Here is a 72,089-nt window from a genome sequence, read left to right as displayed (position 1 = left end):
TCTCACTTGTGGTTAAACCAAGTCCTTCCCATTTATATTAGTGGAATCTGCCTTAATAAGGACTATACATAGCCTCCTTTGGCTCCCAATCAGCACCTAGGTCCAGTACAGTGAGAAGTTATTTTAACCTCTGCTCACATATACAAAAATGTTCTTCTGACCCCAGAGGGTCAGCCATGTTACCAGGTCAGTATAGGTTTGGATCTTACCCAAAATAGCACGCTGCCAGCCAATCCTTTAGTGTCTAAAACTAAAGGTTTATTATACAGAAAAATGAAAGAACAAGAAGAGAGAGATGTTAAATGGGAAAACAGTCACATACATACAAAGACTTCAAAGTTCATATATCAGGTTCCTAGCGGTATTGGTGAGTTTGCTGGCTTGAAAGTCCCTCTGGAATACATCCACAGCTTGGATGGGTCATTCAGTCCTTTGTTCAGAGCTTCAGTTTGTAGCAAAGTCCCTCCAGAGGTGACAAGCAGGATTGAAGACAAAATGGAGAAGATGCCGCTGCCTTTTATAGTCTTTTGCCATGTGACTTGTGCTTCCTTTGGCCTGGTCTACACTAGGGGGAGGTGTCGATGTAAGATACACAACTTCAGCTACGGGAATACCATAGCTGAAGACGACGTATCTTATTCCGACTTACCTCCCGTCCTCACGGGGCGGGATCGACGGCTGCGGCTCCCCTGTCGACTCTGCTACCGCCGCTCACTCCGGTGGAGTTCCAGAGTCGACGGGGAGCGCGTTCGGGGATCGATATATCGCGTCTTAACGAGACGCGATAAATCGATCGCTACCCGCCGATACGGCGGGTAGTCTGGACGTACCCTTTGTTTCAAACACAAGCTGCCCAGCACATGGCTTGGAAGTCTTAGGCAGTTGGAAGTTCTGTCCATAGGCATGCCTCTGCATGCCTGGCTGAGTCATAAGGTGTATCTGCCTTCTCTCAATGGGTCAGTTGTATAACTGATGGTTCTTAATGGGCCATCAAGCAACCTTGGCAGAGCTGATGCCCAAACTGTTTGGGGGTGACTCCCAGAAGCATAGCACAAGTTTTAAATACAGACATACATATCTATAACTCATAATACAAAGGTGATACAAACACATACATGAAATTATCGTATCTGGCAAGTTATAACATTTTTGCAGATCCCTTAAATGACACATCTGGCATAACTCATTGCAATTTTACAATATTAATAATAATATCCTCAAGTGTCCCTCAGATTCCATACAGCGACACAAGGAATAATTTGGTTTTACAACTGTTGCCTTTACTACTCAATTCATTTTTTTTATAATATGGAATTTATTTTCTGTATATTTTACACTGGTAAATTACTCTCCAACTATAGTTATACCAATTCTGTTCAAATAAAGTGAGCTTCAACATTAGCCCATTCTAATAGATTGATAAGAGGCATTCTAATGCATTACCAGAGACTGTCTCTAACTGTATGAAGTTAACCAACATACACTTATGTCATAAACAGACAGTTAAGGGTTAATGCCTCTTTTACCTGTAAAGGGTTAAGAAGTTCACCTAGCCTAGCTGACACCTGACCAGAGGAACCAATGGGGGAACAAGATTTTTCAACCTGGAAGGAGGGAAGAGTCTTTTGTTCAGTCAGTTCATTAAGTTTTGTGCCGGAGAGAAAAGATCCAGGAATCAGCTTCCTATCAGGGTAGTGAGTATTAGAGAAGGAATAAATTAGCTTATGTTTATTTTCTTTTGTGACTTGTCTTTTTGCATAAGAGGGAGATTTAAATTTGGTTTTTCTTTTGTGTAACTTTAAGGTTTTGCCCAGGGGGGACTTCTCTGTGTTTTGAATCTGTTGTCTCTGAGAGAAGCTTGTATGCTCTCTCCCAGAGGTTTTCCTTTCACCTTTCTTTCTTTAATTAAAAGCCTTCTTTTAAGAACCTGATTGATTTTTTCCCTTGTTTTAAGATCCAAGGGTTTGGATCGGTGTTCACCAGGAACTTGGTGGAGGAGTTTCTCAAGGCTACCCAGGGAAGGGTTATAGTACTTGGGAGGGAGATATTTTGGGGGGGAAGACAGAGTTTCCCAAATGACTCATAAACAGCTGTTTTGAATGATTTGGGTGGTGGAGGCATACTGATCTAAGCTGGTAATTAAGCTTAGGGGTTCTCATGCAGGTCCCCACATCTGTACCCTAAAGTTCAGAGTCGGGGTGAAACCTATGACAACTTACTTTGACCACTTCTTAAAAAAGACAGATACTGCAAAATCAGGTATACTGAAGTCTGACCTACATGGGCAAGATATGTAAATATTATGTAAATCAAGGTAGATCAATTGATTTCAAGTATGTTAATTTATACAGCTAAGGATCTGGCCCACTCCAAATAACAATAGATGCAACTAGGAAAAAACAGTGCTAATTCATCGCATCAGAAGACAGGTGAAAATGGCAGCTATTTTTTTTTCTCTTGTGAACTAGATGTTTATTTGCTAAGGCCTATTAGCTTTTACGAAGTTATGCATATAAATCACTTGAATTATGAGAGGAAACTAGACCCATAAAATTTTAATAATGTAAAATTATGGCCCCTGAAATATCATCATAAGATAAATCATCTTTTTATTTTATGAGGGTCTCCATCAACAGCAGGTCAAAGTTAAATCTAATAGCATTCGGTACACACTGACATAGTGCCACCAAGTCAATGAAGTTGCACCAAGAATGAATTTGTCCCACTATGGGTAAGGGATTTCCTCTGACCTCAATGGGAAGTTCAGCTACAGAACCATTCGCTTGGGGTTGTGGGAATAATATGCCTAGATCCTTCTTATGAGCCTATTTTTATAACTGTAGATGTGGGCTAGGGTCTTGTTCTCAGATGTTAGGAAATCTTCTGAAATTATTGTCAGCTATAAACTTATTAGCATTTCCTACAAATCTGCACATATTTGCAGGCCATCTGAGAAGACAGAATTAATTGTAATAATGGATATTTCCACAACTTTCTGCAGGATATACAAACCCTCCCTGCAGGATGCTGCAGGAAAAGATAACGCTTCACTAGCTGTCTTTAATTGTATTTTCATAACATCAACCTATCTTATGTATGCAGTATACAATGAATTTCATCTAGAAGGCTCCCAAAGCCTTTTACAGAATCCATAAAGGTATCATTCCACCCACCCTGTGGTGGAACACAGCATCTGTTTAACAGTGCACCCAACACCAGATAACTGGGAGAGGAAGGAAGTAAAGACAAGCCTTTATCTAGTTGAAACTACAGGGGAAATGTTAGGTAAGCAGAATATAGTTAACCAAATAGAATCTGGCCAGGATCTAGGCTTAACTCCCCTACACTTGAGAAAATTATCATGGGTTGTTTAATTAGTAGTCAAGACCTGAGAGCTAATGCTTCCAGCAGAACAGCAACACCTGGTACATTGGTTCAGTACTGAATGAAGAGTGGCACCTACTGAATTATGAACACCACTTCCTATTCTATTTTAGGTTCTTATATTGCCATCATCACATAGTATCTGAACACCTTCCAGTACAGTATTAAGTAATATGACTAACATCTGTCATGTTTGGTTTGTCTCTCGCTCATCATCCCCCCCCAAAGGATAGGGTCTATATCCTACAGCATCTGGGTTTTCAGAGTGGATAACTAAAGTACAAATGGCCATGGCTGCTCTTTAACCTAGATAGAAATGTGTATTCTTGGTAGCAACCATTGTGGTTACTAGAAATTACATATTGTCCTGAGGGCTTCCCTTGCCTGCTGCTGCTTCTAAACCCCTGAACCCCATAAAGAGGTTTTCCCTATCATGAAGGGCATGGAAAAGTGTAATGGAGCCTTCTCTCACATGCCCTTGTGACGTCTTGAACCCCGCAGGGCACTGCAAGTGTGCCCCTTGGGTTCTTTCAATCAGTTATCCAGACTTAGGTTTATTCAAAACATGGGGTCTGATTTACTAACTCATTCTACAACATGTATGCCACTTGCTGGTTCAAGTCTCCCCACTCTGGGTCTATATAAGAGTCCTGGTCAGTTCTTACCACTGTTCAGGAGACACTCCAGCCCTCTTCCTGGAGGTGGGGTTGTACTTCAAATGGTCACTCCTTCAAAACTGGAATCCCGAGCTCTCCTAGTGATTGGAGTGTGGGCTGACCAGTAGACATCACTATCCTTAAGGGGGCAGCCTATCCTGTCACGGGAGCATAGAGCCATCTTAGTGTTTGCTATTGGTTGGAGAGAGAATAATGAACAGAATCACAAAGGTATTTTTTCTTCTCTTTTTACTTTTTCCTGCTATAGTAAAGCTGATTTTCAGGGAATGTCAAATGCCTGCAGAAATGTTAATTGGAATTCTATAATGTTTTGCATATGACATCTACTGCAGAAAAGTAGTTAATACTTAAGAAACCGCTGTTCAGACCATGAGGGAAATTAATCCTATTAAGTCTGAACAGGTAAAAGGGCATCGGATACCAGTGTGGTTAAGTAGGGATGCAGAGAAAAGGTTGTTAAAATGATAAGACTCCTGGCAAAGAGAAGAATGGGGATATCTGTTAAAGAAAATAAGCTGGCATAGGTTACAAAAATAATTAGAGGGCCAAAAACAAATAGTGAATTCCAAATGGCAAGGGATGGCTTAACTAACACAATGAAGGGATTTGCACATATTTGCAGTGGGGAGTAGGTAACAAAAGAAGATAACAGGACAATGAAAAAAAAGTAGGGCAACTGAGCATAAGGAAATGGTTGTGTTTATTAACCAATAATTTTGTTTCTTCAATTGCACAGAAAGAGAAAAGAAGCAGTGGCTAGATCCTAGATGGAACCAAAGAGAGGGGTTTGGGAGTAGTAGCAAGGTGTTGTTTGTGCTTCCAGATCCACAGTAGAGATCCAGTTTTTTGGTGCAGGTTAGAGTTTCAGTTGCCAGGGTTTCCCAGAGGCCTTTCTAGCAGCTGAGGCTCACTGGTGTATAGAGATGACCCAGCAATGCCCCTTCTTTCTACCTTTCTCCCCCCCCCCCCCCCCCGCCCCCATGACCAGGGGAAGAGAAAGTAAACAGAAAACAGAAAGATGGTCTGCTGTTAAGGCACTAGACTGGACTCAGGAGATATGGCTCTGTCTGACCCAAGTCATTTAACTCAAAATGTGGGTAGCCCATGCAGGTAAATTATGAGTCTTATTTTCCCAGGTGGACACACAGGACGAGTCACAATCTTGCTGGTATCTACAGTGCCTGGGAGAGTGGGGCTTTTATATACTACTATAATACAAATACATAATAATAACAACAAATAAATAAATAAGGAGAAAAAGGAGTGCAGTCTTACCTGGCAATATAGGTGTCATCTGAGGACTTTATTATTTAAATGTTATTCAGATAGCAAACATAAGAGAAATAGTTTTGTGTGGGTTAGGGAAAGCCTTAAATCCACACTGGTACCTCCTGGGAGACTTTGAAAAATATTTTCTTTTGAAATATATATATATATATATATATATATATATGTATGTATGTATGTCCATATGTCCATCCTTTAGATTATATTTATAGAGCTATCTGTAAGAAACTGGATCTTTTCTCCTTAAGAGTTAATCTGCTGCTGCTGCTTTATTCTCAGTGTCCCCGAGCCATTTGAACATGCCAACAATTTTGCACACAGTCATGCTGTAATTATCATTCATCCCAAGTGCTCTCAATATGATTTCTTCCAATAAAACTGCTAGGGAACCACATGATAAAGCCCAAACCTCCAAGAGGAACAAATTAAACTGAAGTAGCAGCAGAAACAAACCCTGTTTCTGTGTGTTTGGTGGCATTTTTTTAAAGCAGGCTGATGCCGATCAATACTCATTCATCGATCACAAGCATTAGACTGTTCTAATCTTAACCTAACTGTTAATGAGGCACCAGATGTAGGCTGCATCACTATGACCTCATTAGATGATACTGCAAGATCTATGTTGACCCACCTTTTCCCTCCATGTCATTCAATAGTTCACAGAACAACAGCGCAGAAAAGTGCAGATGGAACAGTTTTTATTCACACATCCAACCTCAAATACAAAAATGGCACCTGGGGAAATATATCTATATATAATTCTTCCACTTAACATGTGAAGCTAATGCTGAAGTCAACATATATTTCCTACTCACCTATAGACCCCTAAAACACCAGGGTTTCATAAAGATTTTTGTCTTTTTGGTCTATTTTATTTTCTTATCTTTCCTAGTTGGCAAAGGAGAATCAAGGACAATTAGGTATTCTTCTCCTCCTTCTTTACCATTTGTACTGTGAAAAGCAACAGAGAGTCCTGTGGCACCTTTAAGACTAACAGATGTATTGGAGCATAAGCTTTCGTGGGTGAATGCCCACTTCGTCGGGTGCATGTGGCATCCGACGAAGTGGGCATTCACCCATGAAAGCTTATGCTCCAATACATCTGTTAGTCTTACAGGTGCCACAGGACTCTCTGTTGCTTTTTACAGATCCAGATTAACACGGCTACCCCTCTGATATTTGTATTGTGGGAAGTCCTGGGGACACAAGTTAGGAATCAGGCAAATTGTGCTAGTTATTTTACATTGTTTCTCTATGTATGGACACAGGGCTTGATCCTGCAATGGCCAACTCACATGATTTGTCCCTTAGAGGGACTAGGTGGTGATGGTGTGGAATTATGTAACTACATCAATAAACTGAGACTTCTGATTTGTTATTTTTTTATTTAGTTTGGACAACAGACACAAATGATTCATTTATAGTTATACAACTATACACAAATATAGCCATACCAAGCATTCATTGTTATTCATTTTTATGTTGGTACTACCCAAGGATCAACCAAGATTGGAGACCTATTGTGTTAGTCACTTTACAAACACAAAGGAAAAGACAGTCCCTGCCCCCAAAGATTTTACAATCTAAGTATTTGTTTTATCATCCCAGCTGTAAAACTTTGCAGGGTCAGGCAAATGTTCACTTTAGGGAAAGGCAAAATCTCACTTACATTTCCGTCGCAAATATATATAGCAAGGGTGGCCAAACTGTGGCTCATGAGCCAAATGTGGCTCTTTTACAGTTAAAGTGTGGCTCGCAGAGCCCCCCAAGCCTTCCCCCATTCTCCGCCTACTGGACTGGGGGGGTGGGGAGTCAGGGCTTCTCCCATGCTGTGGGGTGGAGGGGATAGGGACTCCTGTCAGAGACAACAGGTGCCTGCTGAGAGTGGGTGTGTCACAATTTATAGGTTCACCCTATAATTCACCTCCAGCTTCCCCTCCTCTTACCCTCGGCCCCTCCCACAGCTGCCAGATGTTAGCTCCCCATGGAGAGACATCAGCAAATAGCTGGGAGATGCAGGGAGAGACTGCTGTGTTAGGGGAGAAGACAGAAGCAAAAGCAGGAGCTCTCCCTGCAGCTCCCAGCTGTTTCCCCTTGCCTCTCACCAGGGCTGCAGCTCCCAGCTTTCCAGCTCCAGCAGCTGCCATGCAGGCAGGGCCGTACCTAGCCATTTGGGTGCCCTATGCAGTCCCTCCTGCAGGGGAGGCTGTGTGGGGCCCCAGGCCTCTCCCCCCCCGGGTTTGGGAGGCAGGAGCTGTGGAGGACCACTTTTGGGAGCCCTACAAGCCTAGAGTGGCCGGGGGATTAACAGGGGGCCGGGAGAAGCCCGCTCCTCTTCCTGCCACCGGTGAGTGCAGGGGGCGATCATTTCCCCACACTCACCGGCAGTGGGAAGCAGAGCGCCGCGGCTGGGAGCAGGCGGAGTAGAGTGGGCTGGGGCCGGGTTGCTCCACTTCCCGCTGCTGCCGGTGAGTGCAGGGTCGCTGGGGGAAGAGGTGGAATGGGGACAGGCAGGGGGCGGAGCAGGGGGGAAGGGTAAGAGGCAGGGCGGAGGGAGTTGTCCGGGGCCCCACGCCCCCTTAGGGCCGGCCCTGCCCCTTGCAGGGAGGGCCGGCCAAGGGATACGGCTGGTCGCTGGGGCTGGTGCTGCCACGTATGCAGCACGCAGCTGCCTAGGGCACCATGAAATTTGGGGCAATTTGGTGCCCCAAATTTCATGGTGCCCTACGCAGCTGTGTATGCCTAAGGACAGCACTGCACGCAGGTAGGGGGTCCATCAGCACCATGTGACCAAGTGGGGCCAGCAAACCCTGGAAAAAATGCCCCCCCCCACGTGTTGCCTCTGGCTTCTGTCCTATGGGGATGGGGGTGGGGTCTCGGGACTTCAGCCCCACAGGGTGCATCTGCTGCTGCTCTGAGCCTGCGCAGGCACCTCCCACGGGGCTGAAGCCCTGAAACCTCCCTCCCCACAGAACAGAAGATCAAAACCCTGGCAGGTGTGCCCCAGCTCTTGAACCTCTGAAGATTGTTGTATGCGGCTTGGAGGGTCAGTAAGCTTGGCCACCCCTGATATGAAAGGTTGGTTAATTGGGTTCCTCTTAAACTAAGCAGCACTTGTGTAAACTTGGCTAGTGTTTTCTTTTTCTCGTACAGGACATTAAAAATGCTGAACTTCAATATGCCTTGATTGTCGAGTGATGGATAAGAGGCTGAAAACTCTGCAGTAGTCAAAGAGAGAGAGGGGGAAAAAATCAAAGACTGAAAAAATCTTTAGATAATAAAAACGGAATTAATTATTTATATAGCAGATGTGGTTGAATGTGCAGTTCTAGTACGAATAATTCAATACATCTCATTAGCAGACAAAGCAGATAATTTCTCTCTCCACCGCTATTCTCCTTACCCCTTTCTTCACAATTTTGGTTTCATATAATCAGCGTTACTAAAATATCTCACTAATAAAAAAGTAAAGGTCATGTAATGGTTGGCTGGGAATAAACCAAGGCTTTATTGTCTGTATTTGGGGTTTTTGAATGCAGAAATATTTACTATGTCTCATTAAATCTATAATGAAGGAAAACAAATCTGATTCATTAAGACATACTTCCACATTTATTAATAGATCTTCCAATTAAAAATGTTATTTAAAAAAACCCACATAATCAACCTGTTTGGTTTGGTTTGCCTTAATTTTTTTTTAAAAAAAAAGCTTTGGCTTTAAGAAAAATAAAGCCCAGGTTTGACTAACTTCAAGCTTCAGTACAATTATTTTTATACATTAATCCTGCCTGAATGACTTCATTCTTTTAGGGCTTACCCTATCATTTAGTGTTCATTTTACACACATTACAGCCATCCTCCCCTTCTGAAAACAGCTTTTGTTGAAAATGTGGGGAAATTATAAAGATAAGCTAATTAGATTCCTGATTAGGATTTGATGTACAGCCATGGATCTTTCACTTAGAATTTTATAACTATCTGTATGCAGTGCATTGGCTGCAAGGTAGGGATTTTCAAGAACAGTAAAGAAGTCTCTTCTTAAATTGTCAGTTTGTGTCTAAGAAAAGGAAATGTCCTCTGTGGTTGTTTGCTTTGCGAACAGTATGGCTGAAGACCGCTACATAGAGCTTAGGCAGGCCATTCATCTGGGTTTAAGCTGGTAATGAGACAAAAGCAGATGTTGTTTTGTGTGGTATCACAGGGAAGGGGCACCATTTTTAAGAGCATGCTGCCCTACCCCTGCCGGCATGACCTCACATGCATGTGCAAGGTTGGGATGGTGAGCTCTTCAAAATGGTGACCTCTGGGTGGCATGATCTTGCATGCACTGTGCATGTGAGGTCATGCTGGCGGGGGCAGGGTCACACTGTTCCCAGAAGTACTGGAATGTCTGGTATTCTGGGGATGCGACAGTGATCAGCAGCCAATTGACTCCAGAGAAGTTTTCTTCCTAGGATAAAGATATTGGGCCAACTTCTGCTACTGCTTACACACACATTCACATTGTGTTGACTTCCAGGTACTTGTTCAACTGAAGGCAGTATTTGCCCTATGGGATAAATTCTGTCCTTGAAACCTGTGGGTATTATATGAAAGAAAGAGAGAGTGTAATATGGAAAGTCTGACCAAGTAGATATGGGATGAAGTGTGGCCCATCTTGCACTGTGGCACAAAAGTTATAAGGGAGTGTAAGGAGCTCCTCTACTCCTGTGCACCAATTACCTGTATCACAGGTTGCAGTGCAGAGGAAAGTAGGCTCCACAGAACGATTACAATCCCTTCCCCACACCATCTATTCTGCAAAGATGGCAAGAGGGAGTTGAGAGTGATAGATGCCCTGGTTCTATCTTTCTCCCCCATCAAGGCACCAGATCTCATATGCTGGATTACTTCTTCTCCAAGTCACAATCTGCTTCTCAGTTTGCTCTAGGGGCAGCAGATCAATAACTTTTGCTGAAAAATCTTAATTTTCTGTGGGAACATATCATTTTCCAACTAGCTCTATTAATATCTACATGCACATACAGTTGGGGCACTTACATTCTTTCTGGTTTTAGAGAGATTACCAGTTACAGAGCAATGACCCTGCAATTAAAATGGGGCATTCCACCACAGCAAGTAGCTCCTCTGGAACCAGAATGGCATTTTTAAGAGCACCCACTGTATTTGGTATTAATTATAGATCTTTTAGTCAGTCTTCACAAAGCATGAACATTAAGGATTTTCACATTTTAATTATATATAGAGAAGTATATATTGCATCTATATTTAGATCAAATAGTTTTCTCAAGATAATGTTCAATGAAAGGATACCAAAGAAACTGAATTATTTTGTTCTTATTGTAAAGGGCTGATAAAATAATTAGTAGCCGGTATCCTGTTGTACTTGAGCACAGATGAAAATGGAGCTGAGATTCTGTGTTAGACATCCACATATATTCCAGTAATGGGGGTAGGGAGTTCAGGTTGATATGAGTAACCTTCTACTGAGAGTACATTTGCAAACAAAAGGTGGGATGTTGAAAGTTGCCTGAGAGATTTGGATGTCCCATAAAAATTAATAGGAACTGGGTGTCCATATCCCCTAAGCTGCTTTGTACTAGGTTTGGATGTAATGCTTCAACCCTAATGGGATAGCTATGCTCTTGGCTGTCACTGCAGACTGAACTGGAGACCTCAAGATCTGAAATTATGAAGCTCTATAGTTTAAGCAAAAGAGCTGGGCTCTGTAAAAGATTATCATCCTCGGAATAGATGGTGACATGTAACATATATGACCAGTGAGTTACATCCATCCTTTAGAGAAGGCAACTTTGTTATGAGCATCTGAGACCCACCGTAATTCAAATTCCAGAAGAACCCCCACTTATGTGGGGGACATCATCTCAAGTAACACACCAGGGACTGAACCAAAGATCTGCGAGGCTAAACACACATAGAGCCAGGACAGATAGCTTGGTAACAGAGCCGTATATTCTGTAAACTAGGCACAGAAGACAACATACAGTTAATAGTGAGTTACACTTACTTACTCTGAATAGCACTTACTCATGTAAGCAGTACTCTCAATTTCATTTGGGACTATTTGCATGAGTAAGTGCTACTCAGGGAGAGGAAAGGTTGAAAAATTGGGACTCCATTTATTCTTATCCCGGAAATAAATTGCAGGTGCAAATATTGGTCTGCTTACCTGCAAAGCAAAAGTCGAGCATTGCATATCTGTCCCTTTTCCTTTAGGTGCAGCCATTACTCACACCCTTCTTACCAGAAATGTATTGAAGCATGTAAACAAAATGCCCAAACACAGATCAACTGACCTTTCAATGTTTTCTCTTTCAGCCACATGATGTGGAATTACAGTGATTAATCCTGCCTGTGTCAGGCTACTTCAATGTTGCATTATTAGCATATTAATTACTGTCATCATGGGATATACAAGGAGATCATCAACACTTGCAGTCAACATTTTCTGCAGAATCTTCAAGACGTATATTGTATATATCACCATTATATAAATCAATGGTGAGAGCTCCTCTGGGATATAGTGTGCAATAATGGTTACCCCATCCTGTAAAGGATATTGCAGAATTAGAGGTTCACAGGAGATGATGACAATGATTAGGAGCATGGGAAAATGCTCATATGAAATGAAATTGAATGGCTGTGATTACCTTAGAAAGAAGATTAATGGGAGCAGAAATGATAAAAATATATTACATAATGAATAATATACAGAAAGTAGATGGGAAGCTTCTGCTCTCCATGTCTCATAATACAAGAACAATGGAACCTCAATGAATTTCAAAGGTGGGAAATTCAAAACTGATAAAAGGAAATACTTTTTACACAACATGTAATTGGACTGTGGAACTCATTGCCACAGGAAGTTGTTGAAGCCAATAACTTAGCAAGATTCAAAAAAGGGACTCAATGTTCACATGAATTACAAGAATATCCAAAGTTATATATAATTATAACATATTTTATACGGAATATTAAATCCAGTGCTTCAAAGATAAAGTCAGTCTTTAACTATTAGAAGTCAGGATGAGATGAAAGGTCGGGGATCAATTATTCAACAACTGTCTACTGCAGTGTTCCTACACATTCCTGTGAAGCATTTGATACTGGCCACTGTCAGTGGCAGAGGACTGGACTGGATGGACCTTGGTTTTGATCCATTATGTCAAACCCTCTGTTGGTCCCTTCTTTATCAAAACAAAGTCTGGTAGAATTCTTGCTACTCTCTGAAGAATTTCATCGATTCTGTGAGTCCTTTTCTTCAGAGATTTGTACTTGTCAACTTTCTTGATTGCACATAATATGCATTATGGCCTGATTTATCTGACACTGGGATCAATGGGAACCTTCCCACTAACTTGAATGGAAATTGGATCAGGTTTTTAGTGAATGATATACTTACATAGCACTTCCTATCTAGAAGGATCCTAACTATGCTTTACAAACTGATTGACAAACTCTCTAGGAATCACTTTACTTACCACTTGAATTTCATCCCGGCAGTAGGAAGTTGTTTACCTGTGCACATGAACTGACTAGGACAAAAAGTGACACTTCTATTATCTAACTCAAACTATAAAGTGATTTAAAGTACAGGGACTATAATTACCCATGGTGAATTTTGTCAGTATACTAGTGTTTCAATCTCTGTACCTGTGAACAGAGCCATGGGAGCCTTAGTAATTACAAATGGTCAAAACCTTGGTTTGCATTTTATGAGAAAGACGGTACCTCGGGCAGCCTAATGCTGAAGCATTGGCTCAATACTGACATCTAATGACCACCATATAACTGCAATATACAGCTGAGATCATCTAGGCTGCATTTACTAAAGGTATTTCTACTCTGCAATAAAAGAGCCATGGCATGACCGTGGCTGACTTGGGTCAGCTGATTCCGGCTCGCACAGCTCAAAATAGCAGTATAGATGTTCAGGCTCAGAGCCCAGGGCTCCAGCCCTAGCATCTACACAATTATTTTTAGCCCTGCAGCCAGAGCCCTGTGATCCCAAGTCAGCTGACCCAGGCTCTGCGACTCAGTGCCATGTTTTGTTTTGTTTTTTATTTTTTTTATTGCAATGTAGACATACCCTAAGAAATCCTAAATTTTAAATACCAGGCACTTTTGGATTATGGTTGCTAGCCCATCAGGACCCAAGTCTGCTGATTTTCAGGGTACAGTGTAAGACTCAGCTGTTTACATAGGTTTTTGCCTGAAATTGTTAATTTGTAGGGACGTGTCGCTATTTTGTGAAAGGAGTCCATTTAGTTTCCCTTATTACAGAAATTATATGTTAATGACCCAAAATGCGCCAGTGTTGCTATGGTAAGAGATGGGTCATTACTGTACTACATTTTCACAGGAGTTGATCTTGTTAATGTGTTGTTTATGCTATATAAATTTGGTACTCTACTAATGGTTACAGACTGTCACAAAAGAGCATTTTTATTTGTTGAAAAATAAATGTAAAAGTGATAAAGCCTGGCTTTGGATATGCTGAGCCTTATTCGTCTCCTACCTACTTCATGTACATTCTAGAATATGTCAGTTGCTGTCACTGGAATTATTCCTGATGTAAACCCGTGTGAGTGAAAGAAGAACTAGATCCTGCTGTGTTCCTGGCCTGTAATACGTGTTTCAAACCCTTCAATATAGGCATTGTACAAATGTGCACTTGAATAGTCAGTCATTTGTGTATAGATTGCAATTACACTGTAGGACATGACATGCACTGTGTTATGGTGTAATATCATCAGACCTGTGGAGTGTGTTATTAGGCACACGGTGTAAGGCTCAGTATAGTCAAGCACCTATAAGTGATGTCATTTAAAGGAGATTAGGTTTATTTTCTTTTATAGTAGCGGTAATATGGTTATATGGTTCCTTTTAGCTTTGAAGTTTATCCCAACAAGGGACCTAGGTTATTGCTAAGATTAATAGAATGAGAGAATTGCTGTCCCCATAGTACTAAAATTTCTTAAAATAATTACTTTTACAATGGCTAATTTCAGTTATAAAACCAAAACAGACCCTATGGGGGGGGGGGGGGGGTAGGGGGGATTTTTTATAATCATGCAAACTTTGAACACTTTTTTTTTAAGTTGCTTAAAGAGAATTATCTAGAACTATAATTGGGAAAGAAATCATAATCAATTCAGTTTCATAAATATTTAATTATTTTGTAAAGAGGTTTCACACTATTCTAAGGTATTGACAAAAATCTTTGGTAGCAGCTAAATTCCATGGGGGTGACTATAGCTGCTGAAAAAAGGCCATTACTTTATATCTGAAACCCATATCCCATATGTGCAATACCTTATCATTGGTGTGCATCCAGATACATATTTCTAGAGGAAACATCTCCATATATCTTAAGGCCTGTTTTTTTTTTAGAAAAATTGTGGACTGCACACAAATTAGATGTCACTTAAATACTGAGTCTGACACCTCTGTAATGAATAGCAATGCCTTTTAAAGGCACCAGTTAATTGAAAATGTTTATATAACAGAAATCCAATAAACACTATTAGATTTTCCTCATTAAATTAATGTTATGGATATCTAACAGATGTTTTAATTAGAAGTTGTTATTAACATGAGTAATAAAAGAATGAAAATCAGATTCCACTTTTTTTTTTTAAATGGTTACAAACTGATAGACTGGTCACATTAGGAGTATAGAGTATAAAATAAAAAAAACGATCATTCTATTTCTACTACAAACTGATTTTAAAACTATTTAGGAACTTACAAGGGCTCTAGTCATATAGTACTTGAGCAACAGCCAATTATTAAAAAATAGAAAAAAACAATCTCTCTTTGTTGCTTCCCAGTCTATAGAAGAAATAGTTTGATTAGTTTGCAGGGATGTGTTTGTTTGTTTGTGTAAATGGGTTTGTAGCACTTTTATTGAAGGAAATTGAATGGTTAGTCTGGAATAACTCCATGGAAGTGGATTGTGCTAAACTAAAAAAAGGCACTTTTATTCCAGAAAAAGTACTTTCCATTCCTGTTGTTATTCAGAAAAAGCTATTTCACTGTAAACTTACACTTTACCTTCATATAGAATAACTGTCATGTATAGACAATCACATAGTCAAAGAGATGAATTTCCCATTTAGTCCTGAAAGTGGTGATTTCTGTGTCATCATTGTCGTTGCAGTCCCGGTCCTATGGTCAGTCTCCATACAAGAGATTCCCCTTATTGCTCAACATTTCCATTGTTCTACTGGAATGTAGCTCTCTTGGGAAGTCATGGTTGCAAAAGGAGAGATGCTTTCACAGGGAGTTGGGGTCAATTCTATTCAGGGATTTGGCCTTGAGTTGTATTTGATATCACTAAAGGCGATGTATACATAATTACCTGGGTCAAAAAGAAGATGGTCTGCTGTGTTTTGTATCAGTTGGAGTGTTTTCAGGTTGTATGGCTTCATTCCTAGACATAATAATAATCTAGAAATAACAAATACATGGATTCCCATAGCCAGAATTATATCAATAGGATGAGGTTCAATCTTCTGGCCATTTGCAAATGAAAGTAGTGTTCATTGCAGCCACAGCTATGTGAGTATCCAATAACACTGAAAAATTGAATAGGACCCTGAGACCATGGACCCATTTTAACAAACTAAAGGCGGCTGATATTAATAGTGGGGAAGTTATAGAGGAGGCAAGTTCTTTGAAGTGCTTCCCTCTTTTTTCCAGTAGCACCTTAGTCTTGTCACTATCCATCAGTAACTGCTGCTGTGCTCCCATGTACTTATTTCAGCTAGGTATTGAGAAAGGTTGGAGATAGTGCTGTGTAGATCTGCCCAAAACATATTGCAGAAGATACAATTAATTAGTAAAACATTAGCACAGAAATTGCCTTCATGAAGTAAAGGAAATGCAATACAAAGATAACTCTTTAGCAATACAACAGTTGCCTGTATTTGAAGGCTGTATCAGACTTTTTTTTTGACTATTTAATACTCATATTTTACTCATTCAGTATTTGCTGAATTAACAGTATGAACCATTTTATTTTGAAAGAAGAAATACTTTCCTGGATAACGCACATTCTAAGCATTTTCACATATTTGCATACTCACTGAGATCAGCAAATGTTAACAATTGTGAATAATTTCCTTATTAAGGCCTCTAATTCCTTTAATTTAATGCCCTTATTATGAGAGAGTTCTTTTATCCTGCCCTTTATTAAACATTTACATTAATCAGCATCTTCACTGCTGTGCAAAACACTTCTTTTCTGGACTCTAAGGTAATGAGGTAACCGCAGGGCTGCCCCCATTAACACCTTTTGACCTTTCATGAGGAATTTCTGCTTAACTTTTACATTTGAATGAATTATGACTTACTCAAGAGGACCCCATGGACTTACACATCTTTTAAACAATGGCCTATATATCTGTGCTGCTGATAATTAATATATGGATCTTTGTTTGGAGTTATATATTTATAGAAAATAGCATGTATATCAATGAGTAAATAGTCCACATTGCAATGTAAGAATTAGAGATGGGCTTAAACTGGAAAGTTCAGGTCTGGCTCTACATTGGATTTAGACTTCCAATTCAGTCTGTTCTCTCTACATATCTGGTGGTAGGCAGCAACAACACACAATAGTAAAAGGAAGGGAAGAAGAAAAACATATCCACGTAAGTACTAAGGTGAATTTAGGCAAGTCAAATGTAATTATCAAATTGGAATTTGACTGGGGGATGGGGCTGTGATTCTGGCAGATCACGTGTTTGTTCACAGCAAGGCCCCAGGCCTCACTTAACACTTAGGCCTTGTCTACACTTCCAGGATAAGTCAACCTAAGTTATGCTATAACGTAGCTGGAGTCAACGTAGCTTAGTTTGACTTACTGCAATGTATACACTACACTGCGTCAACAGGAGATGCTCTCCCGTTGACTTATCTTACTCTTCTTGTTACGGTAGAGTATCGGGGTCGACCAGAGAGTGCTCTGAGGTCTAGCAGGTCTTCACTAGATCTGCTAAATCGACACCCGCTACTGATTCCTGGTAAGTGTAGACGTGGCCTTACAAATGCACAGCTGGAAACCAGTTTGGCTTAGCTGTGTGTTTAGGAGTTCACACTTATTACTGGATTGGTGAAATCTAATTATAGAACATACAAACAGTTTGGGGTGCCTGCCCTGCTTCTTGACTGTCTGCCCTGAGGTTAGCGCCCTCAGTTGTGAGCCACTCCAGACAGCGTGAAAGGGTCTACACCAGCAAAAATGGCTATGAGATCTTTAGTGATCATAGGCAGCCAGAATCCTTGGGTTGTTTTATCACATCTTATCTGAAAGATGGTGCCTCCAGCTTTGTAGTGCAACCAAACAATATGCTGGGGCACTGGTTAAGTACTAATTCTGGAGGAAGATTGTCAGCTATTGAATCGCCAGTACCACTTTGTTCAGTACCCTGAATTTTTTCTTGAATATCTCCTAGCCAAGAACCGGGGAGACCTGATCCTACTTATCTTCTGAGATCCAATGAGGTCAGAGTCCAGAGTGCCATGGTTACAGGATTTTTAACTCTTGCTTTAACAACATTATCTCTTATTTAACACTGATTAATTTAGTTTGCTTTAAAAACTGCATTTATATTCCAAGGATGTAAGGTTAGAAATTCTTTCTTACATCTTGTTTGTAATGAACTATGGGATCTCTCATGCCCACTAATTAGAGAACTTCATTTACATATCTCTCATCTGACCTGACATTATTGATCAGCATCTTTAAAATGAACAACTAAATTATAGGCACTAGTATTAACCTCACTTGAAAACTGTCAGCTTTAGAGTATTTTTTTTCCCTTTAAGAATGATTAATGCTGAATCTTTCTTTCTTATCAGTTTGGCATTTCTGGCCTTCCAACAGTCAACTAGGCAATTAGTCATTTTGCGGGGCATAAAATGTGATTTCTCTAACCAATTATGAAAATAGTATGGTTTTGAAAGCCATATTGTGAGTAGGCGCTTTTGGCACTACCGTCCAGTGCTAAATCCTCAAAACACAAGTGTGATATAATTAAGTAGGCATTTTTTGGAAAGGAGACTACTGGGGATGGAGGGAAGAACAGTTTTTGGGGGAAAATAGATTTTTCATGACACTAGTCTAAAAGATTTTTCAAAGTAGGTTTTATCCTGCTACACTGCAACCAGTCCCATAGGCCTTATCCACACCATCTGATGTGTTTCACAGACAGCAAGGCTTCCTAAAATATTTTATTATTACTTAAAAAAAACTGAATTGGGATCATGAAATAGCTCCTTCTAATTCAGTTGTTTGAAAGTGAAGTGTAACTGAAGCATCACAGTCATCACTATAGCCCTAATGACTGCCACAGTTGATCTGGTGGGGAAATGTGTCTGGATAATACTTTGAACATTTCCCGTTTCCAAAGGGATGTACAAACATTCCCCGGTGAAGTTGACGATACCCTTCTATAGTAAGTATGACAAGTACTTCCTCCATTTTACGAATGGGGTACCTGAAACACAGTGGGTTGAAGCTATTTGCCCAACGGAGAGCACTAAGCTAGAGTAACCTGGACTAAAATAAAGGGATTCTTTACACTTAGCCCCATTCTCTCTTCTTCTTGCCACACTGCATTCTCTGATTCTTTTTAAAGTTTGACCAGTAAGAAGAACCGGAGACCAAATAACATTTTTTTTAAAAAAGCCTTTGCAGAATGATTGTTTAGGGTCAAAACTCTGTAGTTTTCTTTGATGTTTGAATATTTTATTATTGAAATAAACATTCTGAAATGCTGCTATAGGCCTAAAGTGATTTGTTTTGAACTGCATTCTCTTCATTTTTCATGTTTCATCACAACATGGAGCCCACATTAGAGATTTCACAGAATGTTTGAAATTTAGTTAGTAGCTGGTAGATGGTGGTCATACATCCGTGTGCTATAGACAAAGCAAAGGCCCTACTGCTCAATAATAATAATTAATAAAAAATAATAAACATTTTCTTTATACATGCATGTGTTAATTTCCTGTGAAATAAAAGTGCTTTGGGATTGTGGTTGCCACAACAAGGAATGACTATAGAAATAGCCAGTCATCCCTCATACCAGCAAAGTTTATGCACAATGCCCTGAATAGTGATGTACATGAGCAATGCTAAAGGTTGGCAAAAACTACTAAGTGTATCTATGTCTCTCCAGTTATCTCAGCTAGTGTCAATGGAAGAGTGAGGCAGCAGTGGGGGGGGGGGGGGAGAAGCGGGGCGGGGAGAGCACAGATATGTGGGAGGGAGGTTACATTCTGTTCTTCCCAGAGTCACCTTGGCTATTCCTGAGCTGGTTGCAAAGAGACATTGTCTTGCTCTGGAGCTAATGCAGCTTCTCTTGGCAGCAATCTTTTCTATAACCAGACTCCTGTGATTTCCAACCCTGCTAAATAATTTTTCAAAAATGTCACCTTGAGAAGCCAAAGGTTTCATCAGAAAAATGTCACAGTATTCATGACAAGTCAAGTGTGAAGTAGCAGCCAATATAAAGGATATGGGAGGGTAGCAATTTTAGTAGTCAGTATATAATATATATTTTCAAAGCACACTGTACATTTAATTTGCAAAAACAATGAAGCCCTTGCTGAAGAACGCTGGTCCTGGCATATGTTAAAGTCCAGCCAGGGAAGATGCAGAGTTATGGGGAGGGTAGCTGGTTTGTTGGCAATAGCAAATAATTAAACCATCTTTGCAAAGGCTGAGCACAGCCAATGGCTGGTTAAAACAGCCAAGGCTACCTCTGATCCTGTCCAGAACCACATCAGTATTTCCTGAGAGGGGGAAAAAGGTACAGTGGCAGAACCTAGCACAGTTAAAAAGTGGTGAAACCTGCCAAGGATGCTTTCATTCATTTACAGGGTGAGAGGAGAGAGATGGCTTAGAGCAGTATGTGAGCACAACAAATGCAGTGTAGCCTTTACAAAAATGTGGGACACACTTCATAAACTCTTTATATTTCACCCACAGGGAGTGTGTGTGAGCAGTTAGTTAAAAAGAATAGAAATCTAGACAAAAAGAGACATAAAAAAGAAATCAGTACCTAAGCCTTTGGAATGAGTTGCAGTGGCTCAATTACCTGAGCTGGCTCTCATTAAATGTTTTGTGTTGATTTTGTTATAATCATCATTTATTTGTCTCCTCCTCACTATTTCAATTGCTGTTTGCACATGATTGAGGAAAAAGGCAGTCTTTCCTCAACAGCTATCTACACTGGCCTTGTTCCACTACTGTTTATGGTAGCTGTCTGTCATGCTTTGCTTAAATACCTTGAAGGCATATTTAGTAATATTCCCCTTTGCCATCTGGAACAGACTTTCATCCAACTCTGGGCTGATGCACTTGAGAGCCCCATCTGGTATCATGTCTCTGAAGTAAATGTAGGATGGTAGAGGCTCTCAGCTACTACAGAGGGAATAGTAAAAGAGCTGATGATGTGAGGGTGGAAACTAAGAGCTTTATCCAAAACCCACTGAAGTCAGTGAGAGGCTTTCCACTGATATTGGTGGGCTGTGGATCATGCACCAATTGTTCTTTAAAAAAAAAAAAAAGAAAGAAAGAAAAAACTACCATGGAAGTTCATTTGTGCAGCTCTCTGGAACTGCCAGAGAAGAATCCAGCATTTCTTTCAGATTCCTCTGAAGCAATTTATATAATCAATTTCAGTGGGCTTCACTCACATGCTGAAAGTGACACAGGCAGTTTTCCAGCATTGAGTCCAAAATGGTACACCCACAATAGTCAAGGCAAAGCTTAACTATTTTCATAAATCATATTTAACAATACAAAAAAAATACATACTATATATGTAGAGAAAAATCAAGAAAAATGTCTCTGGTGTTATGTTACTTGCCAATATGGGTATAGAGAGTGTTAAAATCCATTCTTCATAGAAATAAGGTAGCAAATTGAATTAACTACATCTTTGTTCTCATTTTTTCTCTCCCTCCTGCTGTGTGACTGAATGTTAGTATGATCAGGTGTCTGTCTAAGACTTGTTTTGCAGCAAAATGCCTTTGATCGTCTCAAGTGCATATCTCTCATATTGTATCCTAAATAATACTTTTTGTCCAGTGAGGTTTATTCTGCATTCACATACTCAAAAAGACCCTCTTACTTAATAGCAACCTTGACATAACAAAGATTGGATAATCATGGAAAAGAACTTGCTTTTATACTTCAAATAAGGACCAACTTGAAAAGAGTCTTTGCTAATTTTAGCATAAATCCGCATAAGGTACTTTTGTGGGGTAAAAAACAGTTAATTTTCAGAGTTATTTATCTAGTTAAAATATGAGAGTGCGCATGTGTAACTTCATGGACTATATTGATTTTTACAAACTTAGAGTCACTGAGAGTTGGGTGCCTCTGAAAATCTCCCCCTATATTACTAAACACAGTGGAGTAAATTCTTTCCTGACATAGGCCCTGATCCGGCAACTGGGTCTGCTCAGCTGAACTTCTGCTTCTGTCTGGAATCCTATTAAAGTCAATGGGACTCTGCATGGGCGTAAAGCTCCTCCAGTGTAGATCTCATTGCAAGATCAGGGCCCTATGTTCTCTGGAACCTCACTGCAGCTGGAGTTCAATGCAGTTCATGGAATGTAAAATAGAATTTGGCCCTATGCTAACACACACACAATATTTAAAATTATGGCAATACAGAATAAAGCCCCATAATACAATGTGACCCATACATATGGACTGCTCTACTTGTGTGTAGTGCCTTGAAGTCAAAATTTGCATTGGCCCGTATTTCCCAACTGGGGCCAATAATCTAGCCTGTCATTTCTAGGCTTCCCTGCTTGATGCTGCAGTGCACATTTATTGTGTTATCTCAGCCAGCACTCAGAGGTGGTTTGATGAGCTGACATTGTTGGAATGTTTAATGTTCACATACATGCTTTTGAAAAAGAAATTAAAATTGTATGGAAACCATGGTTTGAGATCCCCCAAAACATATTCTGTTTGCAAACTGTGAAAAGGCAGAAAGCTTTTCAGTGACCAATGAAGGAGGATCAGGGTTATTTACAGAGGATGTTAAATAGATATTTTTCATGTCTCAGCAGCACATGCTCATTTGGGAATGTTCTGTGTTTACATTTGTATTAAATGTGTCAAAACTAAAAAAATCTCAAAGTTTAGAGAGCATGAGATCAGGATGTGGACTGCAAAGTTCTCATTGAAATTCTGGAAGATTTCAATTACAATTGGAGCTATAAAAGCTGTGATAATATAGGCAAAGAAATCTGTCTCAGGCCACAAACAAATTGCTCAAGGGGTCGATAAAGAATTTCTTCATGTATGTACTGCTTTGAATAAATAAGTAGGTGCATTCTAGTGGACCTTGATTTTCTCCTGAAGAAATCAGATATTGGCGTCTGCCATAGACAGGATCCGCAACTACATGGAATAGCAGTTAGATGGTATATGAATATAGAAACTCTTAGGTGCTTTAGATAGTGTCTTGATTCCCTAGGTTGCTGATCATTCATTAGTGGAAAGAACTGTACATCAAAGTCTGAGTGTTCTCCATTACGTCCTGGCTTACAGTTTTGATCTTGAATGTCAGTGAGATGCATCAGTTAGATGTTTATTTGTTTTTCAGTTGCCTATATAACTTTCAAAATTCAGTTTGCTACATTCAATTAACATCTAACTTTGAAAATACATCTGGTCCCATGTGATGACCAGCGCTTTGCTGTTTAAGCTTGCATGTGTTTAGGCACATGCAGTAGCCCATATTCTGTAGCCATGTGACTATACGACTACTTAGATGTTATGATTGTATTATCACATAAATAAACGTCTCCCTTGGGCCATGCTTAGCATGGCAGATAGTTGCCTGTATGCAGATCTTTGTATGTGAGAAAGTGTGAACTGATTTTAGCCAAAAGAGAAATATAAGGATAGCAGCTGGTGGATACTTTCTAGTCTGACGGTTGCATTATTTACTATAGGGCTACTCACGAGAAGCTAATATTTGTTAAACTTCTCTGAGCCTCCTAGCAAAACTAATTATTAATAAAAAGTTAATTATGAACTCTGTTCATTGTACTCGAGAACAAAAATAAATAAATAGATTAAATAAAAACCCTCCCAAATTACAAAGCAACAGAGAGTCCTGTGGCACCTTTAAGACTAACAGACGTATTGGAGCATAAGCTTTCATGGGTGAATGCATCCAACGAAGTGGGCATTCACCCACGAAAGCTTATGCTCCAATACATCTGTTAGTCTTAAAGGTGCCACAGGACTCTCTGTTGCTTTTTACAGATCCAGATTAACACGGCTACCCCTCTGATACTCCCAAATTACAGCCACCCAAAAGAAAAGGTGCCATTTACACTTCATGTAACCTGCTAAAAATGTCACAGGAGTTACAATTTTAATGCATGTCAGGGAACATAGTACTTTTTACTGCCAAGAAGAGACTATGCTTGCAGAATAAGACAAAGTAGGACATGTAATGGGCTTTTAGTTGCAGTGGTGAACACAAGTATATATTTTAGTTATGTACTCGACCACTGCTGCTGCTACTCATACTGTATGCCTACAAAAAAAATCCCTGAAAGGCAGGTGCTGAAGTGGCAGACAGCAAACTCCACCCCATTGGTAGAAAGAGTTAGTTCTACATTGCAGTACCAAGAGAGTAATCTTTGTAATCTCTCTTTTTTGTAAGCCATAAAACACAACTGAGTATTTCTCCTTCGCTGTAAGGTCCACAAGTTCTTTACAGTGGTACTTAAGCCTGAATGCAGCACAGGAGGTAGAATTAGCCCCATCAGTCACTGGAAGGTTGGGAACGGTCCAGCTCCTGAAGAACCCCTCAGTTCCATTCTCCTTCTCCTTCTGAAGTCAGGCTTTACCAGATCCTCTAAGGACAGAACATCTAGTCTCAAAGAAAAAGAAACAATTTAGAATCAGTGTGTCCTAATTCTTTAGCTATGTGGTCAGATTTTCAGGCTTTCTGGGAGTTTCTTTTGTAAAGTCATTTCCTCTGTGCTAAAGTACAGTAATAACACTGCTCTACAGCCAAAATGCTTCTGAAATAAATGTAGTCAAACTTTACTTATTCTGGGTCACTGAGAACGAAAATGATGCTTAAAATTGTTGATTGGCTCTAGTTTTCAAGATATGCTATTGGGTCAGTATATACGACCCTTGACTTGCGAATGGCGGAGGATAAGTGAGTTATAAAGGGAAGGGATCTCAATTTAAACCAGAAATGACTAAAATACATCTTTGACTGGATCTATGAATAAATCTATGACTGGGTTTGGACAGTACTTGCTTTTTAGGCAAAACAATGAATGATGCAATCTGAAGCTGGTATTGCATCATACATGATATGAATTGCATCATGTTATTCCTAGAAGTCATGGATGATGCAATCATAATGAAGCTTACATCACTCTGCTGAACAAATTGCCCTATATCAGCTCTAGAACTCATACAATGTCATGCTCTCTTATTTGTCAGTGTTTGATTTTGCAAAGGGACACATTTCTGTTTAGCCAAAGTGAGCAGAGATGCCTCGTACTTGTGTGAACAGTGCAGATAACTTCTGCTATGTTTGTGGTGAAGTGACTTTTGCATCACAAAAGTGCAGTATAACCGCTATGGTTAAGAAAGCCTATCACCTTTATTTTGGCTGCAAAATTGGAGATCAGGACAAGAGGTGGGCCCCACACATATGCTGCAACACTTGTGCAACAAATCTTTGCCAGTGGTTGAACAGGAAAAGGAAATCTATGCCTTTTGCAGTGCCAATGATTTGGAGAGAGCCAACAGATCATACCAGCAATTGTTACTTCTGCATGGTGCCTCCAGTTGGGAAAGGTGTGTCAAAGAAGAAAAAGTGGACTGTGCATTATCCAAACATTCCATCAGCTATACGCCTGGTACCCCACGGAGAAGGACTGCCGGTTCCTGATGCACCAGAATCATTCTCACTTGAGTCAGACGAGGAAGAGGAAGAGGATGAAACTTCTGGTCCTGAACCATCAATCTCACAGGACCCACATTTTCTCCCATCCTCCTCCTCTGAACCACACCTCATAACACAAGGTGAACTGAATGACCTTGTCAGGGATTTGGAACTACCCAAGAGTAAGGCAGAGCTGTTGGGCTCCAGACTACAGCAATGGAATCTCCTGGCAGGTGATGTTAGGGTTTCCATGTTCCGTGACCATCAAAAGGATCTTGTCCCATTCTTCTTCATGGAAGGTGATCTTGTAGCCTGCAACAACATCGATGGTGTGATGGCAGCCCTCAACATTGTTCACGATCCAGATGAGTGGAGACTGTTCATTGATTCATCGAAGACGAGTCTTAAAGCTGTTTTACTGCATAATGGCAATGTTTTGCCATCAATTCCAGTTGGTCATGCAGTCCGTATGAAGGAAACCTATGACAACATGAAACAACTTTTTGAGGTGCATAAACTATGACCAACATCAGTGGCAGCTTTGTGGCGATTTGAAGGTTGTTGCTCTCTTGCTTTGTCTGCAGGCTGGATACACAAAGTACTGCTGTTTTCTCTGTGAATGGGATAGTCGTGCAAGAGATTCCCACTACATCAAGAAAGATTGGCCACTCCAACAGTCATTGGAGCCTGGGAGGAAAAGTGTTCAGCATCCACCACTTGTTGAATCAAGGAAGATTTTGTTACCACCCTTACACATCAAGCTGGGTCTGAGGAAGAACTTTGTCAAGGCCATTGACAAAACACAAGCAGCTTTCAAGTACCTCCGTGGAAAATTTCCAAGGTTAAGTGAAGCTAAGATAAAGGAAGGTGTCTTTGCTGGTCCTCAGATTCGTGAACTTCTTCGAGATGATGCATTTGACCATGCACTGCGTGGCAAGGAAAAGACGGCATGGAAAGCCTTCCAGTTAGTGGCAATAAATTTCCTTAGAAACAACAAGGCAGACAACTACAGGTTGTTGGTGGAAAACCTCCTCAAGGCATACAAAAGCCTTGGTTGCAACATGTCACTAAAGATACATTTTTTGCACTCTCATCTAGATTTTTTTCCACCGAACTGCGGAGCAGTGAGCGACGAGAACGGCGAGCGATTTCACCAGGACATTGCAACAATGGAGAAACGCTATCAGGGCAAATGGAGCCCATCAATGCTTGCAGACTATTGCTGGACAGTGACAAGAGATGTTCCATTTAATGAATACAAGCCAAGAAGCGCCGAGTAGACACTGAATAGGACTAAACTATGTACATAATAGTTTTTTGCCTTTTGTTTCATAATACATTTTATTTATATAACCCTTTTGCTAATTTTTAAAATGTTACATAAACAGGACAGGTAAAATATTCTCATGTAAAGCAACCATAAACACATGAAAAGACCTAGGTTTACAATTTATGATTAAAACTCTACTATCTACACAATATACATAGACATAAAATGTAAAAACTTAAATATCTTAGAAACAGTAGCCAACCAGTTGTTTTAATTGTCATATTTGAATTCAGCACATCAAAATACATAATAAATAGCACATTTTATCTCTGAAGCAGACGACTCCTCAAAAATTGTAGACCAGCGTACTTGAAGCTCCTGTGAAGCCATGTTGAACTTGGACATGGATGAGAAGTAGAAGAAGGGAAAAGGCAAGATATGCCTCTGCTTGTTATGCCACAAGCAGCAATGTGCATCCACAAAGGTTTTAGCTGACAGGGGATTCCCAAAGCACCCCTTGGCCAGACTAGAAAAGAGCCAAGATGGCCCAGAGGTCCCGAAAGCCACAATGTAGATATGGCCAAAAGAGCATCTACCTCCACACTCACATACCAGCGGTCAACCGGAAGAAGTAAACTGCAGCTGAGCCCACTGGGAAGGGCCCAGAATCTCCTGGGGTCACAATCAGCCACTGCTTTTGACTTCCATTTCCCTACACTGCTTCTTCTCCTGCCTTCCAATACCAGGCCAGAGAGGGAAGAATAGGCAGGCAACTCTGATCTGGAGGACTGAACGGATGGTAGGAGATGTCTTGGGTCTCTTTGTACCCAGATCTCCCTTCTGTATCTTCCCTAGGAACTTAAGCAGCTCTTTTGCAGCCCAGTTGCTTTCAGACCATGTGATGTGGGTTGAGTGAATTGCTCCAAATGTAGACCTCATCAGAAAAGATGGATTGTAAATTATGAAGTCTTCATAAGACACAGTGTCTGCTTTCCCACCACCTAAGGCCTGGTCTACACTACGAGTTTAGGTCGACTTTAGCCGCGTTAAATCGACTTAAGCCTGGACACGTTTACACTACGAAGCCCTTTCTGTCGACTTAAAGGGCCCTTTAAACCGGTTTCCTAACACCACCTCGACAAGGGGATTAGCGATAAAATCGGCCTTAGGGGGTCGGAATTGGGTTAGTGTGGACGGAATTCGACATTACTGGCCTCCGGGAGCTATCCCACAGTGCTTCATTGTGACCGCTCTGGACAGCACTCTCATCTCAGATGCACTGGCCAGGTAGACAGGAAAAGCCCCGCGAACGTTTGAATTTCATTTCCTGTTTGCTCAGCGTGGAGAGCACAGGTGACCATGCAGAGCCCATCAGCACAGGTAACCATGATGGAGTCCCAGTCCCAGTCCCAGGATCGCAGAAGAGCTCCAGCCTGGACCGAACGGGAGGTACAGGATCTGATCGCCATCTGGGGAGATGAAGCAGTGCTCGCCGAACTCCGAAACAGTAAAAGAAACGGCAAAACATTAGAAAAGATCTCCAAGGCCATGAAGGACAGAGGCCATAACAGGGACGCGCGGCAGTGCCGCGTGAAAATTAAGGAGCTAAGGCAAGCCTACCACAAAGTCAGAGACGCAAACGGAAGGTCCGGGGCAGAGCCGCAAACATGCCGCTACTACGCGGAGCTGCATGCCATTCTAGGGCGTGCAGCCACCACTAGCCCAAGCGTGTTCTATGAGTCCCTCTCTGCAAACGGGGAAGCGGGTTCGGCGGACGAGGAAGATGAGGATGGAGAGAACATAGATAGCTCACAGCAGCAAGGAAGCGGAGAAACCAGTTACCCCAACAGCCAGGATATGTTTGTCACCCTGGACCTGGAAACAGTAACCCCCGAACTGACCCAAGACCCTGAGGGCACACAGGGGACCTCTGGTGAGTGTACCTTTGCAAAAATTACACATGGTTTAAAAACAAGCGTGTTTAATGATTAATGATTAATTTGCCCTGGCAATCGCGGCCAGTACAGCTACTGGAAAAGTCTGTTAACGTGTATGGGGATGGAGCGGAAATCCTCCAGGGACATCTCCAGAAAGCTCTCCTTCATGTACTCCCAAAGCCTTTGCAAAAGGTTTCTGGGGAGGGCTGCCTTATCCCGTCCGCCATGGTAGGACACTTTACCACGGCAGGCCAGTAGCACGTAGTCTGGAATCATTGCATAACAAAGCATGGCAGCGTATGGTCCCGGTGTTTGCTGGCATGCAGACAACATCCATTCCTTATCGCTCTTTGTTATCCTCAGGAGAGTGATATCATTCACGGTCACCTGGTTGAAATGGGGCAATTTTATTAAGGGGACATTCAGAGGTGCCCCTTCCTGCTCTGCTGAACAGAAATATTCCCCGCTGTTAACCACGCGGTGGGGGGGAGGGGTGAAGTGACCATCCCAGAGAATTGGGTGTGAGGGGGAGGGGAGTTAGTTGGGTTTGTGCTGCATGTTAAACCTGAAATCGCAGCCCCTCCTTTTACATTGCAAACCCATTTTAAATGGCACGGGTGCTTGGTATGGGAAATGAGGGCAGAACTGTTTGAAACCATCCCCACATGTTAAGAAGGTTAAAAAAGCCCAAAGACTATATGTCTTACCATGGCTGCCTGCAAGCTGAAATCTGTGTCCTGGCACTGCGTGAGTGATCTCTCACACCAAACCAGGAGACTCTCAATATAAGAGGAAAAATGCGACCTTGTAACGAAAGCACATGTGCTGTGTGATGTTGTGAACAGCAAAATCTAACGTGAAAGAGTCTACCCATTGTTCTCTAAAATGTATCTTTTTTAACAACCTCTCCCTTCTCCACCAGCTGCAAATCTTACTCCTTCGCAGAGGCTAGTGAATATTCGAAGAAGGAAGCGAAGGACACGTGACGAAATGTTTACTGAACTTCAGACTGCCTCCCACGCTGACAGAGCACAGCTGAATGCGTGGAGGCAGTCAATGACTGATTTTAAAAAAGCCCAATATGAGCGAGAGGAGAGGTGGCGTGCTGAATCGCGGGCTGAAGAGGAGAAGTTGCGTGCTCAAGAGGAGAAGTTGCGTGCTGAAACGCGGGCTGAAGAGGAGAGGTGGCGTCAACTTGTAATCAGAAAGCAAGAGTCGATGCTCCGGCTGCTGGAGCATCAAAGTGATATGCTCCTGCGTATGGTTGAGCTGCAGGAAAGGCAGCAGGAGCAGAGAACGCCGCTACAGCCCCTCTGTAACCAGCAGCCTTCCCCAAGTCCCATTGCCTCCTCACCCAGACGCCCAAGAACACGGTGGGGGGGCCTTCGGCCACCCACTCACTCCACCCTAGATGATTTCCAGTGCAATAAGTTTTAAAGTTTTAAATTGGAGTGTGTCCTGTTCCTTCCCTCCTCCCCCACCCATCCCGGGCTACCTTTCCAATTATCCCCCTAGTTGTGTGCTGAAGTAATAAAGAATGCATGAATGTGAAGCAACAATGACTTTATTGCCTCTGCAAGTGGTGCTCGAAGGGGGGAGGGTAGTAGGGGAGGGTGGGGTGTTTGGTTTGCAGGGAAGTAGAGTTAACAGGGTGGTGGGGGAGGGTCAGAGGGTTCATCAAGGAGCAACAAACAGAAGTTTCACTCCGTAGCCTGGCCAGTCACAAAACTGGTTTTCAACGCTTCTCTGATGCGCACCGCGCCCTGCTGTGCTCCTCTAACCGCCCTGGTGTCTGGCTGCGCGTAATCAGCGGCCAGGCGATTTGCCTCAACCTCCCACCCCGCCATAAATGTCTCCCCCTTACTTTCACATATATTGTGGAGCGCACAGCAAGCGGCAATAACAATGGGGAGATTCTTTTCGCTAAGGTCTGAGCGAGTCAGTAAGCTGCGCCAGCGCGCTTTTAAACGGCCAAATGCACATTCCACCACCATTCGGCACTTGCTCAGCCTGTAGTTGAACAGGTCCTGACTACTGTCCAGGCTGCCTGTGTACGGCTTCATGAGCCATGGCATTAAGGGGTAGGCTGGGTCCCCAAGGATCACGATAGGCATTTCAACATCCCCAATGGTTATTTTCTGGTCCGGGAAGAAAGTCCCTTCCTCCAGCTTTCGAAACAGAAGAGACTGCCTGAAGACGCGAGCATCATGTACCCTTCCCGGCCAGCCCACGTTGATGTCGGTGAAACGTCCCTTGTGATCCACCAGGGCTTGCAGCAGCATTGAAAAGTACCCCTTGCGGTTTATGTAGTCGGCGGCTTGGTGCGCCGGTGCCAAGATAGGGATATGGGTTCCGTCTATGGCCCCACCACAGTTTGGGAATCCCATTGCAGCAAAGCCATCCACTATGGTCTGCACGTTTCCCAGAGTCACTACCCTTGATATCACCAGGTCTCTCATTGCCCTGGCAACTTGGATCACAGCAGCCCCCACAGTAGATTTGCCCACTCCAAATTGATTCCCGACTGACCGGTAGCTGTCTGGCGTTGCAAGCTTCCACAGGGCTATCGCCACTCGCTTCTCCACTGTGAGGGCTGCTCTCATCCTGGTATTCTGGCGCTTCAGGGCAGGGGAAAGCAAGTCACAAAGTTCCATGAAAGTGCCCTTACGCATGCGAAAGTTTCGCAGCCACTGGGCATCGTCCCAGACCTGCAACACGATGCGGTCCCACCACTCTGTGCTTGTTTCCCGGGCCCAGAATCGGCGGTCCACGGCATGAACCTGCCCCAGTAACACCAAGATTTCCACATTGCTGGGGCCTGTGCCTTGTGAGAGGTCCATGTCAATTTCCTCATCACTATCGTCGCCGCGCTGCAATCGCCTCCTCCTCAGCTGGTCCTGGTTTGGCTTTGGCATGTCCAGGAGGCTCTGCATGTTTTCCAGGACAATGCGCGTGGTGTTCATAGTGCTCAGAATTGCCGCGGTGATCTGAGCGGGCTCCATGATCCCAGTGCTGGCTATGGCGTCTGGTCTGAAAAAAGGCGCGAAAGTAGTATCTGACGGACCAGGGGAAGAAGGGAGGGAGGGAGAGAGGGAGGGAGGGGCGAGTGACACCGCGTACAGGTACAGGGAATTAAAATCAAGAAAGGTGGCTTTGCATCAGGGAGAAACACAAACAACTGTCACACAGAATGCCCCCCCCCCCCCCCAAGATTGAACTCAAAAGCCTGGGTTTAGCAGGAGGGAGGGGGGAAGCAAATGAATGGAGAATAAATCTATTTTTTACATCTTAAGACGACGGTGCAGCATGACTGATAGCCCTTGGCATTTTCTGGGTGCTTGGCAGCAAATACTGGGCGCTTGGCAGTAAGCCTTCAGGTCTATTGCACGATCTGATTCCCACTGCAATATGACAATAATGGGTACCAATCGTAATATGCTATCTACTGCCCAAAAGGCAAGGGGTTGCTGCTGTGTAGCAATCTAGCCCCACGTCTGCCAGCCCCATGTCTGCCAGCACCCAGATCGCCATCGGCCTCTTCTGGGTGCTTAGCAGACAATACTGGGCACTTGGCAGAAAATAGCATGCTACGACTCTGCTAACATGCAATGATCCAACAGGGCGCCTGGCAGAAAATAGCATACTACGACTGATAACCATCATTGTCTGCCCGGGTGCCCATGATCGACAGCCACTGCAGTACGACGACGACGGATACCAGTCGTAATAAACCATCTTCTACCAAAAGGCAAGGGGCTGGTGCAATGCAGCACCACGGCTGCCAGCCCCACAGCTGCCTGCACCCAGATCGCCAATGAAGGCTACCAGTCATGCTGCACCGTCTACCGCCAAAAGGCAGTAAGCTGCTGCTGCTGTTTAGCAATGCAGTCCCACGTTTGCCGGCACCCGGAAGAGATATGGTGACGGTAAGCTGAGCTGAGCGGGCTCAATGCTTGGCGTGGTATGTTGTCTGCACAGGTAACCCAGGTAAAAAGGCGCGAATCTATTGTCTGCCGTTGCTGTGACGGCGGGGGAGGGGCCTGACGCAATGTACCCAGAACCCCTCGCGGCACTGCTTTGCATCATCCGGGCATTGCGATCTCAACCCATAATTCCAATGGGCGCCGGAGGCTCCGGGAACTGTGGGATAGGTACCATAGTGCAATGCGCCGGAAGTCGACGCTAGCCTCGGTACTGTGGACGCGGTCCGCCGACTTCATGCACTTAGAGCATTTTAGGTGGGGACACACACAATCGGCTGCATACAACCGGTTTCTATAAAACCGGCTTCTATAAATCCGACCTAATTCTGTAGTGTAGACATAGCCTAAGTGATAGGTCTTTTCTTTCAACCGTGGTGTCCAGTAATTATCACACACGTGCCAATTGGACAGAGAGAAAACTTTATATTAAAATGTGAATGGACACGTAGGGCCTGATTCTCATTTGCATAAGATCCCTTTACATTGCATTGGTAGTGTACAGGAACATTAATGCTAGGTGCACCTGTAATTTATGCCCTCTCTAAGGCTTCTTTACATTACTGGTGCATTGTAAAGAACAATCTGGCTTGTAATGTATTTGAACTCTGACCATCAAAACTGGTACAAGAATTTAGATTTGCTGGAAACCTTGTAAATAGGAAACTACACTGCACTTTACTCTCTTGAAAAGCTGCAGAGCCACAATGAACAACAAGGGGAAAGTACCAATTACAGCTCAAAGGCAATTCTGACCTCTCCCTGAATCTCTTATCAGAATATGGAAGTCATATTTCCTTGTCAAAAGAAACTTTGTTCCCTGCCAGAGAATTGTATCCCTACACCATACTTATTCAATATATTCATTTGTTTCCTGGCATATCTAGTTTATTCCCTAATTATGTATTTGTTGTAAAATTAACATTAGAATCATATTTTAGTACAGTAGTGTGGGTTGAGAATGTCAAAATGATGGTGAACTCAGTCAACAAAACATTTGTCCTATTCGTTCTGGGCCAGATTGTGCTCACACAGGGAAGTAAGGGGCTGATGGACACTCCTTGCATTTGCTCATATTATAGGTAGCAATAGGGGCTAGGGAGAGCATCTGTAGTTGGGCTGCTATCCCCCCCACCCCATGCAGTTGGGTGAGGAGGGGATGGACAGGGGAAGAGTGGGTGGAACCCTGACTCCACCTCCCTATGTGCTAGATGGACGTGCTGAGTAGAGGGGGAAGGAAGTAAGCTGCTCCATGAGGCAGGGGAGAAAGCTGGGACCGAATTGTAACCGAGTCATTAATAATTAACTGTTCTTAATCATTATCATTATTATTTTTTATTAATAGTACAGTAGCACCTAGAAACTCAAGCTAAGATCAGGGACCCATTACGCTATGTACTGCACACACTTCGAATAAGACAGTCATTGTCCCATCTCTACTCTACTCCTGGGGCAGAGCAGCTAAGCATGACCCCTTGCTTGGAGATTACAGTCTCTCTCTAAATGAATGACTTTAAAATGTACATATGTACAATTTTCTTTAATTTTCATCATTGCTATAAAAACAGGTCTCTCTCTCTGTCTATATAAATAAATTAATGTTGAATCATACATACAATTGATTAAACAGTAAAGAGAGTGACTTGCAAACATTATTGTGAGTAGAATTGGCAGTTTGATATTTTGTCATTTCTAGGGTAATATTAATTGCTCATGAGTATTTAGACAGCTACTGGGCATTGTGAAAATATTCACAAACCCAGATTTTAGCACAAATGATTATTTATAGACAACATCTAATAGAATACATTATTTGTGATGTGCTATTTCTTATTTGTATTCATTATTCTTTATTCCCCTATTAAAGATATTTCAGTCACCAATCAGGGAGCAGAAACAATATCTTTTGACATAGGTGTCCAATCACAAGCCAGGGATAGAAAATAGGTGCTGCTGCAATGCCTAAGAAGTCGATGGAAAGACTCCCACGGAATTCACTGAACATGAGATCAGACCCATAGTGAATACCTGAAGTGAACTGTTCACACATAGATTTCATACTATTGGCTATGAATATACACTATTCAGCAAATCCATGCAACTAATGCAGTGGCGGATTTAGAGTTAGTGGGGCCCTGTGCTCAGCTTCATTTTTGCGCCCCCCACCCCCCACCCCCGGGGGACCCAGCCAAGTAAAAGAACATTCTCTCTTATCTCTCCCATCCCTGTTTTTTATTTTTTTTTCCTTCATCCTCCTCCTATATTATAAGTTATAGGAAGTAAATGAAAATAAAGTGAGGCACCTTGATTGTTTTTGTTTGTTTGTTTGTTTGTTTTTTCACAGACCACTTGAAAATTGCTAAGGGTCTCAGTGGACCACTTAATGATCTTTCCAAATATTGTTTGTACCATTAGCTAACTATTGTAAAGTGCTTTGGATAAAAGCCCTTTATAAAAAAAAATGTAAAAAAAACATTGGGGTGCGGGGTCTAGCCAGGAGTTAGGGTGCAGGAGCAGGATGTGGGGTCTGGGAGGGAGTTAGGGTGCAGGAGCGGGGTCGGAGTGTGGGGTCTGGCCAGGAGTTAGGATGTGGGAGGGGGCTCAGGGTTGGGGTGTGGGGTCTGAGAGAGAGTTAGGGTGCAGGAGCAGGCTGGGGGTTGGGGTGCAGGGTCTGGCCAGGACTTAGGGTGTGGAAGGGGGCTCAGGGCTGAGGCAGAGGGTTGGGGTATGGAGCACTTACCTGGGGCAGCTTCTGTTTGGTGCAAGGGTGCAGGTGGGGGTTCAGGAGCTCCCATTTGGTGCCCAAGGCTGGGGTGGGGATGAGGGGTGCAGGAGTCAGGGCAGGGGATGTGGGTGGGGCTGGGTGTGTGTGTGGGGGGTGCAGGAGTGATATCAGGGGGCTGGGGGACATGGGAGTGTGTGGGGACCACCCCAGCCCCCTGCCCTAAGTGGCTCAGGGCAGGGGGCTGGTGTGTGTGTGTGTGTGTGTAGGGGTGGGGCTCGGGGGGAGGGGGGGGGGGGAGGGGGGCAGTCCCAGTCGCGGCCGCTGGGTTACCTTATCTGGCTGGCTGGTGGACGTGTCCCTGTCCCACCGCTGTCCCTGTTTGCTGCCAAAGGGAGCTGTGGCGGCAGCAGCACATGAGAGCTGAGACCCTCTGGCCTGCCACTCCCCTTTCCTTGCTTTTTTCCAGGGGCCGCCAGCAGCAGTGCACGCCAGGGACTGCACCTGCGCTGCCTGGTGTCCAGAGGAGCAGGGCAGCAGGACACGCCCACCTTCCCTACAGCGCACCCCCAGCTGGCCCCTCACCTGCCTGCCTCACCTGGCTCACCGGCAGGGAGAACGTACCGCACGCTGCGCCTCCAGCACAGCTCTTAAACGGCTCCCTCCCTGCTCTCCCCCACAGCTTCTGCCCCCGCAGCCGTCCCCCCACAGGGGGTGCTGGATGGTGCTGGGCTGCCTGGCCCTGGGGCCCCCTGTAGCTGGGGGCCCCCGTGCCAGGACACTGTGTTTCATTGTAAATCCGCCTCTGAACTAAGGAATACCTTCACAGAAATAAGAATCATTCAATAAATGACTGCAAACAAAAAAGAAATAATAGATTTACAATTAATATTATCCTTTATAATTCCTCTAAGTCTAATGTTTCTAATTCCTCTAAGTTATTTGTTCATCGGGCTTTATCTTCTTACATGCATTGTAAGGTGTAAAGTACCCTAAGGCACTATATAACTAATACCCCCTTCATATACATGCCAACTGAAAATATGGGGGAAATAAATGTCTTGGTCCTCAAGAGATGCACTTGAGAATTCAAATAAGAATTAAGACCATGCTCCTGCAATGACTTACACTTGTGCTTAACTTTCTAGTGTCTAATTTATAGTGTGCAGTGGATGGTTGTGACTAAAGGAGTATGTTGCTCCTTATGATTCCCAATAAGTAGTGTAGGAATAAGCACTGAATCTCTACCAGCTAACACATCTGTTTTCGGAGTCTGGATCCTCAAGAATAGGAAGTAACATAAAGCTATTGTGAAGGTGTCACCTTTTTCCATTTTATCTTAAAATGCAGGTTGATTCCTGCAAGAAAAGAAACTTGGATATTGCAGTGGGTCTTCATAGAAAATACCAATGTTTTCTAATTACAAAGTCAAATTTGCATTATCAGAATATTAGAGGTATCTAGCCTGCAGGTCTCTCAAGGAAAATCCATTTAACAGCCTTCTATATTTTTATATTCCAGTGTGATTAGAAACTGCAATGATCCGGTTAAAAAGTGGAACAATGGAAGCAGAAATGCTTCTAAACTTCAAAATAAACCCTTGATACTGATAAATAAATCATTATATTTTACCTTTATAAGCCGCATGCTGCACATAGGCAGAGAACATATTTTCATAAACATTTTGATAGGAAATATTTCAGTACCTTGCTACACTAGAAGCCATACACATTCTCATTGTTGCACTTAAAACTTGTCCTATCTCATGACAAACATGTCCATTATTAGGATAGTGTCCCATTTATTTATATGAGATGACGCAAAACCTAACAGCACATTTACATTTCTAACACAGATCATAAAAATATTCCTCAGAAATTTAATTTTAGATTTTTTTTAATCTGAATATGAATTTTGGAGCTCTTCAACAGTGCCACTTTGACAGCACCAAAAATAAATTCTTGTGTACATATCCACAGAAGAGGCATAGCTTCGGTAGGGGCAGGTACAAAGGCAACGTACGTTTTATTTTATCACATCACCCAGATGCCACATCTGAATGACCATCTCTGTGGATGGAGTCAATACCCATTACCAATCACTAATTTATCTCTGTGCTGTGGCTGCCCACAATGGTGCCAGTATATAACATTTGGGAAGGCTGATTTTGTAACCTTGACATTTGTCTATTAGGAACTGATTTATACTAGTTGAAGGGCCCATGGTAGCTTACTTTTGATATACTAGTAGTATCTTTTCCAGTAGAAGTTTTTAACTAGACCTTATCTCACAGTGTAGCTTTTTTTTTGGCTAGATCTGCATACAGTATATTATAATTAATCCAATTAAAATTGCAAATTGATTTATGACATTGAAACACAATATGAGGATTTCAAAATCTGTATCTACTGCTGTGTGGTGGATACTAATATTAATTGTATGTATCATTTCTTAAAATCTAAGAAGAGCAAAATAAAGGAATGTGATGATAGAGTTCACACATTAAGGTGTTTCACTGAGTATTGCTTCAAAAGTAGGTTATATTGTTTGTGCTTGGTAATTCATTCAGAAAAATCACAAGTGCAGAACGTTTTCAAATTAATATTCAGAAAATATTACCTAATATCTGCAATACAGATTTTTTTCCTTTGAGCAAGCATATCATTTACAGCCAGTTACATTATATTTGCAGGCTTCTGCAAACTAGCAGATATGCTAACGATTCTTAAAACTGTGACAGGTTGGCTGAATACTGTATAATATTAGAAATCCCTCTTTACCAAGGCAAAATCTGGCTCTTTTTACGATACGTCATGTTCTCTTTTTTAAGTCTGTGATGAATAGTGCTGAAATAAACCAAAAGATGGTTAATGCTTGAAGACTGCAGCAAAAACTCATTTTGCATGTGATATAACAAAATAGGTGAGAGGAAAGTTTGGAAAGTAGTATTTGTGGAGAGACAAGACAATAAAATAGAAATCAGGACATAGTTATCTTATCCTTAATATTGCCATGTAAGGGCCAGATTTTGATATTCTTACCCCAGATCAGCAACACCTTATTCCAAGAATAGTCGCATTGTCTTCAATGGCTGTACTGATGCATTGAAGTGCTATTTAACATAAGTAAGGTTATCAGAATACAGCCCTAGGAGTACACTTCAAATGCAATTCCTATGTACAGAAAAGGAGGGCGGGGGTGGAAATCTATTCCACTCTGATAACTTTCCAGCCACATGAGATGCTTTGTCAAATGGCCTCCAAACAAAAAGATCACTTTCATCCTAGCATGTAGTCTTCATAAGAACATATGAATTGCCCTACAGGCCCAGAGCAGTGGTCCATGTAGGCCAGTATCCTGTCTCTGACTGTGGCCAGTACCATATTCCTCAGAGGATGATACAAGAAACTCTGCAGTGGGAACCTGAAAATTTCCTTCTTACCCCAATAGTTAGATGTTGGCATAAGCCCCAAAATATGAGGCTTCAAATCCACTTCAAAACTCTTGGAGGTTTTTTTCTCTTTTGTTTGTTTCAGTACTTAGTATCATCACTCTGGATATTTTTGTTTTCCATATAAAAGTTTTATTATTGTTTGTGTTGAGTGCATGCAGTGATCCAGTTTCAAGGTGACAAAGGCATGGAGAACTGAGGCAAGGTTCAACCTTCAGAACAAGAACAAATGAGAAAAAATAAAAACAAAACCCACTTTTCTCCATTGAAACTTCCTGATTATCCAGAAGCAGATGGAAATCCATAATGAACCTCAGGTTATGACCTGAGCAACAGACAGCAAGCAAATTTCTTCAGTTGAGGGGGCAGAGATACAGTCTCTTGTCAGTTCAATGAAGACAGGATATTTGAAGCCAGGAACTGACTCAGTGGGAAAAAAGGAACACCTTACTGGCTGAGAAAGCACAATATAGGATTAACTCACTTGGGGAGAAGAGGAGGAGAGAGAGAAAACTAAAGTTAGAGCAGCAGAGTATGCAGGCAGAGGGGAAAGAGGATATATAACCAGAAAGATAGGATGAAATGGGTTTTTAGACAGTTCCCCCATGGTTATTCTCTTAGCTGGTGGGGGAACCTGACAACACCCAGTCATTTATATTGGGTGTCTTCAGCCCAGCTCCAGCACCTTACAACTTGCAAGGGGGGGCCTTGCCCTTTGTGGGCCTTCTTAAATCTCTCTGGGTTACCCTGGGATTTCATTGCATTCTCCGTAGAGTCGATGTGAAAGGCTCTTGGTTGGGAGCTCCCTCTGTGGCTCCAGGAGTCCCTCCAGCAGTCTCCTATTTGAACACTCCTGCTCATTTGCCCTTAGCCAACTGTAGTTTCCTCCCTTTTAAAGGCCTACTATACATAACTGACAGATCTGGAGAGGTAGGGCCAGCCCTGTTCCCAGGGCCTCTCTGGCACCTTCCTCATCAGTGTGGGGGTCTATACACCCTATTACACAAATTCACAGAGCGTTTTAAAACCTTGAAGCCTGAATGTCCTCTCACACCAATGTAAATCAGAAGTAAATCCATTGGAGCCAGTGCAGTTGCAGTGGTGTACATATAAGTGAGAGAAGAATCAGGCCTCAGGAGACCAATGCTACGGCCCTCAGCCCCACTGAAACCCATCATACACAGTCCCATCTATAAAAGTGTACATGGCCATGTCTGGCTTTCAAAACCTCCTTGACTTTAAAGAGTAAGTGAGGTAGACAATTTATAGGCAAATAGAGAAGCTTCAATTGAAAAGCCGATGTACAATTCAAACTTAATTGTCAATCTCATTTCAGAGATTTTTCTGTTTTATATTTTTCAATAACAGCGACTGTGTTTTGAAAACCAGGAGGATCCCAAGAAATCAACATGCAATTCAGAGACCCTATTTAGACTTCTAATGAGCTTCTGTTGTATAGAACTTGAAAGGCTGCTCCATTATCGCTGCCATTGTTATGCCATCAAGAGCTCACCACTTTCTTCATTAAGTCATTGGTAATGGGGAAAAAAACTGAATCAAGGCTTGTCTACACTGCCAAGTTTTGTTGCCAAAAACTGCTTTTTGGTGACAAAACAGAGATAGCGTACACACTGCAATGTGACTTTTTTCGGAAAAAAAACCCCAAAAATGCCCAGTTTTGGCAACAAAAAACTTCCACTCCTGCAAGAGACTTGTGTCTTTTCCCCTCCCTTTATTGTCGACAAACAGCCAGTGTAGACACCACAGCTTTTTTTTCTATTTTATTGGCCTCCAGAAAGTTTCCCACAATTCCCATGTGCTGCTCTAGTCAGCGGTTTGAACTCCACTGCCCTGCAGCCAACCTGCCCCTTCCCCTTGCAAGCCTTGGGAATTTAAAATCTCATTTCCTCCTTGATGGCTTCCCAGATGAGCTTCCCAGGTGAGCATGGCTGGCTATTGCACCAAACGCACTCCAGCTTGGATCACCGCTGAGTTGTTGGATCTGATCAGTATATGGGAAGAGGAATCTGTTCAATCACAGCTGCAAGTGACCTGTAGGAATCAGGACACCTGGGCAAATTTCTTGAAGCTAGTGTGAAAAGGGCTATGATCAGGACACGCAGCAGCGCAGAGCGAATATAAAAGGAGCTGAGGCAGGCATACCATAAGGCGAACCATCGCTCCAGTGCTGCACCTAAGCCCTGCCATTTCTATAAGGAGCTGAATGCTATCCTTGGTTGTGACCCCACCTCCATCGCCAGTGGTCCTGTGGATACTTCGGAGGCAGCAGAAAGAGGGGGTAACCCGGAGGCTGAAATTCTGGATGAAGAAGTCGAGCTCGAAGAGGATGTGGTGCTCCCAGCGGGGTCGCCCGATGGGGCAGGCAGCCAGGAACTTTTCTCCACTCCAGAAGTGCTCAATGGGGAGCAGAAAGCAGATGAGATGCCAGGTAAATTGCTGTGGCTTGTGTAGGGAATCGAAAAATGGGCAGCAGGTAGTGTTTTCTGTGAGCTGGACATTGCCCTGTGTAGTTAATCTGCATGGCGGATTTGCCTCTGAATACATAAATAGAGCGATGTGCTGGCCGCGGCTTCTCGCCGCCTCCACTGGCCCGGGACGGCGAACCACGGCCAGTGGGGGCCGCGATAGGCCGAACCTGCCGCGTCAGCAGGTAAATAAAACTGGCCCGGCCCGCCAGGGTGCTTACCCTGGCGAGCTGCGTGCCAACGTTGCTGACCCCTGGCATATAGCATTCAATTCACTCTCAGAAACAGGCTTCTAAAGCATTTTGTTGCATGGATATTGGGCCCCAAAATTGTACATGGATGCACCAGGGAAGCAACTCCAAAGTAGACGTGTTACTGCCCCTCATTGTCAAAGTGGTTCCTCAAAGCCTCTCTGTTGTTAATAGCAGCCCTCTGGGCTCCTCTGACAGCCCTAGCATCTGGCTGTTCAAACTGTGCAGCCAAACGCTCTGCCTCAATGCGCGACACCTGAGCAAACATTTCACCCTTAGAGTCACACAGATTATCCATAGTGCAGCACGTGGTTATGACCATGGGAATATTATCCTCAGTAAGGTCTAGCCTGCCATTTAAACACCTCCAGTGACCTTTCAAATGGCCAAAGGCACATTTGACTACCATGCAGCACCTGCTCAGCCTGTTGTTAAAACGCTTCTTGCTGCTGTCCAGGTGCCCTGTGTAAGGTTTCATGAGCTAGGGCCAGGGCCGGCTCTAGCATTTATGCCGCCCAAAGCAAAAACAATTTTGGCTGCCCCCCCCCGTTTTTTAATTACTCCCCCCCCGGCCCCGCCTCAACTCCGCCCCTTCCCCAAATCCCCAGCCCTGCCTCCTCCCCCCAGGCTCTCAAGCCTAAGAGGGAGGGGGAGAAGCGGTGCCCGCGCCACGGCCACTCGGAGTCTCCTTCTCCCTCCCAGGTTTGAGAGCCTGGGAGGGAGGGGGAACAGCGGCGCGCGAAACAGCTGTTTCGCGCGCCAGCAGCAGCGGAGGTGAGCTAGGGCGGCCGGGTTACATTTTTAGGGGCGGCATTCTGGCGCCGGCCATGCCGCCCCTAAAAATGTGCCGCCCCAAGCACCAGCTTGTTTTGCTGGTGCCTAGAGCCAGCCCTGGCTAGGGCCGTAAGAGGTAAGCTGGGTCTCTGAGGATTACTGTGGGCATTTCCACATCCCCCACTGTGATCTTATGGTCTGGAAAGGAAGTCCCCGCCTGCAGCTTTCTGTACAGGCCACTGTTCCTGAAGATGCATGTATCATGCACCTTTCCAGACCAGCCTGCATTGCTGTCTGTGAAATGCCCCTGGTGATCCACAAGAGCCTGCAACACCATGGAGAAGTATCCCTTCCTATTTATGTATTCAGAGGCAAGGTGGTCTGGCACTAAAATTAGAATGTGTGTGCCATCAATCGCCCCGCCGCAATTAGGGAAACCCATCTCTGCAAAGCCATCCACTATGTCATGCACATTTCCCATAGTCACAGTCCTCTGCAGCAGGATGTGATTTATTGCCCTGCACACTTGGAGTAATTCAGCCCCAACAGTGGACTTCCCTACTCCAAATTGATTTGCAGCTGACCGGTAGCAGTCTGGATTCACCAGCTTCCACACAGCGATTGCAACACTCTTCTCTACTGAAAGGGCCGCTCTCAATCTGGTGTCCTTGCACTTCAGGTCGGGGATCAGCTCAGCACATAGATCCAGGAAGGTTGTTTTACGCATCCTAAAGTTCTGTACCCACTGGTCTTCATCCCACACCTGCATGACAATGCGACCCCACCAATCATTGCTTGTTTCCCTAGCCCAAAAGCGTTGGTCTACCATATGCAGCTGCTCTGTGAATGCACAAAGCACTGATAAGTAGCTGATGTCCATATCACACTCAGTTGCCTGCGATTCATCCTCTGTCAGTAACTCTGCGAGTAACTTTGCTGCCATGCGCAATGTCCTCATGACAGTTAACAGCGCATAAGAGAGAAGTGCAGGATCCATCCTCTCTCACTGCAGATGCTGACGTACACTACAAAAGACTGACAGTTGGGAAAATAGCATGAAAGGAAGCCAGAAACCATTGGAGGGCTGGAACACAAAGCGGTGCATGATGGTACATTTTGCACGTCCCAGGATGCGCCGAGCTCCGTTTCCACATTTCCACAACACCTAGCGATGGATGGTGTTGCCAGGCTCTGTGGGATACATGTCTCGCTGTCGACAGTAGTGCCCCGAATGTGGACATGATCTGTCGACAGAGGGAGCAAATGTAGACACGCTTTGGCAACTTTCCTTTTGTCGATTTTTCCTTGTCGAAATGAGTTTCATTGACAAAACTTGCCAGTGTAGACAAGCCCTAAGATTCCAAGATTTCCAGTCAGCACAAAATAACTAGAAAGGTAATTAAGAAGGCATGGGTAAAGAGGAAAGCCTATCAAGGTATTGATCAGGTATCTGAAAGATGACAAGGAGTAATGTGAAAGACTTTTGTTTCTTTGTAATACAGTAACTGAAACATAAATAGCTGTTTGGCAGCGTTAGACAATGGTGCAGCTGCATATATTTTTTGGTAAGTTTTTCTATTTATTTTAAGATTATTATTCAATTCTAATTTGTTGGGGGTAAATTTGTCATGAGAACAGTTATGTTGTATGCATAGTAAACTCATAACTGTCTAAGTTTCAGATAAAATTGTTACATTTTCCATTTCTTCCTGTTTCAGTGCTACCTGAAGGAAGGGGGTGAGGGACCCTTTATGTAAGATACAGAGGTTTATATCTGTACAATCATTGTCCATACAGCTGTATTACTGGGGCTACACAAGGGTTTGCCCACATTCATCTAATTGTGGAATTATGATCCATAGCTGTTTGCACTAGTCAGTGACAAGAAGCAAAAACAATGTTGCCAGGAATATATACCATATATTATGATGCTTTATATGCATTGATGCTAACAAGTGTCTGTGATTAGTTAATACATATGCTAAGCTTTATAAATGGATATTACTGTTCAAAAATATCTTCTCTCCCACACCTGCAATAAAGCATTTAATCTGCCTTTTTCAGACTTCTGTTCCTTTGGAGAAGTGTAAGAAAGAAAAGAGCAGGATCACTTTTGTCAATGTTTATGCAGGCGTTAAATTGAAGGATAATACAAAGTAAAGCTTCCTCATGCATAAGTAAACTTATATACTCATTGAAATGGTAGAGAGCTTTATTTTGTTTTCCCCTGATTCACAGCAGGAATTTGGTGCAAAATCAGAGTGATTTGAACGGAGACATAATGTGTACAAGAGTGTATTTAGCATTTCCCCTGCTCAAAATTGAATTCTGAAACACCTTTGGAGGACACGTAATCCTTCTACCACCCTGCCAGGGTGCTTTCACCAGGTGAGAGCATCAGTTTCCATAAGTGCTCTGCTGGTGGAGTTAACAGTAAGGATGTGCAGAATTAATATATTCCTCAAGCTTCCCTGGCCAATACCCCATGTACTCTTTAGATTGCACTAGCCTCCTGAGGGGAAACAGAAGCCAGAGAAAACAAAGAGTTAAAGAAGGTTGCAAATTTTTCATTTTTTAAAAATGAAAAATGGCCTTTTTGCCTAATTTTCACAAGAAATATTGTTTTTTTATTGGAAAACTGAATACTTTTCAACTTTCAAACCCCTCCCACCCAAAATCAGTTTCCAGACACTTGTTTATCTTTAAAAGCCCTAAAAAATTCTGAAAAAATATTTTAAATGAAAACGAAAACATTTTGATTTCTTTTACATATTTTGCTGAAAACAAAATAGATTTTTTCCAGAAATTCTACTGAGAATAGTACTGGCAATTGTATCTCTTGTGGGGTAACAAAGCACATAGTACAGAACTTTCCAGGTTAGATCTACTGCTGCCTTGATATGTTTTCTCAATGATTGCAGCTTTATTTTATTTAAGGATGAGATAATAGCACTAGTAATATATTCAGTCACTTCCAATTAAATTCACATACACTTCCCTGACACACAAATGGTTTGTAATATGAGCCAAAGTAGACCTCCCATAGGTCAAAGTGAACTGTACATATGTAAGGACAGAAAGATATGGCCCATGATAAATTAGGGATGGCAAACTTAAAAGAACATGTCTAAAGTGACTTGTGTATATGGATTCTGAATACCCAGCGTTACCTGCATTGTACACCAAATACATGAACAGATCCTGAGACTGCCAAAATGTACAGCATCTAAATGTTAATCTCCAGTGTCAAAACAGCTAAAAAGCTTGTCTCATCAGTAGCAGCTCCATTAATTATTACTTTGGCCTGCTCTAGTCCCTATACACCATTCTGGTCCATAGGGCATAAGGCAGAAAAACTGTTTTGGTCCCAGTAACATGACTTTGGCCTCCTGCCCTGGGCCTGGGTATTCTGTGTTGGGCCCCCAGGAGGAACAACCCAAAATCTGCCCCTTCTGTAACAATTTTCCTCTATATAGCTTGCAATACCCAAGTTTCTGTGTCTCCTTTTGGGATAATACTTACTCACCTATCATTGTAAGGTCACTTCACACCCTTGGTAAATGTGAGCTTGCATTCAGCTATGCTAATGGAGATTTCTAGTCTAAATATTTTGCTGTCATTGTGATTCCTTTTTCTCTAGGCAAAACAGTTTATTAGCAAATATCTCTTCAATGAATAGAAGAGTGGCCGCAGTTCGTATACAAATTTCTTTCAGTACAGTGCATGGAGATGTCACAGGGTCGATTTCTCCAGGCCCATATTCTGGCTCTTGCAGCCTCTCCTTCAGGGCCGGCTCTAGGCACCAGCAAAACAAGCTGGTGCTTGGGGCGGCACATTTTTAGGGGCAGCATGGCCGGCGCCAGAATGCCGCCCCTAAAAATGTGCCCTGGCCACCCTAGCTCACCTCCGCTGCCGCTCGCGCGCCGCTATTCGCCCTCCCTCCCAGGCTCTCAAGCCTGGGAGGGAGGGGGAGCAGCGGCGCGCGAATCAGCTGTTTCGCACGCCGCGGCCGCTCGGGGTCTCCCCCTCCCTCCTTCCCTCCCAGGGTCTCAAACCTGGGAGGGAGGGGGAGACTCCAAGTGGCCGCGGCGCGGGTGCCGCTTCTCCCCCTCCCTCCTTCCTAGGCTTGAGAGCCTGGGGGGAGGAGGCAGGGAAGGGGCGGAGTTGAGGCGGGGCCAGGGGTGGGGTAATTAAAAAACGGGGGGGGGGGCGGCCAAAATTGTTTTTGCCTTGGGCGGCAAAAATCCTAGAGCCGGCCCTGCTCTCCTTCCAGGAACAAAGGTAGTTCCAATATAAACAGAGATCTTCTTACTCTTTATCCAGTCTCCTCCTCTTATTCTGAGAGTGGCTTCCTACCCACTCTGGCCCCAGGCTTAGTCTTCCTAAGTAGCTTAGTCTGGGTGCCTGATAAGCACCCAGCACCTTGACTTCTCAAATCTTTCCAACTTGGTACTTGAATCCTGTCAACAAACATGGGAAAACAAGGGGGTTTCGAGCATTCTTCTCAGCCGGCCTTTGTTCCAGTTCCAAAGTCCTCAAGAGCCATATGGATAGTAAATCCCATCACAGGAGATATAGTTACCAGGCAATTAATTGCCCCACTAGCTCTTTGAGAATGCTCACAGACCTAATGTGTATTTTATTCTGTTTTATTTCTGCTTATCAAAGAAAACGAGTGTGCAAATAGAAATAATTTCATTTTATAATCTATTCAAGCCTCCCACTTGATTCAAGGATGCCCTAATCCGATGATTATGGGTGAAATCCTGGCTCCTTGGAAATCAATGGCAAAACTCCCATTGCCTTCGAGTGGACCAATATTTTACCCTATGCCATCACATGCATGTCTGTGGCAGTGAATTATGATGTCACATGCAAAGGATTGTTTCATTACTGAATGAGACAGGCAGAAGGTGATTGTACTGAAAAAGTGCCCATATCTCTACACACACAAATAGTGTCTGATATTGTTATGAAAATGAATATGATATTGTTTTAAAGTTCACTCAGATGTAACAAGTGTCCCTTTAAATATATTTCACTGTTTTCTCAATGAATTCACTGGAGTCAGGGTTATATGGGAACATTAAGTGGGCATTTCCTTTAAAAAGGACTACTTACATTAATTATCATACGTTATTGGAACTCATGCCTAATCAATCCAAAACACACATTTCAGTTTAAAAGGCTATATAACTAACAGATAAACTGATGTCCTTCTGGGAACAAGTGTCCGATAAGAGATATTTAGTGGCCATCACTTTCATTTTTTATTTCTGCCATCAGAAGCACATATCCATATTTTAAACCTAAAGTTTCTTTTTCTTTTCTTAGAGAAACTTTCTAGCCAACTGCCATTTATTGGCTTGTCTCATTTCAAACATTAAAATATAAGCCATTTTTTTGTATCGCAGTTGCATCAGTTCTGTGACAGCCAGGCTGGTCTCAATGCTATACTTCTTATACAGTACGAATACTTTGACCGTTAAACCATAAGGCTTTGCAAGTAAGGAAGAGGGGGTCTGCATGGAGCAGTTTGCAGCTCCGTGATTCAGAGATTTCTGGCCCCAATGCAAGTTAGTGCTAGACAGGGGCAGCCCAAATTTATGCCAGCAGCATAAGGTCCATCAGGAACATTTCACCCATGGAGAATTTGGTGTAGTGGAGCAATGCTCCACCATAACCTCCTCCCCTTCCACTCAGAATCCATGCTACTAATATTCCCTCTCTCTCTCCCCTTACATCAGCAATGGGTGGGGCAGTTGGTACAGTAGATGTCAGAGCTCTCTTTGCCAGCTTTCCACCAGCAGAGAACTAGTTTGTGCCTGCCATCCTCCCTGTGCCCTCCCTCCGTCTGCTGCCAGCCAGGTCTTGCAACCTTTCTCAAAGTAGGTGTCCACAGAGACAGAGCACCTCAGACTAAAGGGCAGGGTTGGTGGAAAGGTTACATGGATCCGGGAGTGGCTGAAAAGCAGGCTGGAAGTTGTGTGAAGATGGGTGGAGAACCTGAGTCTCTCACTCACCAGTAGTGGAGGGACACCCTTCAAAAGCTCACAAAGATGAACTTCCTTCACTGAAGTGGAATGTAGAGCCCCACTGCCTTAGGAGGTGGTAGGCCTACTCGGGGCAGGAATCAACAGCATGGACAGTCTTCAACTCTATGTAACCATAATCATGGAGCACATTCTCTTCAATGTCCCCTACCCCTAGCAACATGCTAGGCTTCTGAGTCATGCTACCATTTCCTCCCTACCCACGGCTTCAATTAGTGAAGAATGAATGCTTTTGTGTGGAAGGTAGGGCTGGTCAGAGAAATGTTAAACTGTATAGCAATTTGCTGTGGAGATTCATGCCTTTTCATTGGAAACATGCTACATATGGGGGCTGCTCTATTTTTCATACTCCACTAAACGCTCTCCTAACCCCTAAAGCTCCATCTTCACTCCCTTTCCTCACAGGAGGCTTCCAAGGGGTTGGGGAAAGGAGGTCATGCTGAAGAGCTGTTATCCCCATTCACCTGGTTTCCTTAGTCTTTGCCCATGTTGTGGAGGAGAATTTTTTTTTTTTTTAAATATGGAGATATACCTATCTCATAGAACTGGAAGGGATCTTAAAAGGTCATTGAGTCCAGTCCCCTGCCTTCACTAGCAGGACCAATTTTTTGCCCCGATCCTTAAATGGCACCTTCAAGGATTGAACTCACATCCCTGGGTTTAGCAGGCCAGTGCTCAAACCACTGAGCTATCCCTCCCCCCAGCCCCTGCTGCTCAAAGGTAACAAATCTGAGGTTACTCCCATTTATATTGGAGAAAAGGTTCTAGGATGATGCTCTTTTATCTAAGTACCTCAAGCCATGATAGAATAGTCATGGGTATGCAGCAGGACCCATGCTACATTCTACAAAGACAAATTCAAGCCATTGCACATTGATGTAGCTCCTATTTTACTCAATTATTTCCTTGGATAAACTTAATGTGTTCTACTAAACTTATACAGAGATAGCATTGCTTAAAATACAGTGCATTTCCCCATTTGTATAAACATTGCTTGTTCATTATTAAATTGACCATACCCTTGCAGGGAAGCACTTTTTTGTGTATTATCTCTGAAAATCAAAAAGCACCAAAGACTCTGTGGAGAGTAAATCTTTTCTAGTGAAAGGCATGGGATCATCATCACCACCCTTGCTCTCCTCTTGGTAACAGATTTTATTAATCTAAGGCCTAATTCTGTTCCCACTGAATACACTGGGAGATCTAGTTGGGCATATTTTTTATTAAAATAGAATTTGTTCTAGGCAGAGTTATTTAGAGGGCACATGTATGACATATATGACTCATCTCACTTTATAATTATGTTCCTCTAGTAAAAACTTTTATTTGCCTTAATTTAGTATACTTCCCCTTCCCCTGCATAGTAATCTATACACCTTTAAATTCATATTTTAGTGCATAATACTTCTTTTAATTCAAATATATGTTACACACTTATTTGATATCATTAATGTCATGCTGGAATACCCCTTTATAGATAAAGAATGAGTTATTAGCTCAGCACATCTTCAAGTGTGATATGATGGTAGCTCTGTAGAAAAGAGACACTGTTTCCCCGAAAGTAAGACATCCCCCGAAAATAAGACCTACTTCCAGTTTTGCCTCTCGCTGTAATATAAGGCATCCCGCCGAAAATAAGACCTCCCCGATAATAAGGCCACCCCGGAATATAAGGCCCCGAAGCTCCAGGAAAAATAAGACCTCCCCTGAAAATAAGACCTAGCGCATCTTTGGGAGCAAAAATTAATATAAGACACTGTCTTATTTTCGGGGGAACAGGGTACATACAGGGGATAGGCACTACTCACACAAGGCTAAAATAGTCATCTATCATATTACCAGCAAGTTTGCCATGAAAATATAGCAGCCCATTCAAAAATTGCACTTGCTTTTGTCATGATGGTCAATTGAGTTCACACACCCTACTTCATATCATTTATTATATGCTACAATAGATAATCAAAACATACAATAGGAGACAATACCTACATACTGCACATGTATAATTACTGCATAATTGTCATTTATCTTACCATTTGTGTGTGAATAAATATGACAAATGTTAGGCAACACTCTAAATCTCACAATCAACTAATTTACTTAGGTAAAACTTCAGCATGGAAGCAACAAAATCCCATATAAATATTCCTGCTATAAATTACACACACACACAGCCCACCTGATGTAAATAAAAAGGCATTAGCTGTTAAGGCAAAATTCAAGGTATTTCCCCCACCCCCAGTTATTAGAATCATCTACTTACTGACTCATGGCTCCACTTCTCTCTTACTACTCATAAATAATATAGTCAGGGTGACCCTAACTCATGTAAACAAAATGTGAATTTCACCTCAGCTCTCTAGTCATATATCTAAGCCTCTGTAGAGTCACATTGGGCACAGATTTAATTTCATTGCAACATCATAAATAGTCTGGAGAGCAAAGCCATGTTTCCTGTTTTAAGTTTCTTCTTTTATATCTTTACCTTTACTCCTCTCGAGCTCAGTTCCAAAGACCATGGGTATAGACAAGAACCAGTATAAAAGACGTCAACACAATGAAACAGGGAAGTGTCGAGGAGACATCAATGTTAATGTTTTATATTTTTACTATGTCTTTGGTATTTTTTCTGTAAAATCAAAATTAAAACCTAAAGGGAAAATTCAAGAATAAGATGGACACAGCCACTCTTGGGTTCTGGGCTCTGTTCTCAGGACCAAAGACTGATGTAGTTAATCAATAAAACCTATTAAAAGGACAGCACTGCCAGATCTACTGTTTTTGCTATTCTAGTGAAGTCACTGGTGAGTGACTGATGGTCCTCCACCCTGCATCTCTTCTTGAACAGCTGATGGTGGTTGTATTGACTACACTTGAATGATCTTAAACAAGAAGGACCAAATTATCTATTGGTATAAATTTGTTCCACTCTATCAAAGCCACTGGAGATATGATATTTTATAACATGGAATTTGGCAATTGGAATTTCAGTTTTTTTCCCTTCTTCTTGCTCCTGTGTTAAACAAGAGTTTAGGAAGTCAAATGAAGCTGCTTTGGAGACACAAAGAGCTAAAGCACTCATAATGAGAGTTGCTGGACCAGATCCACCACTGGTGCAAATCATCAATAGTCCATTGAAGTCAGTGGAGATATGCCAGTTTACACCAGCTAAGAATCTGGCCCACTGTGTTTCAGCCTGAGAATTGTTGAAACTTATTTTTCATTATTTGTCTTATTGCTTTTCTATAAAAATTCATGATTTTCTTTTATTAAAACAGACACATAATACATTATACAATATTTTGCTATTGTGGAAGGTGATTATATTGTAATACATTTGTGGAGTTTGAAAGGTGGCTCTAGCTTTTGTAAATCAATCCTTCCCTTTATAACAAGCTGGAACAAAATGCAGGTTCCAAAAGCGCCTAACTCTGATGTTTTTGATATCTAGGTCTGAATCCAGATCTGAATTGTATGGGTTAAACCTATCACTAATTTTGAATCCATTTTCCTTTGTAGTCTCTATTTTGGTAGCAATCTCTGGTTGTGTTCTAATTGGGTAAGGACTTGATCCAACACTCACTGAAGTTAAGAGAGCTTTTTACATTGACTTCAGGAGGTATGAGGTCAAGGCATAGCTACCCAAATATCTGAAGCTCTCTTCTGTTGCCAGATGGGCCTCAAACTTCCAGCATAACTCACAGTTATGCTGAGAGAAAAACATGGAAAAAATCACTTTCACCTAAATTTTATATTTATTATGGGGTCAAAATGTAACTAGGCCAGGACCTGTTTTTACTGCTGCAGAAAGTAGTTGCACATGTGGTAGCAAATGTGATTGACTCAGACTACTTGACAACAAGTAGTTGTCGTGGGGAAGTTTAGGCTTGAAATTAGATGAAGGTTTCTAACCATCAGAGGGGTGAAATTTTGGAACAGCCTTCCGAGGGAAACAGTGGGAGCAAAGACCTCTCTGGCTTCAAGATTAGGCTAGATAAGTTTATGGAGGGAATGGTTTGATGGGATAACGTGATTTTAGTCAATTAGGCAATAACGTGCCATCGCTGGTAAAATGAGGGTCCGGCTGGAGAATCTTGCCTGTATGCTCGGGGTTCTACTAATCGCCATATTTGGGGTCGGGAAGGAATTTTCCTCCAGGGTAGATTGGCAGAGGTCCTGGAGGTTTTTCGCCTTCCTCCGCAGCATAGGGCAGGGGTCGCAAGCTGGAGGATTCTCTGTGACTTGAGGTCTTTAAATCACGATCTGGAGACTTCAACAGCTGAGTTAAGGGAAAGTGGGTGGGTCAGCTTCTGGGGCCTGCATCATGCGGGAGGTCAGACTAGATGACCATAATGATCCCTTCTGACCTTAAAGTCTATGAGTCTAAGTTATGAAATTGTATCCAAAACCTCAAGAAAGAAAGAAAACTTGCAAATGTATAGGAAATGTTGTCCACAAATGTGACATTAACATGATTGGATAATATAAAATTGTAACCAAATGCAAATGGCAAAATGAAATGATTGGTTGAGAAGTGTTGAAGAGCAAGACACGTAACCTAGTCTTGACTTACTTAGCAACAAATATAAACTGTTCTTAACCTTTTGTAAGGTATGTCTAGTTGGAAACTTAGAACCTTAGACTTAAGATGTAGCTGTCTAGACCATTGACTGCAAGATTGACATTTGATGGTGAGTGGGTGCTAGTACGTGTGTAGCTAACAGCAAATTGTAAAAAAACATAAACTAGGACATAAAACCCCATGAAAAAGTAATCAATTTTGGAACAGTGACTGCTACAGCCTGTGTCCCCACCTGGAGGAGTTCTAGAAATCGTAAATTTTGGCTTTCTGTATTTGTGCTGATCTCTCTTAGTTAGAGCAATCTGATAAAAATGATTGAGCTTGGATTTTTGATTAATTATTCATTGATATCTAAACTGAATGGACCCCATTTTTAATGCCCCAGAGAGGTAATATCAAAAAGGTATGCAGTTTACATTTGTAAATTAACAGATACAAATGAATTCTTGATTTTATCTCCAAAGTACAATATCTGATACAAACATGTACTCAATTGTGAAATCTGCTGTCAATCATTCCAAACCTGTAACAAAAGCAAACCAACCTCCTGTTAGCTGGCAGCCTTCCAATACTGCCTTCAATGCTACGGAGGCTGCTACCTAGAAACCTAACAAGACAATACGTTATATAGTGCCAACACTTGAAAAGCAAAACCATACCTTGGAGTGCTAAATTTTGTTGGCTTAAAGACTTTGTGGAGCTTGCAATTAGCAATGAGAATGGCAGTTCCAAAAATGATTAACAATTTTAGTTCCTATTTTTTAAACAAAAATATTGAAATCTGCAGTTTTATGAATGTGTTGAAATATTTTTTTCCTCTTTGCATAAATATGCATGGATTAGTTACCATTTGTTTTAATCTTAAGGGATTCTACTGCCATCTTTGAAAATCATCATAGAATAATGTCTAAAAATATCTTAATTGGATGGTCATTTGAGTCCACCACTCTAGTATGTGACTGAATTATACATTAAAACACTTAGTTACACTAACTGATGTTCCTGTTAGCAGTTCCAGCTGACAGATCAAGGACTGTAAAAGGTTGGAATCTGAACTACCCTTTCACCCTTCAAGGGTGACATTTTGGTCAATGTTGAGATGTATTAACAGGGTACTGTGGGAGAAGTGTGTACTGCCACTGCCTGTGTTATGAATTGTGTTAATAAATAAAAAATTTCAGTCAACAGGGCTTTCCATATGGTTCCTTTCATATACACACAATTCACTCAAAATACAATGATGTCGGAAACATTTAACAAAATGGAAGATACTGCGTTGGCATATTTATAATCCATTAATAGTGCACTTTAAATTCCACTCATTTAGAATAACTCAAAATTGCTCACACATGGTATGAACTCAGCATTCTTTCCTGAATTATATATTTTGTCAAGATGGGTGAGGTAATATCTTTTATCAGGCCAACTTCTGTTGGTGGAATGGGCAACTTTTGAGCTTCACAGGTCTGATGAAAAAATTATTGGATGAGGTTCTTTGGTTTGTGCTCTTTAAAAGATCAGACTAGGTGATCATAATGATGTCATCTGGTCTTAAAAAGCTATGAATCATTGCATTATACCTGTTACTTTCACAAGCAAACAATTGTTGGTAGGCATAGTCATGGTTCCATGTAAAAGGCTGTTCACCCCCTCCCGTAGTTTCTCCAGTAGGATTGACAGGCAAGTGTAGATTCTGCTTTTAACTTAATCCTTTAGTTAAAGGAATATTGGGTAGTAAGATATTCACGGATGGAGAATAACTTTATTTGTTGCTTTTAGAATGTTAACTCCTGCATCACTGAAGTTACAAGCATTTTAGGATATTTACCAAAAACTTAGCTGACAAAGGCTCAGAATCAGTAAAGATAAAATACATTATTCACAGAGCATTTGGGTAAAAAGGCAGTCTGTTGCCATGACACTATTCTTGCTTCTCCAGCAGATGTTCTTTTGTGAAACTCTGGTTTTTGTGATTTATAATAAAATCTTCACAGCCCTGAGTCACCAGGCATATTCTTCCTCCCAATGCCACTTAAATTAACATCCAAATGTTGTCTAATGTCCAAACAGACATTTACATTACCAAACTCTTTGCTATAGCTTGCATCCTCTAGGAGCTTGGTTCCAAAACCTATGGAAGTCAGTGGAAAGACTTAGGGGCCTAAACATGCAGATAGGCACCTAGTGGAATTTTTAAAAGTAATTGATTTAAAGTGAACCTATTTGCCTCTAGGCAATTATCTAATCACTTGGTACATAACTCGCTCCCAGTGACTCCAATGGACTTTGGATCAGGCTGAAGGTGTGTGACTTTTTTTGTTGATTGGGCTGTTTTTTGATTAGCTGAGGCACCAAAGAAGTTCAGCTGTTTCACTTCAGTACCATACAAACTAGAGAGGAAGAACCTCTAACACACCTACTTCTCAGGATCTACAAGAGCAGGTTATGATTAGGAGAATTCAGTGTTTTCAATGCACATAGCCTTAATTCTGAGTAGCAGCTATCTTTTTGGGCAACTACTTATGGCCTATAAATATTCCAGTATCTTCTACAACAGGGGTGGCCAAACTTACTGACCCTCTGAGCCACATGTAAATCTTCAGAAATTTGAGAGCCGGGGTGCACCTGCTGGGGATCAGGACTTCAGCCCCACAGGAGGTGCCTGCCAGGGCTAGGGGCTTCAGCCCCACTCCTACTGAAGCGCCGAGCCCCAGCAAGCATGCCCTGCAGGGCTGAAGCCCTCAGACCCCCATCCCTTCTGGACAGAATCCCCTACCCCACCACTCTGCTGCAAGGCAGATGTCCCGAACTCCACCCCCCAGTCAGCTAAGCGGGGAATGGAGGGAGGTGAGAGGGGTTCTGTGAGCTGCACTTTAACTATAAAAGAGCCCCACGAGGCTCACAAGCCCTGGTTTAGTCTCCCCTGGCCTTCAGGGACAATAGAGGCTTTTTCCCAGCAATAGAATATATATTTATTGAAAAGTGAAAGTTTTTGGTGCATTAATCCATCTATAACTTCTTACTCAGGCAAAAACTCCCATTACCAAAGAAGGGAATTTTACCTGAGAAGGACTGCTCACTTAAACAGATGTTTATATAACCAGGCACCAATTTAACATCAGCCTTCATTTTCATGTATGCAACCCCCATTAAATCAACTGGTCAGAATGTTAGTGTAGTTAATGTCAAAGATTGATTTATTACCTTTTTTTAAAGCATGAAAAAGGTTTTCACTTTGGTACCAGAGAAATATCAATCCTGGACAGTTTACAATCCAGACATCCAACAGAAAAACAAAATCAGAACCAGAGAAAGGAATTAGATGACATTTTACCATTCTTCTTAATCAAATAGATTTTTAAATGAAATTGTGTTTACATTTATTTTTCATTAAGGATAATGTGATTAGGACATTATAGTAGTTTCATATCTAAATTCCAACCATTTTTATTCTTTCCCCTCTCAGTTTCATATCTTAAATCAGGATTTTGAGTAACATCACAATCAGTTCTGTAACATGCAATTTAACACACTAGAAATCTATTGCCTGATCTTGTTTCATATTCATAAATGTTTGTAGCTATCCAGAACAGAATGTGCTCACTTCAAAACAAAGTTATTTTCAACATCAGGTTCCAGAGGTGAAATGACAGTGAATTGAGGTCAAAAAAATACAACTGAGCTACTCAATGCCCTGCAGAATTTCTCTTTCAGATAGGTCTCTCTGAACAAAGCTGGAGATGTCAGCTTGGAGCCATTCTGCTGCCAGTTTAATTGTGTTAAGGAACTATCAGCACAATCAGTGACATTTTACAAATCTTGCAACACTGGGATTTTTGACACTTCATTTCTGATGTTGTCTGGTGCCCTGCATTAGTAAGAGTTTTAATCTATGTGAAAACATTGGCTTTGGCTTAAAGTGTTAAATGAAATGACACAGTGTTGTGCTGTTAAATAATTAAAGCAGGACACTGCTTCTATAGTAAGCTCAGAGAAACCATGCCAGATGTTGAAAGGAATGGACAGGAAAATAGTACTTGGAAACATTTCTAAATCATAAACATTGTGCAATCAGATTCTTATGTAAACCAATATAAATCCTATGGGAATCTCTCTTCCTTTACGAAGTGGTGTAATCTAAGTGAGGGAAGAAAAGGGAAGCTGCTGGGCAAAAGGTTAAGGGACTCATTGTTTTTTGATGGGCAAGTGAATAAAGTAGACTTTCAGGGTAGATTTTACTAGGGAAGGGACTAGGATGGATTGATATAAATCACTGACTTTAATTATGATTTAAATCAGGAAACTGCAAACCTTGATTTGCATCTGTACTTTTTCCTAAAGAAAGGTTCATTCTCATTGATTGGTATAACCATTAAAACATGTTAGTTTAAAAAATTAACTATAACCGTCACTCTACGTTTAATACTGTTTGTTTTGCTATCAGGAGAACATACTATATCTATACACATTTAAGCAACTATATAGCTTACCAAACATTTTGATTTTTACTTTTTTTCCTGTGAGAAAATATAAGAAATGTCATTCACTATTTACAAAGATTGATCTTTAATCAGAATTTATACCAAGCTCCATTTGGATGGAAATTGGAATTCAATTAAAATGTACAAAACCACCATTTTCAATTAGTTTTTTATTAGTTATATAAAACTACCCTCAGTGTTCTGGATACTTTTTTAATGTAAGTTTATCTAAACATGTTTTGCATTTAAAACTGATTATACAAGGGAGGTAATATCTGCACTTAGTGAACTGATGGATTGTTTCTGGTGTCCATGGGTCAGATCTGCATCTTTAGGCACTTTGAGAATATGTGCTTAGTGAGATTTCCAAAAGTGCCTAAATAGATTAGTTGCCTAACTCCCACTGAAGTCCCTGAAAGCACTGCAAAAATATCTTTAAAAATTTGATTCCCTGTCCATCAAGATTTTAGAATTAGTAGATCTCATCCTGTCCTACCTGATTTTATTCATAGATTGGAAGAGGAAAACAAGCTTTACTGCTTTATTTTCAACTTCCAATTGGCTTTTCAACTTCGCATGAACAAGAAAATATTCTCTCAGCACTTGCTAGTGAAACTAAAACAATTAAGGCAAATGCTTTTCTTCACAACAAAAAACAAAAGTACTTACATGTGGAAAAGTACAAATACCAGCATTTTTCTCTATTGTAAAAACTGTAAATAAAATAGATAGGTACTTAAGGAAGTTTTTGGAAAGAGTAGGGGACAATTGCCTGTTGCAAGTGCTGGAGGAACCAACTAGGGGCAGAGCTCTTCTTGACCTGCTGCTCACAAACAGGGAAGAATTAGTAGGGGAACCAAAAGTGGATGGGAACCTGGGAGGCAGTTACCATGAGATGGTAGAGTTCAGGATCCTGACACAAGGAAGAAAGGAGAGCAGCAGAATACAGACCCTGGACTTCAGAAAAGCAGACTGACTCCCTCAGGAAACTGATAGGCAGGATCCCCTGGGAGAATAACATGGAGGGAAAAAAGGAGTCCAGGAGAGCTGACTGTATTTAAAGAATCCTTATTGAGGTTGCAGGAACAAACCATCCCGATGTGTAGAAAGAATAGTAAATATGGCAGGCGACCAGCTTGGCTTAACAGTGAAATCCTTGCTGATCTTAAGCACAAAAGGAAGCTTGCAAGAAGTGGAGGGAGGATTGGACAAATGACCAGAGGAGTATAAAAATATTGCTCAGGCATGCAGGAGTGAAATCAGGAAGGCCAAATCACACTTGGTGTTGCAGCTAGCAAGAAGGATTTCTTAATGTATGTTAGCAACGAGAAGGTGGTCAAGGAAAGTGTGGGCCCCTTATTGAATGAGGGAGGCAACATAGTGACAGAGGATGTGGAAAAAGCTAATGTACTCAATGCTTTTTTTGCCTCTATCTTCACGAACAAGGTCAGCTCCCAGACTACTGCACTGGGCAGCACAGCATGAGAAGGAGTGGTTCAGGACTATTTAGAAAATCTGGACGAGCACAAGTCCATGGGGACGGGTGTGCTGCATCCGAGGGTGCTAAAGGAGTTGGCGGATGTGATTGCAGAGCCATTGGCCATTATCTTAAAAAAAAACAAAAACCTCATGGCGATCGGGGGAGGTCCCGGATGACTGAAAAAAGGCTAATGTAGTGCCCATCTTTAAAAAAGGGAAGGAGGATCCAGGGAACTACAGGCCAGTCAACCTCACCTCAGTCCCTGGAAAAAAAAAAATCATGGACCAGGTCCTCAAAGAATCAATTCTCAAGCACTTAGAGGAGAGGAAAGTGATCAGAACTGTCAGCATGGATTCACCAAGGGCAAGTCATGCCTGACTAACCTAATTGCCTTCTATGATGAGAAGACTGGCTCTGTGGATGAGGGGAAGGCAGTGGACATGTTATTCCTTGACTTTAGCAAAGTTTTGATACGGTCTCCCACAGTATTCTTGCCAGCAAGTTAAAGAAGTATGGGCTGGATGAATGGACTATAAGGTAGATAGAAAGCTGGCTACCTTGTTGGGCTCAACGGGTAGTGATCAATGGCTCCATGTCTAGTTGGCAGCCAGTATCAAGCAGAGTGCCCCAAGGGTCGGTGCTGGGGCCGGTTTTGTTCAATATCTTCATTAATGATCTGGAGGATGGCGTGGACTGCACCCTCAGCAAGTTTGCAGATGACACTAAACTGGGAGGAATGGTAGATACTCTGGAGGGTAGGGATAGGATATAGAGGGACCTAGACAAGTTAGAGGATTGGGCCAAAAGAAATCTGATGAGGTTCAACAAGGACAAGTGCAGAGTCCTGCACTTAGGAAGGACGAATCCCATGCACTGCTACAGACTAGAGACCGAATGGCTAGGCAACAGTTGTGCAGAAAAGGACCTAAGGGTTACAGTGGACGAGAAGCTGGATATGAGTCGACAGTGTGCCCTTGTTGCCAAGAAGGCTAATGGCATTTTGGGCTGTATAAGTAGGGGCATTGCCAGCAGATTGAGGGACATGATCGCTCCCCTCTATTCAACATTGGTGAGGCCTCATCTGGAGTACTGTATCTAGTTTTGGGCCCCACACTACAAGAAGGATGTGGAAAATTTGAAAAGAGTCCAGCGGAGGGCAACAAAAGTGATTAGTGGCTAGAGCACATGACTTATGAGGAGAGGCAGAGGGAACTGGGATTGTTTAGTCTGCAGAAGGGAAGACGGGGGTGGGATTTGATAGCTGCTTTCAACTACCTGAAAGTGGGTTCCAAAGAGGATGGATCTAGACTGTTCCCAGTGGTAGCAGACAACAGAACAAGGAGTAATGGTCTTAAGTTGCAGTGGGGGAGGTTTAGGTTGGATATTAGGAAAAGCTTTCACTAGGAGGGTGGTGAAGCACTGGAATAGGCTACCTAGAGGTGGTGGATTCTCCTTCCTTAAAGATTTTTAAGGTCAGGCTTGACAAAGCCATGGCTAGGATGATTTAGTTGGGGATTGGTCCTGCTTTGAGCAGGGGGTTGGACTAGATGACCTCCTGAGGTCCCTTCCAACCCTGATATTCTATGAAGTACAGGACTGACATATGTATAAAGTTAGATTATACTAAATTTAGACTTTAACACAGGCTGTCAATTTCAAAATTAATATTGAATGGGTTAATTAGTTTGGTTTATGAGAAGTTTAAATATAGATATGGTAAGCAAGCAGTATATTTTAATCAGATTCAATTTCTCTCTCTATTTTAAACAAGAAAAGAGAACCCTGTAACCTCTCAGGAGAGGTGATCAAAGGTAAAGAATTTCTGGACCCTCCATGCCCCTCTCAGTCTTGCTCAAGGGACAAGAACAGAGATGTCCACTCCTAGTGAGGTCTGATGCAAAAAAATCTAACTGTGGGTATTACATAAGTTGAGAAGAAGTTAAGACTCCACAAAGAATGATATTTGGTAGGGGTGTTGGTCACAAAGTGTACAGTAACAAAATCCACCCCGCCCTTAAAACACACACACACATACAGGAAAAACCCCAACAAACTAAACCTTATTCTTCCTTGGATTGTTTAAAAACACATTTTTCAGAGGAACCTGAATTTTTTGAAAGCATAAGTGTTGAATAGAGACTCAATAACATGTGATCCTTCCCTCACAAGTTGCCTTGCATCTACATAACTATCACAGAAAAAAAACTATAAACAAGAAAAGAAAGGATTTTGCAGTTTTCTGCTGCAAGAGTAATTATGTGAGGATAGCAATTAAAAATAATTGGGCATTACTTTGTTTTCAAAGGGAAACCGGCATTTCACCATTTATCCATTTCAGGCTGTTACATAATAAATGACATGACATCTTGACTTGTTTTTGTCAACATAATGATTTAACATGGCAAAATGATGAAAAGGCAAATTTCTGATGAACGTTTAAAGTGATGCACAATCATTTTTTCTGAGAAACATTATCAGTCCATAAATTGATGAATGATCCTACTGCTTCAACTTACCAATCTATTCACATTATATGCACACATACTATCCATTAAAGGTAAAGGGGAAACAGACCACTAGTCTTGCATTTAAGATAGAATGGACATTTTCCCTTGCTCTCAATAATTCCAAGTCTTTTTTCCCCCCCTTAGTGAAATCTTCATTGACTTGGGTCATTATAGTTTATTTCTCATTCAAGGTTTATTTGAAATTCATTCATATTCTCTCTCACACACACACACACACATATATACACACACAGTCTTCTCCCACCTGCAAGAGTTGCAATATGTGCTTCTCAGCTGCAGCCAAGGAGTTGGGACCTTAATTTACAGTGCTGTTACTCTGGATTTACAATGGCATACCTAACAGCAGAATTCACACTGGGTGCTTCCATTTCCCATCTGTAAAATAAGCATAATATATACTGGTAGTTACTTCAGACTTGTATTGTGAGGCACCATTCATTAATATCTGTAAAATATTTTAAATTCCTCCTAATATACACACACACACCTACCTGGTTTTAGGCACCTTTGCACTACTCTGATCCTGGGCTAGTTATTGGTATGCCCAATGAAGTTAGAGTCATCTGAGACTAGTACAAAACAAAGGAGGGATCATTCAGAAATTCTAAGGTATGAAACTGATATTGCGCTGGAAAGGCCTCACCTGCTGTTCTACAAGGGTCTACACAGCACTTTCCAACAAACAGCTTGTTTGGTATAATGTTTACATTTGGTATATCACCAGTCTATGCTCCCATGTACACTCTGCTGCACTTCAAGAAAGCATGTCCCAACCCTCCCTAATGTTCTGTGTGTTTAAGGTCAAGATCCAGCACATCTCTCTGCACAGAGCTCATTGAAGAATCAGAACATACCCTGCCATCTTCTACAAATGTATTACATTATTTGAATTCCCTGTACGGTGCCTAGTACAATGGGGTTCTATTCTTGGTTGGTCTGACATTTTAATAAACATGATTACTATTAATAATGAATGCATACTAATATTTTAGAAATAGGATTTGATTCTGTAATTAATGATTGAATTAGAGTCTATAAACTCAAGGAAGCACGGATGGAAACAGTTACAGTTGTATTTGTTATGCTTTCTGGGGTGGTTCACAAATGAGTGTGCCAAACTGAGGGCAGACTGTCAAAAAGCAGGGCAGAAACCCCCAACAGATTGTATGTTCTATAATTAGATTTCAGCAATCCAGTGAAAAGTGTCAACTCCTAAAGCACTATAAGAGTCTCACCATGGATCACAGACAGTCCCTTTGAGCATGCCATTCTGTCTTGCCACTGAACAAAATCACAATATTCAGGTTACTCCCAGTCCCAAAGGACTAGGCACTTACTCCGGATCATTTGGTTTGAGATCTGAGTACAGAGACAATGCCTGTAGCCAATCCTGTAATAAACTAACTAAAGATTGATTAATAAAAAATAGAGTTATTTACAAGATTAAAACATGAAGCATATGCACAAAAATGAGCTCAGTCTTAGATTTAAAAAAGTAATACAAGCATCTATAAAAGCAGCTATATATGTTGTTTAAGGCTGACCCATGCCAAGCAGCATGAGGATCTCTTGCTTACGTTTAGGAATCTTTGCCCCTCAGAATTCAGACAGCATAAAGATCCTGATTTCTCCTTATCAGGGATTTTTATTCCCCTTCACCTCAGAATCCAAGCTGATGGGATGATTTCATGCACAGGTTTCCTCTTCCAGGAGGGAGAATGCAAACAACAACATCTCTGTACTTTGGTGCTACACAATGCCTCATTTGCCTTAAATGAGCCATCTTGTTTGCAGGACCAGAACTCTATCTTAGTTAATGCTTCTTTCCTGTTTGTTGAGTAACACAATTAGAGGTTTACAATGCAAACACTCAATATAAACTTTATACCATGGGATACAGATACTATAAGTAGGATTAATACATGCAGCATCCTAAAACAATTCCTGAAAGTGTAGACACTAAATACATTCTTATAACTAATATCTATTTTAACTATACCTACTCACAGGTAAGCCAGACTGGTTTCCAGCTGGGCTTTTGTAAGTTTCAGTGATGCCTGTGGGGTGTTGGCATGAGCTCACATCTGCTCTGCCAGTATCACAGTATTTTCAGCTTTAGTTTGGATATGTTCTGATTTCTGTAGGGAATCATGAAACTAATCTTGCATGAACATAGGTTGTTTGTTTGTTTTGTCTTTGATAATACAGATTTATTTTTAAAATAAAAATTACAGGTAAACCCCACAAATTTCAGTCAGGAGGTTGAAAAACTTTTGAAGTTCAGAAACATTTCAAGGTATTTTCCTTTTTCTTAATTTTTGCATCTCTCTGTAATTCCTGGACTGGGTGAGAGTTAGAGGCAAAAATGCTAAAATATTACTAGATAGAAATATCATGAGAAAAACTAACCAAATCTTCAAAAGGAAGTACTGAAAAATCTTGCAAATGAGTTTGTTTTTGCAAGATTTTCATCCCAGGAGTTTTGGATAAGAATCCAAACGTCTGGGCTTCACTAATTGGAACTGTTTTCAGCCACCTCAAATATAAATTATCCTTTTTAATGACACTGTTGGTCATGCAATCTCTCCTCTCTCTGTGTATATATATATATTTATTTATTTATTTATTTTCTTTCTTGTCATCAAAAGATATCAAAAGGCAGGGAGGGAACACCATATATCAGAAGTCAGGAAACAGTTATCTAAGACTGACCATTTCTGAATCATCACAGCCCACACAGCTTTCTAACTTCACCTGCTGAAATAAAGTGTTTGTTGCTTTTTTTGGAGACTGACAAAGTGTAGGATGAACAGGTATCTGTGAGGAAACTAACAACAGCCAAGGGAGAAAACAGAGACTGAGATTTACATTTGTCTTGTTATTTAAGTGTAGCCCCACGACAACTCACCACCACAGCACCTCCTGCTGGTCATCCAGGGAATTCGCTCACCAACCTCCAGAGCACCATCTGCAGAGCAGTGTCTCACTTGCCGCTGCCCCCAGTGTCCCTCCCAAACCCCAGTGCCCCTTCTCTCAGGGTTCTACCCCCTGTAGTACCCCACAGTCCACCTGGGTCTCCCCTCCCCAGGGAACCCCCAACCCCCTATCCCCACCTCACCCTTTGGCTACTGCCAGTCACCATCTAGCCCCTGCTCACTGGGGCAGACTGCAGTGTAATTGCCACTCATCATCGGCAAGGAGAGTTTGAACCTGCTGCCTCTGCCTACCCTTGGGCTGCCCTCTCTGCAACCCCAGTACCTTCTCAGCCTTTGACAAGGCCTGCAGCCTGGGGGGTTTCCAGGCCAGAGCTCCCCAGCTCCTCTGGCCTTCCCCCAGCCCTGCTCTACTTTAGGTTTCCTGCTCAGTGCCCAGCAGCCAGGCCCATCCCTCTCCACATCTAGAGAGAGACTGTCTGTTGGTTTCTGGCCCACAGTCCTCTTATAAGGGCCAGATGGGCCCTGATTAAGCTGGCCACAGCTGTGGTCAGCTACCCACTCAGCTTCCCCAGCTGTTCTTAATCCCTCTTACCCTGCTGCAGTCCTCCCCATGGCTGCTTTCACCCTTCCAGGGCCTGAGCGGGGTGATCACCCCGCTACATAAGTTATAAATAAAGCATAATCCCCAGGAAGGGGTGTGGAGGAGTAGGGTTGGATTAATTACCATGGCATAGATTGTACAACTCTAGTTATCTTGACAAGCATTTACTCACTAGAGTGGAGCCATTGACTTCAATGGGACCACTGGTGTAAGTACTCAGGTAGATTCCACAGTCTGGCCTAATTGGTGAAGGTTTTTTTCAGAACATGGTGCAGGAAAGTCCACCGGCCTCAAAGAAACACTTTTAGAAACACTTTTGCAGTATGTCAATTTTAAGCATATATTACTGTCCTTGTTTTATATACTTACTCATTATGTTACATAGGCCCAACAGCACAAGTTAAACATTGTGTGACAGTGTAAAATCTGAATGTTTTTGATTTGCTCAATTTAAATTAGGCATTCAATGATGTTTTAATGTTGTTGTTTTTTGTACATAGACAGATTCCAGAGGGAGCAGATTTTGTCTTTGCTTTTATCTGGTCAGGGATGAAAATAAGTGTTAAATACACAAGAACTAGGGGAAAGAAAATCAAGTTTCATATTGTACAACCAATGCCAAATCTAGGTCAGTGTCACTTTCAGTGCTGGATCCTGTCCAAAGTAGGGTGAAAAGGTCATGATTTGGTTTATTATGGATTTTTACTGTTTTTATGAACTGAGACTTGCTGAAATTTTCATTAGGATGATACTTTTCACCTTTTGTCTTAATCCTTGTCCCTTTCCTCTTGCATAAATGATTGGTTTTAAAATTCTTGCCACTTCCATTGATTTTAGAAGCCTTGCATTGAGAAAATTTTGTTTAGTAAAATCATTCTTCAGCAAGGTGAATGTAAGAATATGACATTCAACAAAGGATTCTCAGGTCTGGATCACTAATGGGGGATAAATTAATAGGCTAAAGAACTAATCAACTGAGATATTTTATATTCTTTAAGGACATTGATCTGATCCAAAACCCAGTATCTTCTCTACCAGTGTAGTAAGGGGGTCATTTTTCAGAAGAGTTCCTTCTGTTATGTTTACAAGCTGCTCTTTATTTTGCTTATCCCAAAACTTAGAAATAACTACTGCATATAGTGTATTTCACTTTGTATACTAAGCAGACTAAACATTATGAGCAAACAAAATGAAATAAAGAGATAGCCAACATCCCTGATATCTCTTGATTAAACAAAATAGGCTTTATTGGTTGTAGCTGGATACTCATGGATTCCTTAATTCATGGACATTCGGCATTCAAAATAGCTTATTCTTAGACTTCAAGGTGTGCTGTGTCAATCTGGACTAATTATTAATTAAATTGTTCTCACAATAGTTTGCTGATCATTTTATTCTTTCAGATATATGCAATAAAATATTATTGGCCAAATTCTGACATGATTTATATCCAAAGCACCACTATTGACTTTTTTCTAAAAATGAGCAGAATTCAGCCTTGTGTGAAGTAACTATAGATCCACCATATTCTTTTGTAAAAAAATATAATCCTTGTTTTGGAATGCAAGCTGTGACAAACTTTTAAACCCCAGTACATGTGAGTAGTAGCAATGTATTTCAACTCTCACACTCTGTACCAAGCAGTCCCCAAGTTGAAACACAGTGAGATACCTCATTAGGGAGACTGGAAATATACATAAAGAAGTGAAGCTGGAAGAACCAGAGGTGCAACAGCTCCTTTCCAATATAAATTATATATTTGTTTAGTTCAGAACTGATCTTTAAATGACCATTTCTGGCTAGAAGAAATATTACTGCTGGTATGAAAAAAGCCACTTACATTTATGAAAATAAAAAACTAGATATTTGACATTAAAATAGAACTGTCAGATTTGCAGCATGCAGCAAATCAGGGTCTAGCAGAAGGACTTCCTGAGCCTGGATTTTCAAAGATGTTTTGGGGAGCATGGGAGCAGGAAAATGGAAGGAATGAAGCAAGAATTCAACAGGGATCAGGAAAAAGTGTTTCGACATTTGCTTAAGTTTTGCATTAACATATTGCTTGATGTTTTCCTGAAGCAAAATTTTACAGATTCATCCACCATAAATCAATGTAAATGCATATATACTTTTGACTTATATGCTGTGTGCAATGATACCAACTAGAAACTAATTATGGCTTCTTTCAGAACCCCAAGATTCCCATTGATAGTTTCCTATTGAGTTTCTATTTCTCCTTCCTCTGCCTCCCCATTGTGATCATGCAACTACCACCTGCTTTACAGAGTTATAGACATATATCCAGAAGAGATCTGGTCCCCTCATTTTTCTGTCAGTGATATGTGTGCTGAACAAAACCCAGTAGGAAACATTAGCACCGTTCAGTTTATGTAGTTGTATTTTTGGAACATTTCTCCTTAGAATGAATGTGAAGTTGATGGGAACTTCTCCTCAAGGGACTGCTTCACAACAAGTAGCATTTGTAAAAAAGTTCAATGTCAGAGATATAATGTCTCATAAGGTAATTCTGAGGTGCTAGCTATTCTGTCAAATGGGGAGGGTGATGATGAAGAGAAGCTAAAAATCTTCAAGGCCCTCTCTTTTCATCAGCTTGTTGCAGTTTCTCTAGTTTTTTTTCCTCAGTTGCACCTGACAACTGTTATATATTCCATTCAGTCTTGATGACCCTTTTTTGAAGTGTGACATTCCAATGTACTTGAAAGAGAAAAATAAATCCAATTATGTTAGTTGTCTAATATTGTTTGTATCCCTTAAATAGTTTCACTGTAACCCTCCTTCCCATTTTATATAATAGATATGTCATATTTTATGGGGAACAGACATTCAAAGCCATAAACTTCCATTGACTACAGTGGAAGCTGTACCAGGGATACATTTGGCCTGTTATATCTGCTGAGGATATACAGAATGGAAGTATTCCCCAATGCAGTAGAAGGAGTTCAAGTACAATAACTGAACAAGGTAAGATATATGCACATTTCAAAGAGCATTACAAATACCACTTCTACAATCATTTTGCCTTACAAAGGCTACAGGCACAGTAGGTGTTCAGCAAACACTCAACACCTCCACTCACCATTCAACACCTCTGAAAATCAGGCCCACAGTTTTTACTAGAGACTGATGTGATGCACAGAATTTGGATCCTAACTAGAATTTCTCCATGCTTAGAAGGATACAATGAAATCTTTCATTCTACTCTTACGTGGACAGTACTTTTTTTTGCCAATGTTCATGCTGTCCAGCACATTGTTCTGCATTTTCCACACAAAACTTCATAAAACAGGTCTGGCTACCACTGCACAATAGTCCATAGAATGGGGTGGGAGTGAAGAGGGAAGCAGGCTTTGCTGCCCCTGTGCTCCGCAGAGTATATTGTTATTAGATAGAATGCCATAGGGAGGTATAGCTCCACCTCTTACTCATGCCTGTGCCTAAATCCCAGAGTTTGGTTCTTTAGCATGTGGATATCTTCTTTCTTACGCTCCTGGTTTTGTGCCTGGTATCATGCTGTCCTCTATTGCTGGAGTAGTCTGTTTGTGTTCATCCATCTAGAAGCTTCTTTTACCTTCTAGTCATTCTTCCTTGAAGCCCAGCCTTCCTATTATCACTTTTAAACTCCACGCTATTTTCTGCTGTCCAAGATCTTGTTTAGATTCTAAGCTCTTCTGGAGACGGATTATCCCTGATCTAGGTTTGTAAAACACTGGATACATGTATGGAGATGTAAGTGTTGATTGATTTAAGGTCAGAAGGGATCATTAGATCATCCAATCTGATCTCCTGTATAACACAAGCCATAGAATTTCACTGTTACCTCTATAGTGAGCCCAAAGCACATATTCCAAAAAGGTACCCCATCCCCATCTTCATTTCAATACATCACAAGATGAAGAACCCATCACTTCCCTTGGTAGGGAATTCTAATGATAGCTTAAACCCTCACTGTTAAGAATGTGTGCCTTATTTCTAATTTGGACCTTAATATAACATACACTTGAGTCCCTCTCCTTTCAAATAAGCATATGGCTCAACTATGGACAAACCTTGGACTGAGTTTACCTTAATTAGACTCTCAATTTATTCTTAAACTACATAATTACAGTACAGGATAATTTATGTAGCAAACATTTATATCTAATTTTTATTTATAGGTTTCTATTACTGAATCTGAATCCTTCCTGTGCAGTCAGACATCACTTAGGGCAAGAACAAAGCTCTGCCATCTTAATCTGTCATGCTGTATGGCGGAATGGCTACTTTGCTGTGTTTTTATAACTTATTTTTTATGAGGATAGAATGTTGGCCTGTCGCTCAACTCCTAACCTGGAGGATCAATGGGCAGGTTTTCATCTGATCTCTACCCTATCAGGAATTAAAACTCCCACTGGCATAGCTCTTGGGATCATTGGAAAACACAAGCCTTCCCACTGTGTCAAAGTGCAGTCCCCAGAGAAGGTAGGTTTATATCATGTCTGTAGCAATTAATGAATCCTGGCAATCCCTGGATGACTGAGAGCTAGATGTCAACCCAGCAAGTCCCATTCAGTTCATTAAACTATTTCCAACATTCAATCAATCCTTCCCACCCACCCACACACTACTCCCAAGCTTTTGAGAAGTGGACATCTGAGGAAAGCTATCTGGGAGAGGTGGGCCATTTAACAGGTCTCGCTTAAGTGGTGTTCTGCTCTTTTTGTTACATGAGGATGTTTGGGTGGCTAGTTTTGTCTTATTGCCTGATTTGTGCTTTTAGGTTTACTAAAATACTTGGCTAATAAGCTCTTTGGAACAGGGACTCTCTTTTTGTTCTGTTTCTACAGCGCCTAGCTGTACAAAGGGGTCCTGGTACATGACTGGGGATCCTAGGTGTCACTGTAATAGAAAGAAGAAGAAGTGTATGGATAGATGCTTTTTATTTTGGATTTTTAGTTTTTATAACATCAAATAAATAGATATAAAAATCACACAATATCATTAGGGTAAAAAGTGATTTAATTTTCTTTTTGAAAATGTCACCTGGAAAAGGTAAGACATGAATATACTAACTCAACCAAGAACACAGTATCAGAGAATATGGGTTAGCTTATTAAGTCTTATTTCTTATATTATTTCATTGGTTTCAAAAATACAGTCCAGCGTTGCCATGTGCATGATGAATTGTAAAATCTGCTCACTGACCTTTCTGATTAGATCAAGGTCACATTGTGCTACATTACAGTGGCTACCACTACTGTAAACCACATCTTTGTATTTTCTTGTCTTTGAACTATCATCTCATTTCTTCAGCCTATTCATCTTTTAGACACTCTTCCTTTCACGTTCACAGTGAGATACCTGCCGGAAGATAATGATTTGGTACGTTTTCTCTGTCCTTTGGATTGTAAGTCACAGATACTTGTCACCCTGTTCTTTGTGGTGATATGAACTTCCATGAACTTTCTGTTTGGTGAACAAGACCCTGTAAGACAGAAAATTTACTATCATTCACCTGTTAAGCTCCTTTATGGCGTCTTTTGCTCTCCTCTACTGGTTGGGTTCATTTTAGTGGCTTAGATTACTATGACAGAGAGAGAAACTGTTGGTGCCAGTAATCACTGAATGCTCTGATTTAGTCTATCACTGAAGCAGTCATATGAAGATGATATAAACTAATGTCATTCAGCATGGAAGAGGAGGGAAAGGCTGGCTTTTTTCTATTATTTTTGTTAACAGAGGTGGACACAGGGAGTCTGTCAGATTTTGCAGCTGGAAATGTAGTTCAAAGACAGGCCACTATTTTTATTGTATATAAATCAATGTATTCATGAGGAATAAATGATAGGCTTTTACTGATCTGCAATGGGAAGGAAAATTGAATTCAAGAGTCCAAATTCTGCCTCTTTCTTCCCCCCATGTAGTACCAATGTCTTCAAAACTATTGCATGGGGGTGTGAAAGTAAGTACTGAACTTCTCTCAATTAATTTGTCTAATATCATTTGTAGAGATATAAATCCACAAAAATTCCAGTAGTGTCCATGAAGTTACCTGGTACAAACCTGTGTAAATTCAAAATCAGCCCTCATAGAGTACATCTACATTGGAATAAAAGACCCTCAGCATAGCCATGGCTGGCCTGACTCAGCTGACTCAGGCTCCTGGGGATCAGGCTGTGAGAATCTTAAATTGTTGTGTAGATGTTCGGGTTTGGACTGGAGCACAGGCTCTGGAACCCTGCCTCCTCTCAGGCTCCCAGAGCCCAGGCTGCAGCCCAAGCATGAACCTCTACAGAGCAATTTTACAGCACTGCAGCCTGAGCCTGTAAGCCTGAGTCAGCTGACCTGGGCCATTCACTGCTGTGCATTCATGAAGTTACTCCAGATTCATGCTCATGTAAAATGAGACCAGAATCTGGTCCATTAGGGTTTACTCTAACAACTGGGCTTATTTTATCAGGAACTGCTGTGGAATTAGTTTCTGCATTTGGAGGCAAGAGAAACAGAGGCATTTACCAGAATGGGGAAAATTTAATTCATGCTCTCTGACCCAAATCTCAAATTACATGGATGTAAATCCATTGCATTCAATCACTGAAGTTGCACAAATGTAAATGAAGGCAGAATTTGTCTCTATACTCCACACAGTTTGAAAGCATGATTTATCTGAGTATACAGCAAAAGAGCAGTGATCAGCTTTTCTGTGTAAAGGGATGATTATTATAGCAACTACCACATCATATAATAAACGATCATATGTCTCCATTCTGAGACAGAGCACATTTTAAAGATACATCCTCACTAGTATTCATTTTATTACAATAGATGTTAAAAGTTTACAACTAACGTATTGCCATTTGAACATCATTTTTGTTCTATTAAGCATTTACTGTTCTGTTTTCCTTTCCAAAAGTTTTTGAAGAGAATATAAATTAATTGGAATTATTTATTAAGAAAGAAAAAATGGCATGCACGTGCCAACTGGATTGTGTGTTTTTGAGAGGGAGGTGGCACTTTACTTCAGTATCCTTTTACTACTTCTATAGAAATACAGCAAATGTTCTCAACTAGTATTTCAGCAACAGTTTCTGTGGAGGAAAATGTAGCTATTACTTTGTGATCAGAAACTGTAACAGAAACAGGTAAAAATGTGCTCCCCATGCCAAATTCTACTTTCATTTACCAAGTATAACTGCAAACTAAAACTAAATATTTTCATTAATTAAGCCT

The sequence above is a fragment of the Terrapene carolina genome, unplaced genomic scaffold (genome assembly GCF_002925995.2).
Source record: "Terrapene carolina triunguis isolate 2854851 unplaced genomic scaffold, T_m_triunguis-2.0 Scaffold211, whole genome shotgun sequence".
Lineage (NCBI taxonomy): Eukaryota > Metazoa > Chordata > Testudines > Emydidae > Terrapene > Terrapene triunguis.
This window is presented reverse-complemented; position numbering follows the sequence as displayed.